Raw genomic sequence first — 72,089 nt, 5'->3', positions numbered from 1 at the left:
GTAAACGTCACATAATAATGTAATATTGTACTTGGAGTATACGTCACATAATAATGTCTTATTGTACTTTGAGTATACATCACATAATAATGTCATATTGTATTTGGAGTATACGTCACATAGTAATGTCATATTGTACTTGGAGTATACATCACATAATAATGTCATATTGTATTTGGAGTATACGTCAAATAGTAATGTCATATTGTACTTGGAGTATACGTCACATAATAATGTCATATTGTACTTGGAGTATACATCACAGAATAATGTCATATTGTATTTGGAGTATACGGCACATAATAATGTCATATTGTACTTGGAGTATACGTCATGTTATAATGTAATATTGTACTTGGAGTATACGTCACGTAATAATGTCATATTGTACTTGGAGTATACATCACACAATAATGTCATATTGTATTTGGAGTATACGTCAATGTATCTTAGAAAGTGAAGTTTTCCTAGTCTACTTGATTTACCTTGATTAGATGCGTTTAGGGAAAGCGGTTAATCGTTAAAATGGTAAAAATGTTACACAATTTACGACAAGAAAAAAATGTTTATAACCATATCGCAAGACAATATCGTTATGAACAGTACTTGTCTTTCTTTTCCCTGACATTCCTTTGATAATATTTTAGTACGATATTTCTTTGAAAGCCTTCATTTCTTGTCTGAGAAATGAATCCGGATGGACAGAAAATGGAATGAAACATTTTTATGTAATATATATATAAAGTATAATGGGTCATAAGTCTCGTTTCCCTCAATCAATCTGTATGAAATTTGATTGGCTGACTTCCCTATAGCACATGTGTTATTGAAATCGGACGGATGTAAAATAGATTATATAATGTGTTATATATATAAGTACAAAGGGCTATCAATCTTGTCTTCCTCGTTCAATCCAACTAAAGCTTGCAGGGCCAATTTTTTTCATAGCAGTTAACATTTCTACCATGTGCTATTGAATCCTACAAACCAGTTCTGAGATTTGACTCCGCACGGACAAACAAAAAAAATCGAATAAAAACACTATATATGTACTTTATATAAAATTGCAAAGGGCAATCAATCTTGCTTTCCTCAATCAATCTAAATAAATCTTGCAGGACCGCTTTGCCCTATAGCAGGTAACATTTTTATCATGTTTTATTGAAACCCTTCCGACCATGAACGAGATATAATTCCGGAAGGACAGAAAAAATAAACTATAAAGGGCCATAAATCTGGTCTTCCTCAACGAATGTCAGCGTAACCGATTTGATACCGGTAACAAATTTACAAAAGTCTAATTGCTATAGTTTTCTTAAGATTTAATACTACAAATAATTCTCTAAAATTTGCAATTTCAGATGGGACGTTGTGTAATTTATCAATACATCAAATGGCTTTTTGTATCTTCTGTGTGAATATTTAATTTCAGATTAATATCGTATTTACTTAACAGAATCTTCATTTTGTTTAGTTAATATCCATTAACCAGCTAGGCTTTCAATTTTTGTTACATAATACTTGGTCATATGTTTTGTGTCTTTCAAATTTGAATTTGAGACACCAGCTGGAAAAAAAACTAACAAAATTTCAAATAAAAAAATGTCCCTTTTAATGACAGTAACCTACAACCATGTGCATTGTAAATCACGAGGACAGAAAGGACAATCATATTTTTGTTTTACAAAAAAAAGCCACCTTAATAAATCAGTAATGTTACGTTTAGCGTTGAGAAAATGTAACTGGACAATGATCGCAAATAAGGACAATTCTTAAGGCAGGTAGGTATTTATATTCTGTCTGTGCAAATGTATTTTTGGTAACAATCCAAGGGAGACCACCATTAAGACAGTAAATGAAAACTGAATTTGGCAATATACCATTTGTAATACATTTAAGATGAATAGGTATCAGTCTTATAATTATGACATTCAGATATTTCTAAGAGCATATTTATCAACAAATAAAACTTCTACAACTCGATAAGAAAGTGACAAGTTACTCGATATTTTATCATACATATAGAAGATTACCAATTTGACCAGAATGTCATATTTTTAAACAAGTGTTAAAGTACATCACAAGAACGATAAATGGGGTAACTATTATGATTTGTAGTAAGATGCTTATATTTCGTCAAATTATTTACGTGTATTCTTTCGCAGGTAATGGAAGAGGAAAACTGCTTGCTGTTTCCTCAAGCTACTAGAAAGGTCGGATTGATAGTGAAGTAACGTTTTCTATTTGATATAGCAGGATAATAGGCTCAGTGTGTCTGACTCTCCCCAACTTGAAAATATCAGACAAACGCCTTAGAGAAGAATCTGAAGACAGAGCCCTTCAAACGTTTCTAATATGTACAGTAAAAATATGGATTCATTAACTAGTTTTCCTCAACTCAACAACGTGAGAACACGCCTTAGGAAAGACTCTGAAAACACGGTCGTTCAAATGGAAGAACTTCAGCTGTTTGAATGTCTCGCAAACAGTATCGAATTCACCTTATCCAGACTACCAGATCGTAACAATGGCACGGACAAAGCTGAAGTATCAAACACTATCAGATATTACAAAACATCAGAAAATATAAAGACAAGAGTGGTAGACCTCCTTAAGAAACACCCGAAACAGTTACAGCCTGTATTTAATATACTTGTAGATAATGTGCATATGCAAGACGAACCGAAAGACCACGGAGAGCGGATGTATGACATGGTCATCAAAGACTGTAGAATGGGGTACAACTATCAGATTTACGTTAAATTATTTCTCTATGCAGCTGCTACTTGCATAAACACCCCGTTTTACATATTAGAAATAAATGAAATCGGAGATTTACAATGGGCATACTATCAACCGTTATTCAGGTATGAAGAACAACCAAGGTGTGTCATAAAGTATTTAACGATGTACATGTCACCAATGAAGACTTTCTTCAGAATTGAGCATCATGATATTTCGGCTCCAGCACCAATAGCAACTGGTCTTCTTGGAATGTACTTGAAGATGTTAAAAGGTATTCTCCATATAGTTTCATTTAGAGTGTGTAGCTTTAATATAGATTAAAATACCTTTAAATGCACACTTTCCCGTAAAATTGGTCCCCTGAGTATGACTGACCATACAATACAACTGTCAAGTGCAACGCAATTTTTGTTTTAATTTTGGGAAGTCCCTACATTATTGTGTTCGTTTAATTCCATTGAAAATGTCATTTTTTATTTTTAGAAAAAGTTTAAACTAAATTAACTTTCATTATTTATCTTCGCGTCAGTTGAAAAACACAAGAACCATGATGGCCATATATTATTGTAATGATTTACCAATTATGTTAGAGGCTCACCAAAGGAAATATTGTGTGGAATTATTCTAAAATCAAACAGTTTCAAACAAGATAATTTTCAAAGTGTCCTTCAAATACATAAAATACATTCTTGGTAGAACTTCACCAAAGGAACATTAAAGTATACTTTATGAAAAAGTTTGACTGCAATTTTGGCATGTTAGCATGCTAACTCTTAAGTTATGTGTCCTGAGAATTCAATTATAAGTCCTATTTTCGGAAAAAAAAACAAAAAAAAAAAAAACATTTCATTTCAAAACTCCCAGTTGACTGCTGCAGTAACTAGAATACATTTACGTGTGTATTACAGTATCAGTCTTGTCATTTTTACTCCACTGTTATTTTTTCCTATGAATAAACATTGATTCTAAAATTATACTTTCTTCTTTTGATAAGTGTGTACAACTCTTCAAATGGTTTCATGACACTGTATATCAATGTGCATTTTCTTCATAACTTATTAACTTTGACCTTATACTCTATAGAAAATTGATTTCTTATCTACATGGATTATTTGCAGCTTCATAACAATTAACATGACTTTGCCTGCACTTTCAATGGTAGTATGAGCAGTTTACGTTATGTCTAAAAGCATTTCATAAAAATGTTTTGTTTTTTTTGTATATTTAAGTTCTAAAAATATCCAAAGTTATAATACCACTCTTCACACAATAGTCTTTTTATTAAGTATCAAAGTGTGTAAAAATCTAATCCACATCTCATATTGCAAAGTTCATTTTTACACTAATGCAAAACTAGAATTGTCACAAGAGTGACGAATAATACCCCACAATACGGCATTGTCACAGAAGTATGGCACCCATAAGAAAGAAATAGCCTCAAACAAGAAATATTTAAATCTGTCAACCCTTTCATGAGTCCGGAAACCATGAGTTTGGCAAATTTTAAGTTGGAAGTGGCCAAAATTACGTCAAAATATTGTGGTTTGTAGGCCTTTCACGAGTCATTGTCTGGAAACCATAAAAACCAACGGACCGACGGACGGACAGACCAACAAGCTCACTCATATATACCCCGACCCCAAATCTTCGTTTGTGGGGGTATAATTATTAATTCACGGTTAATTTCTTGCAAAATAATCTGTTAGCATTACGCTGACCAAATACATGGCTGAATTAAATCACCTAAGGTAATTAGGGGACTATTTCATTTACACTGTTACAGAAAATGGTCATATACCCTTATCATGCTGGATACGATCGGTTCTACCTTTGCGACCAGTGTAGATCATGATCTGCCTGCAGTCTGGTCATGATCTGCACTGACCGCTATTCAGTCAGTATTAGTACACTCCTTTTAACAGTTAATTGTACTGTCCTAATTTGAATGATGGACACGTTCATTATAGAAATGTTGCAGGGTATGGGTTAATCATTGAGCAAATAATCGTATAATACAGAACTTTCACTTTTTACCAGGAAACCTAACGTTACGTGTATTTATCAGTGGAAGTGCATGTCAGATCAAGTTAATTGTTTTATTGCCATCAGCATTGGATTAGACCCTAAATCAGTTTTCATTACAATGCACTATCAAGGTATATTGGCTTAAAGATGGTAGAGTAATACATTTAAACACTACTGCATCTGAAGAAAAAAGCAAGGCATTTGAACGGGGAAAAATGAAAACACGTAAAATTACTAAGTGTCAAGTTTTGGGTTAACTATAATGGTGACAATATCTGAGGTATCTTCCAAGCAGTATACACGATGAAGGTTTCCTAGATATACTTGACTTGCTGTACCCCTAGACTTGCTTCACGTCTTAGACTTGCTTCGCTTCTTAGACGTGCTTCACTTCTTAGACTTGCTCCTCTAATTTAAATTGCTCCTCTCACTGGACTTGCTGCGCAACCTGGACTTGCTGCACTTGGAAGACTTACTCCTCCGAATTGGACTTGCTCCTGTTACTGGACTTGCTGCGCAACCTGGACTTGCTGCACTTGGAAGACTTACTCTTCCAAATTGGACTTGCTCCTTTTACTGGACTTGCTGCGCAACCTGGACTTGCTGCACTTGGAAGACTTACTCTTCCGAATTGGAGTTGCTCCTTTTACTGGACTTGCTGCACAACCTGGACTTGCTGCACTTGGAAGACTTACTCTTCCAAATTGGACTTGCTCCTTTTACTGGACTTGCTGCGCAACCTGGACTTGCTGCACTTGGAAGACTTACTCTTTCCAAATTGGACTTGCTCCTTTTACTGGGCTTGCTGCGCAACCTGGACTTGCTGCACTTGGAAGACTTATTCTTCCGAATTGGACTTGCTCCTCTTACTGGACTTGCTGCGCAACCTGAACTTGCTGCACTTGGAAGACTTACTCTTCCGAATTGGACTTACTCTTCCGAATTGGACTTGCTCCTCTTACTGGACTTGCTGCGCAACCTGGACTTGCTGCACTTGGAAGACTTACTCTTCCGAATTGGACTTACACCTTTTACTGGACTTGCTGCGCAATCTGGACTTGCTGCACTTGGAAGACTTACTCTTCCGAATTGGACTTGCTGCACAACCTGGACTTGCTGCGCTTTGGAGACGTACTCCTCTAACTGAAACTCTTAAGTTTCGTTAGTGACAATACTGGAGGTTTCTTTCTAAACCTTATTTTTTTCTCTCTTTTTTTATTTCTATTCCATTTCAAGTATAAATACAAAACGCGCGAACCGGATAGAGAGACGCCATTGTGACGTCACGCGAACAAAAATAGCATACACAAAATGGCGGCAAATTGTGTTTGTTTTATACAAATAAATTGATATTTTTGACAACAGCCTCCTTCTAAAGAAATATTCCATATTTCAAAATCATGGCAAAAATATCTGATTTATTCTGTCTGCATATCCTCTGTTGATATTGTAATCTGGGGACTGTCTTCATCATCTTCATCTTGTCTGCTCAGGTAATCTGCAAAGATGTTGTCTGATCCCTTTATTGCCTCAATCCGGAATTTATATGACTGCAAAAATAATGCCCATCTCACTAATCTTCCATTATCTGGTGTGGATTTCTGGATATATGCTAAAGAATTGTGGTCTGTTTGTATGACGAATTCCTTCCCATAAAGATACTTCTGGAATTTTTTTATTCCGAATACTATGGCAAGGCACTCTCTTTCTCCAACTGAGTAGTTCTTCTCACGATCGAGCAGCTTCTTGCTGGCAAAGGCAACTGGAAATAAACCCTCTTCATACTGCTGCAGTAACGCCGCTCCGATCCCGGTACTTGAACCATCACACTGTAAAATGAATTGTTTAGAAAAATCTGGTAGTCGAAGAATAGGCGATCTGGTGAGTTGATCCTTCAAGGTATTAAAAGCACTATCTTGACTTGCTTCCCATTTGACATAATTCGGCTGTCCCTTTTTCGTCAAGTCTGTTAGAGGTGCTGCTATTTCGGCAAATGAAGGTATGAATTTTCTGTAATAGCCCGCTAATCCTAAAAATGCCCTAACTTGTCTTTTGGTTTTTGGAACTGCTGCTTGCCTTATGCGATTAAGTTTCTCTTCTTCCATCTGAACTATTCCATTTCCAACCATATGTCCTGTAAATCCAATATTGCCAAACCCAATAAAACATTTTGATGGTTTAACTGTAAGACATGCTTCTTTAAGTCTTTGGAGGAGGTCTCGTAGCATAACAAGATGATCATTCCAAGTTGGAGTATGTCCTATCATATCGTCGATATAATTATCAACGTTGTTACATCCTGCTAGCAGCTTCCTCATCATACGATTGAAGGTCGCCCCAGAGTTGACCATTCCAAATGGCATTTTCTTAAACTGGTAACTCCCTCTGTCTGTAGAAAATGCTGTCATTCTTCGGCAACTTTCAGCAACTGAAATCTGCCAGTAACCTTTACATAAGTCGATCTTTGTAAAAAACTCATCATCTTTCAGTCTTGCCAGAATATCATCCACACTAGCCATAGGTTCGGTATCAAACTTGGTCACAGAATTAAGGCGTCGAAAGTCAATGCAGAATCTATTGCTTCCGTCTTTCTTCTTTACAATTACGATAGGTGCATTGTACTCGGATACAGATTGTTCTATAACATCAGCTTCCAGCATCTTCTTAATTTCATCTTCCACATCTTGACGCTTAGCGTATGGTATTGGGTACTGCTTCACTCGGATAGGTTTCTGGTCAATCAGTTCGACGTGGTGCTGTATGAGAGGAGTTGTTCCTGGTTGTTCGGAGAACACCTCACTAAATTCTTGAAGAAGATCTAAGACTTGCTTTCTCTGTTCCTGAGTAAGTCTTTCACAGATCTTGACATCACAAAATGTTTCACCACTTGTGTATCCTGGAAACTCTAGAAGACTTTCATCATCTACCGCTCCACCTTGAATATGGTTGTCATCTTCTATAATTGCCACACTTGCTGCAATCGTGTCTTTGCGTTCTTCATACTTCTTTAGCAAATTAATGTGATATGTTCTCGTTCTATCACCAACATTTATTCTATAGTCAACTCCGTTGATAGCCTCAACCACTTCATATGGTCCTTTCCATTGTAGCATCATCTTATTCTTATCTGTCGGAAGCAGGAGTAGTACTTTGTCGCCAAGTTTTAATACTCGTTTGCGAGCTTTCTTATCGTAATGATGTTTGTATGTCTTCTGAGCTCTATTTAGACTTTCTCTTGCTATCTTGCACGTTTCTTCCAACCGCTGCTTTAAATCAAATATATATTGATATGTGTTCTGTGTCTCAATATTTTCTTTCGCTGTCCATATTTCTTTCAACACTTGCATTGGTCCCCGCACTGTCCTTCCATATAAAAGTTCGAAGGGTGAGAATCCTGTACTTGATTGTGGTACTTCTCTATAGGCAAATAATACTGCCGAAAGGTATCTATCCCAATCTTTGGGTCTTTCTTGGCACATCTTCTTTAACATGCTCTTCAGGACTCCATTCATACGCTCACAAAATCCATTGCACTTCGGGTTGTATGGTGTGGTGAAGAGTTGCTTCACTGATATAAGACGACTTACTTCTTTCATCAGGCCAGATGTAAATTGGCTGCCTCTGTCACTTAAAACTTCACCTGGAAGACCTACTCTCGAAAAGATGTCAAGAAGTGCTTCTGCTACTCTTTCTGTGTCAATTCGTGGTAATGCTACCGCTTCTGGGTATCGCGTGGCATAATCAACCACTGTTAATATATATCTGTTTCCACTGTCTGACACTGGTGCAATAGGTCCTATTAAATCTATGGCTATTCTGTGGAAGGGTTCTTCAATCACTGGCATGTCTCCTAAAGGAACCTTCTTAACTCGGCCTTTCGGAATGGTCTTTTGGCATTTGTCACAAGATCGGCAAAATCGTCCAACTTCACTTGAAATCCCAGGCCAATAGAAACTTGACTTGATCCTGTCCTCTGTTTTCTTCGCTGAAAGATGTCCTCCAACGATCGATTCGTGAGCAAGTTCCATCACTCTTTTGCGTTTGCTTGCTGGTACGACAATCTGTTTGATCTCGTAGTCATACGCCCCTTTCGTCTGAAGATAAACTCTATACAGCACTCCATTTCTTATTGCAAATTTGTATTTTGCACCACCCTTGGTTTCGAGCATGTCTTCTGTCTTTGCTAAATCCCACAGCTTTTGCAATGCTTTATCTTCCTTCTGTGATGCCTTTAATGTCTCCACATTAACTTCTGTTTCACAGGAGGGTTTCGGCACATTCAGTGCTTTCGTTGGTAGCTCTGCTTTTCTACTCTGTGATCTTGTCATAACCGCAGCTACTGATGTATAAGCAATCTTCTTTTTCCATTCAGGATCAGGTCTATCAAGTACACCAGGAACATTCCCAATGACTAAGTCACAAATCAACGACTTTGGTACCATTGCCTCAATTTCTCCAATGTAATACGGAGTATCAACCCATATCTTCGCCATAGGTACAACTTTGGCGTCCCCATCTATTGTGATCATCACTATTTCTTTGCCTAGAAATTGCTCTTCTTTGACTAAGTCTCTTCTTACAGCAGCGGATTCGCATCCAGTGTCCCTTAACACTTTCACTTCTTCTGTTCCTACGAATCCTCTCTGTACCTCCAAGTTCCTCTCCCCTTTTAAGCTGTCAATGGTACAAACTCCTGCAAGTATTGGGACTGACTCCCCACTTGCCAACTTTAATTTTCCGTCTTCAGTATTGTTTTTCAATGGACTGTTTTCTACTTCCGTTTGAACACACACTGCTGCTAACTTCTGGTCATTCTTTGCTGGAGCTGATCTCATCTGCTTACAATCTCTGGCTAAGTGTCCTGCTTTATTACAGATAAAGCAACTCTTTGGAGTGTTACTCCTGCTGTTTTGTCTACAGTCACGCGCTAAATGACCTGCTTTATTACATATAAAGCAGGTTTTCCGCAACCCATTCTTCTCTTCTGTCTTTCGACTGGACTGCTCATGACTGGTGGAGTTGTGCTTCCTTTGTGGCGCAACACTCTTCGACAATATTGAAGGTGTCCCCTTATGTGCTTCGATGTACTGCTCTGCAAGACGTGTTATCTCGTCCATCGACTTTGGTGTTCTCTCTTTCAGAAACACCGCTAATTCGGCCGAACAACCTTCAATAAACTGCTCTCTTATCATTAAATCACATAAGGATTCATACGTCTTTTCTATTCCAGCCAGTTCAGTCCAACGACTGAAGTATCTCTTTATTCTTGACACAAATTGGAAGACCGACTCTCCTTGGTCTGGTTTACTTTGTCGAAATTTAGATCTGAATCCCTCTTCAGTCAACTGATACCTCCTTAGGATCGCTTTCTTGAGAGAATCGTAATTACAGGCCTCTTCTTGTGGCATGCTTGTGTACACCTCCAGTCCCATTCTTGTTAAAAGTGAGCTAAGACTTATGGCCCAGCTCTCCTCTTCCCACTTTTGACTTTGAGCATATCTCTCAAACCTTTCCAGATATGCGTCAATGTTATCGTGCTCTTCATCAAACTTTGGAATCTTAGGTCTGTACGCCTTACAAGTATCAGTACTGTCTACTCTGTTGACCCTCAAACGCTCAATCTCTAAGTCTCTCTCCTTCATTTGCAGTTCAAAGTTCATCTCCATCTGTCTCCTTTCTTCATCACGTCGTTGAGCTCTCTCTTCCCTTGCTATACATTCCTCTTCCTTATCTTTGATGAAAAGGATCAAGTCTCCACCGGACAATCCAAGTCTCTCGCCAAGTCTCAACCATTCATCGTAATACATCATGCTTGTTATGATAGCTGCAATATTATTATAGTAAATCCCGGACGAGCCCCCAATTTGTCAAGTTTTGGGTTAACTATAATGGTGACAATATCTGAGGTATCTTCCAAGCAGTATACACGATGAAGGTTTCCTAGATATACTTGACTTGCTGTACCCCTAGACTTGCTTCACGTCTTAGACTTGCTTCGCTTCTTAGACTTGCTTCGCTTCTTAGACTTGCTCCTCTAATTTAAATTGCTCCTCTCACTGGACTTGCTGCGCAACCTGGACTTGCTGCACTTGGAAGACTTACTCCTCCGAATTGGACTTGCTCCTGTTACTGGACTTGCTGCGCAACCTGGACTTGCTGCGCTTGGAAGACTTACTCTTCCAAATTGGACTTGCTCCTTTTACTGGACTTGCTGCGCAACCTGGACTTGCTGCACTTGGAAGACTTACTCTTCCGAATTGGAGTTGCTCCTTTTACTGGACTTGCTGCGCAACCTGGACTTGCTGCACTTGGAAGACTTACTCTTCCAAATTGGACTTGCTCCTTTTACTGGACTTGCTGCGCAACCTGGACTTGCTGCACTTGGAAGACTTACTCTTTCCAAATTGGACTTGCTCCTTTTACTGGGCTTGCTGCGCAACCTGGACTTGCTGCACTTGGAAGACTTATTCTTCCGAATTGGACTTGCTCCTCTTACTGGACTTGCTGCGCAACCTGAACTTGCTGCACTTGGAAGACTTACTCTTCCGAATTGGACTTACTCTTCCGAATTGGACTTGCTCCTCTTACTGGACTTGCTGCGCAACCTGGACTTGCTGCACTTGGAAGACTTACTCTTCCGAATTGGACTTACACCTTTTACTGGACTTGCTGCGCAACCTGGACTTGCTGCACTTGGAAGACTTACTCTTCCGAATTGGACTTGCTGCACAACCTGGACTTGCTGCGCTTTGGAGACGTACTCCTCTAACTGAAACTCTTAAGTTTCGTTAGTGACAATACTGGAGGTTTCTTTCTAAACCTTATTTTTTTCTCTCTTTTTTTTATTTCTATTCCATTTCAAGTATAAATACAAAACGCGCGAACCGGATAGAGAGACGCCATTGTGACGTCACGCGAACAAAAATAGCATACACAAAATGGCGGCAAATTGTGTTTGTTTTATACAAATAAATTGATATTTTTGACACTAAGCAAAAGTAAAAGCTATGAAAAACTTATAAATCTATGGAGATCATTTTTATCAGATATAAACTTAAATTTTTTATCAATCAGAAATCAATATATAATAATAATGTTATATATAAAAATTTTCAAATTATGATAAAATTGAGTGGACCTAACTAGGATGCTACAGACCAAGTTTGATGATGATCCTTCAAGTGGTTCAAGAAGAAAAGACGTTTGAAGAGTTTTCTATTTTTACTTCTGGTGGACTCAATATTCGATGTGGTTCATGAGAAGAAGTTGTTTAAATGTTTTTTTTTTTTCTAATTTAAGCTCTGACGGCCCTAAATCAGTCAGGTGAATAAATCTGAGTGAAGGCCTTACAAGAATGCTACAGACCAAGCTTGGTGATGATCTATAAAGCGGTTCATGAGAAGAAATCGTTTAAATGTGTTTTTTTTTCTATTTTAAGCTCTGGCGGCCCCTAAAATCAATCAAACGGAACCATTTGAACTGAGAATTGATCTCACGAAACAGCGCTTTAAGTCCGAAATGGAGCGCGTTACTGCTCGACACCGGTGGGACTACTGTTTGTATTAGACAGTTGTATAGGGACTTAATGTTATGCAACTGCATTTCAAAGCATCTTAATACTGTGTGATAGTTATTCCATACGTAACACTGTATTCGTGTAAGAGCAATATCAATACAATGAGAAATAAGACTAAATTTATATTGCAGGCAGAACAATACGTGCTATAGATGTACCAAATGTTTTACTGGACTTGCCTGCTGAATCAAAATTCCAGCTATGTGGTAGCTGCAATACAGATATTGTTCGGCAATGCTGGTTTGTACATACATTGTTTTTTATATTTGATTTTATCTATTCGTGATAATTTATGTCATGTAATCAATTATATACCAGAACCGCCATCTAAGCCGCTGCAACAAGTAGTATCAGTTACATAACTGTGTGACATGGTGAATTTTGTAACTTGTAATTTGAATACTTGTGTCTCTTTCGCTTGCACATTTCCTTAGTTTTTCTTCGTCAGCATATAAATCATAATAAGTCTGAATAAAATGTTCTACACATTCTAAACACTGTGTGTGGTAAGCGGATATGTTATTAGGAGAGAGTTAAAGAAAAGAATGTAAACTGCAAAAGCAGCACTACCGGCTTTTTCCAAATAAAAAATAAGTATGCAAAACATAAAAACTATTACATGTTTGCATAGTAAATATTCTGTAACGACGGTTGTTCAACTTACTAAGAAGCTTTTCCTCATAAACTATCTTTTACCAGTACATTTTAGAGTATGTTGCCATGTCAGGGATTGAATAAGTGTTGTACTTTACATGTACCGTTGTACCTTCAGTGATAACCCAAACTATGGGCGCAAATTTGAAAAGTTAGGATCATGCTAGCTTCTAACGAATTTATTCTAAATCATAACAATTCTAAATCATAACAATGATGTGACCAAAATATTTTCCAGCAATCTGGTGAGGTACGTTACGTTAAACCGATCTCTATCAAAATTACGTAGTAGCTTTTCTGCCTTAATGACAGTGACGACATACGCTTGTACGACAGAATAGTTCTTTATTTCTTTGTTTTGGGTTTAACGCCGTTTTTCAACAGTTTTTCAGTTATGTAACGCCGGGCTGTTAACATTACCAGTATTTGGATTCTAAATCAGTACAAACCTGCTTCCCGCAAGTAACTTCAACCTTCCCCACATGAATGACTAATGACTTCAGACACAATGTCTTTTATCAAATCGTCACGGAGAACTTGCGTCTCGCCCGATGATCGAATACACGACCCCGCAATCCGTAGATCTGCGCTCTCCCTATTGAGCTAAGCGGGCGGGCTAAAATAGTTCTAAAGTGTATTTAAAATGTATATGTGAAAATCAAAATTTTAATGATTTGCTCTTACCTTAATATTCCGACGATATGAATATGTATATGTTGTGAGGAAATTAAGTATATGTTTCATGGGCTGTACAACAAACACTTATATCAAATAAAATTCTGGACTGTTTTGTAAATGTATATATAATAGAACTTTTATTTCATTACAAATCATATACCTTGATAATATGCTATGTTCCGATTAACTCGAATTTGCCAATTTTCCCACCTACGCACTGTCCTGCGTTTCAAATTGCTTATGGGAACTAACCGTCTTTCGATACTTTGCCGCCCCACAGCAAAAATAGTACAAAAATTCAATGTTTAGCTATAGTTTTATTCCATATTTTTTTTTATTTCACAGCGAATTGTTTAGGGTACTTGGACTAATACAGATGGAAGACTTTCGTAGCATGACTGTACACAGGGCTTCTAAGGACACATTTCAACGTCTTGGTGCGAACTCACCAGATGCATTTCAAATTGTGTGTCAGGTATACACTCAGTAAATGACACGCTGAAAAAAAATCATGTTTCAAAATGACTGTTCCTTCACCACTGACTTCAGCTTTATAAGCTGTTTTCATATGCATATGTTTATAGCGATAAAATAATTCTTTTTCCTTTAATTAAGGGAAAGAGGTCGGAATTTGGCCGGTGCTAGGGGACGTTGCACAATTCATTACATGTCATAAACGGACACGATTATAAAATTTGAAGCGTAGAATGCAATGGTACAAATAATGGCACATTCAGTTTGACTGTTTAGGTTCACAAGAGGTAATGAAAAGTGAAACAACTTCAAGAGCTAGTTTCAGCGGAACTCGACTATAAAGACTGAACGAACTGGACCGGTGGTCTAGTGGTAACACGCTTGAATGTCAATCCAGAGGTCCGGGGTTCGAATCCCGGTCCAGGCACTGGAAATTTCTCAGATGTTCTTGAGTGTGTCCCACCTAATTAAGAGGCCTGTACTGGTTCATCCCAGGAAAGACGGCTTCGCGTGTATACGTGCTATACGGGCACATTAAGAACCAGGCTGCCTATTCGCAAAGAGCTAGGCTAAGTTAGCCGGGCAGGTCTGTATCTAAAATGATTTCTCTCTCTCTGTTCTGGAGGCTTTAACTCACTCAGTCACACTGGTCAAATCGCTCTGTATCTGTATTAGTAGAGGATGAACTTCGCGCTCTGTGTGGCTGCGTTTGCTATATTACAAGCGCCTTTGAACGTGGTATCATGAAAAGGGCGCTATAGAAATCTGGTATAATAATTATAATAATAACTCCATGATCCCAAAGGACAAGAAAAGATATTAACACTAATAAAAGTGAAAGGGAGAACTTTCACTTTTCTACGATCGTCAAATTGCACTCAAGACTGCTGCTGTGATAGCTGAAATAATATATAAGTACATTTCCAGGCTAAAATGCAACCAAGCAAAATAACTGCAGACTCAGTTTGACTGGGTATATTTAGAACAAGTAATGAAAGGTGCTATACCGCCATATCCCACTAGCACCTGCTTCAACGGAACTCTGCTTTATTATAAATAAAGATTTTAATGGACCCATGATCGCAACTGACCGGAAAATACAGCAACAATGAGTCCAAGTACGAGGAGACCTGACTCTTAAAGACTGCAGTATGCCCGACTGACTTTGATCCGTGCCTTTAAAATAATATTATTCTTCACAACAGCCTTATGTGGTGACCAAAATTTAATTCAGTCTTATTTCTGGTCATTTGGGATTATGTACCTTATCCAATGATTACTAAATGAGAGAGTTCTACTTTAGCCCGTGCTCTCGAGTTTCGGGCTGTTCCACATCATATGACTTACATAATCTTTCATGAACAGGTTAAATCAAGCCGAGTTTGCTTTGTGTTCTTTAGTTCTGTTTTTTTTTCTAAACATTTGTACATAGTATCTATATATAGTTTAATTAACTTCAATTACAGACTGAGGTATTACAAATAAAATCTTGAAAGTAGATCCGCATTGTGGATGTAAAAGTCGCCTTTTATTTTGATTTAATGTTGTTATTCTTAATTGCTTTTTGGTATCAAGAATTACATTCAAATTGTCTATTATTTAAGCTGTTCAAGGTTACAGAATGTTAAACATGTCATAACCTCCCGTTAAAAGACTCTATTACATTGCTTTATTTAGTTCTCTGCTTCCAAAGGACCTTTTCAAAGGTTCAATTATCTCAAACTTACAGACTGAGCTTATATACATGATGAATATCAGGTTCAAGGAATATGTGGTTTCGTTTAAAAATAAAACTTTTCACGCTGTTTTAATTCTATTGCATCATGTTAAAACACCTGTTATAATATACTTTTACAGGTTGTGATCAGTCGTCGGGAGAAGACTATTCTTGCACCATTCGTAGGGAGATGGGAATCATTCGGTTAGTACCGCAATTGTTTACTTAATTTTGTTTTCACGGTAATGCCTTAGTGTTTAGAAGTGTTTGCTTCCTTTCCTTATATGATAATAATATAATTATCAATCCAGTCTGCCGTGAAAAAGCTGATGTACAGTTGTAACAAAACATCGACAAGTCATTGACCGTAAGGATTAATTTCCTAACTTTGTGAATAAGTTACTATTTTTTCATCTTGTTATTCAATTTTTTTCACATGCCTCATATCTAGAAACAATATCCAGTATGTGATAACTGCATCAGTCGCACCTTTATATACATTCACACGTTTCTCCATTTCCATGCGGAGTACTGTATGAGTTGCCGAGTTCTTTGAATGTGTTTTTTTTTCACTGTTAGGATTTTCTCCTCTCCTTATTTTTAACGTTTTGTCCACTTGACGAAAATAGTGATTTTTTGTATTTACTGTATGAAATAAAAACTAACGCTAGTTTAACTACGTTTATTACAGTGTCCTCGTGTAATTATTTGAGGCAGTTTCAAGCTCTTGTTGCCCTTGATAGTGCCGTTTATGATAGAAACGTCGCAGTTATAGCTTTTGGAAATTCCTGTCTGATAGGAGGTAGAGAATTCGACGAGAGAAGGAAAAAGGTAACTACTGCAGTGATCTCAAGTTCTTCGTTTGGAATTGTATCGGGTGGACTCATCATTGCTGGGATTGTCCTAGCACCAGTTAGTTTTGGAACTTCGTTAGGTCTTAGTATTGCAGGAGGGGCTATAGGTATTGGTGCAGGTGCTACAGCAGGTACAGCTAGGACAGTTGAAGCTGTCAAACGAAACAAAACAATGAAATTGATAAAGACACAACAAGCCCAGATGCATAAGAAGGAAAAGGATGTGGCAGACTCAATGCGGGACGTAGAAAATCTATTCCAGGTATTTGTTAGAAATGAACAAGATGCAGAAAATGAAGAACTGGAAAGGAGCTGGCGTGGATTTCTTGCTGTTGGTTCAGCACTGAGAGCTACCCACGGAGGATTTGGTATAGGCCTTGCAGCAGCTCAAATGACTGCTTCAGCAGCTACACTTTCTGCCGCTGTTTTAGGACCTTTGTCTCTGGTATTAGATATCGCTTTCCTTACAGAAGCCGCATATAATAAGGCAAAAGGCGATAAAACAAACACAGGAGAAATTTTACAGAGCATAGCAGAAACGATGGGAACCAAATCTAAAATATTCAACAGTATCCTGCGTGGAAACTTTGATGTGGGTAGTAAAATGTTTAAAGATAATTAAGTTATACGTAAGCGCCAATATTCTAAAATTATTGCTTTGTATGGGTTACGATTATAGCACACCTTCTTAGTCTAAATGACTAGGGTCAGCTGTTGGAACAAGTAGTGTCTGTCTGTCTGTCGATAAGTCACTATTTCTAAGAAAGCGACCACATTTAGCTGTAAGCATGTTCTAGTTATTTGGATTGAAATGATAATTCTGACGACTTGAGATTTTGTAGACAGGATCTTCAGGGGTCTACAGGCATTTTGATCAAATATTTCGTTTTTTTAGAACTAAATTAAACCAAATTTGGCAGTAAGCATTGTGTAGTACTAGGAATTCAAAACTGTTGTACAAGTGATGCCACTAGTCCCTTTGGGTCCGAAATGTAAAGTCTCCGCATAAATTTCGTTGCTCTTATGGTCTGAATTGACAATTATACATATGCCATCCCTGGCCCTTCTTGAAGCCAGAAGTCGTAGTCCCTAAGGTGTAATAGGGAAAATTTTCCTCTAAGCCAATTCTTCTCCAACACCTCTTGATAGTATTCAACAAATATTTGGATATATCTCTATAAGATATAAATATTTCATTGTATATATATTTAATGTAAATATCTGTCGTTAAGATGAAAATGGTTAAAAAAAACTTTATACGTTTATTTCTTTCAGTTTTATCCGAATTTCTGTTTCGTACTATAATCTGAGCCAGTAATTCAGCTTTGAAATAGTATATCTCGATGGCGTCGCGAGTTCGCACAAACGAAGTAAATGGGATATTTACAGATTATTTTAATGCTTCACCGGCTTGAAACAGGGCTGATTGTGTTTCCTCTTACTTTACACTCTTAATAAAGGAACTTGCTTGCTGTATAATATGAAAAACATCTGTGTGTAGAACATACAGCTATGCCCATCTTTAGTAACTACTGACTATCATTCTTGCGGATAACTTTGTGCGTCGGATAACAGTGTAGGTTTACATTAAAAAGTTTTGGGTTTGTTAATGGAAATATGTGAGAGCAAATATGGTTACTGGTTTATTACTGGCCACGCATATTTTTGTGGAGGGTTACTAACAAGCCCACTTACTTTAAGCTTAACCCGACCTGAAAATCTACTGACCCTTTACAGAAATAAAGGGGGTCTCCATTTGACCAACTTTTGACCAGAACAAATACTAAAATCGTGCAGGAGGTAAAACAAAGGAAACTTATTATTCTACAGAACTTTTGAGCGAATACATGTCTAAAAGTTAACACAAAAAATACGGCATTTGCAAACGGGATCATAAGCGTTCTCGACAATAGAGGTTGTATTATGACAACAAGGGGCGTACCTGGGCATTCGCCTATACGTTTGTGTGTACATTTCTAATTCGGCACCGTGAAAATGAAGAGGCTTAAAATGCTAGAACGCAACAAAATGTAAAGCCTAAGGTTAAAGTTCTTCATTTAACAATATCATCTTAATGAGATTATCAAATTCGTTTTTGAAATATTAGACTGATTTGTGTGCGTTTCTTTTTAAAAAAATTGTGAATATAGAAATACATAAAAGGTAAGTGTAGATAGAGCACAGCAAACACAGCCACAGAGATACAGGCCGTCAAATAGGCCTGCCACAAATAGAAACACGCACGCACGCACGCATACACAAACGGACAGCGAGGACAAAACGAACGGATAAAGGAACACATTGGGCAATACCCAGGAAGGGCCAGAGGCAACACCTTCAAATGATATATCTATTTATATTTTTCCTCTTCCTTAATCATATACTACTTACAAACAACCAATTTTACAGATGAAAGCTAGTCTTACTGACAGTGTTTTTTCTGTATATCATATCTGCAGTTTGCAGTTTTCATGATCATCAATATTCATTAGTTGAATCAATATTATTGTAACCGATAGCGCAAAAGTGAACAAACATCGAATAGCGAACTGGTGTCAATGATATATTAGTTATTTCAAAGATCGAACTTGTAAAGGTTTTCAGAACCATGTCATATGATCTTGATTACACTTGTGTGTATTGGGCATCCCTTGGTTTGATGGTCAATTAAAGTTAACTTGCTATATTATAGAAATTCGTGTTTGTGTCACAAAAGAACTATCTAGCTTTAAACAGTGTTTAATGTTGGGAGGACGACCCCGGGTGCCTCCTTCGGACATAGCTTTAGCCAGAAACTGGACCATGGATAAAGCCATGAATTGTTCACAAAGCCAACTTGATGGCTTAATCTTATTAAAAATAGACACCTCGTGCGGGGTTTCGAACAGACAAAGATAAGAGCGCATACAAGCTACAGACCATATCTCAAAGGTATACTAGATACGAATTTTACATTCGAAAATATGAACAATTACTGCATATAGTTTATGTAAACATACAATTAACAGGACTATGCAATAGGTTTAAAACGAGACAAAATGCATGTATAACTATACACAGTATAAATATTCATTACTAGTACGAAAAGTCTAGCCAATGGGATGTTTTAGATTTAGAGCACCACTTCAGCGGAATCATTTTGCCACTCCAAGTTGCCGCCCGTGATGAAATAATGCACGGAGGGTCACCTGGGGACTTCCTCCACCATCAAATTAAGAAAGTTCCAATACGACCTAAATTTGTGTCGGCGCGTTGTGCATGCAAGTTTCTACGGCAACGACCGAACGCTCGTTTTCTTTTGTTTGTTTGTTTGTTTTTAGGTTCAACGCCGTTTTTCAACAGTATTTCAGTTATGTAACGGCGGGCAGTTAACCTAACCAGTGTTCCTGGATTCTGTACCATTTATTTGCCAATATTAGATGTTGTTTACGTTAACTAGAAAAATGTTACGTGTCGCGTGAGAAAACTTGAAATATTTGCAATGTGTAGGTAGATACATTTATAAAAATTGTCAAAATGCGGAAGCAGAAGTCATGCGTTTAATTTAATATCTGCGAAGATTTTAAAAACGGTAACAACAAAAAAAAAAACTAGTATGTCCTTAGTATGTAAATATTGCCTATGCAATCTTCACATTATGGAGGATATTAAATAAACAAATTAATATGTATAAATAATGATAATAACAGCTTTGTACTCGGTTCGAATATGCGATTTCTTCACATGTGTAGCAGTTGTGATTAGGTAAGAGTTTAGATGCATATCTGAGATGACATTATTAATGAATACTAGTATCATGCCAGAGCGATCGAGCTACTGAAGCACACACTTTCCAGGGTAATGTTACATAAGACTCTATACGAAAAGTGGTTATATTCCTCAAAACATCCGTGGCTGCTCCAGTTGCAGTTGTAGACACTTTCTCTATCCCTGCCTGTAAGCATGAACGGAGTAATAAACTATGAATTTAAATGATTATCTTTGTAATATGTGAAAAAATATATATTATCAGTGGAATATAGCAAGAAAACGCATCTCTTGCCGAAAATTTTCAACATTTTCAAGGGGAGGCCCAAAAAACCCAGTTCGTCGGGAGATGAAGACCCTCTCCCTAACCTACCCCACAATCGTTGCATCTCTGTTTGGTTCATAGCTATGCTGCTCATATGTGGCCTACAGTTCTAAATCATCCAGGTACGCCCCTGACAACAGAGAAGGCCTTCATAGATGTTGTTGTGACAGGCACATCCCAGCTTTATTTAAATACGCATCACTTGAAATAGTAACAAATGCTAAAAGTGAATGTTCCTTCAATTCGCCATTTTATATATGGTCAGCTACACTGAAATGTGTTTTTCAAACTTTTTTGTATTAAAGCGACTAGCCCACACATTGTGATTTGTGATTCTAATTTTTTTTCAGTGAAAGGCAAAATTCCGCTACTGTTTCATATATTTATATTAGACTTAATGGTTGATCAGTTTCTAGTTTCCAGAATTACGGGAACATTCAAGTTTTCGCAGTTTTTCCCATGCACTTTTATAAACCGCTGCAACATTGTAAACATTGATAAATATAGAGCGAGAAGCGACAATATTTTTACACACTATCATCACGTTGGCAGCTAACTAAAACTGCGCATGCGCATATTATGCTTTCGTCACTAATATTAAGAGCGTATACGTAAATATATGTATACGTGTGTGCTCTATTGATTATCATGTTTGGTGTTATTTTCACTCATTGTCGCGTGATGTTTGCAAGGTGCTCGCTGAACGGAATTCCGTTGATGTTAGAGTTTTAAACAAATCCTTTACTTGGTCAAAACCGGATTAAATATCATCTGAAACGACAAAAAAAAAGTTTAAGCAAGATTTTTTTTTATAAACCGGAACACCCTTATCAGAAATGGTAGACAAATGTTTTTATTTTTTTCATTTATTAGAAAAACAACGATTTTCAACAGAATTCGATGAAAAACACACTATTAGAACATCAAATAGGCGACATAAAAGCGAATATAGGAAACGCCTGACATAGCTGCAGTGCATAGTGAAAAATTTGTTGACAAGCAGTATTTTCCAATATCATAACCATGAAAAAGGTCACACTAATGAAAGTGATCTACCTTTATATTTATATACAGTACTTAAAAATATGGCCAAACCCATTTTATCATATATATGCAATTACTTTTATCGTACTACAAAATTATACCAGATATGTTTTGGGTTTAATAAGACTCACTAACCTGTTGCAAACAAAAATATGTTATTTTAAATGAACTTGTCTATGGATTGAGAAGCCAGTTTATAATACCTTACATGTAATGCGAGTGAGTATCAACGCAACAATTTGTATAAAGATGTTAAATCCATTTAATCAAGAACATTTATATTGTCGTTTTAAACATGCATTAGCCAAGTTTCTTTTATTTTCACTAGCACAGTTTCCTTCTGAACAACTTGCACTAGCACAATTTCCTTCTGAACAACTTGCACTAGCACAATTTCCTCCTGAACAACTTGAAATACATGTAGGACAATTTCTTTCAGAAAAAACATGCGCTAGCACAATTTTCTTCTGAATAACTTGCACTCGCACAATTTCCTCCTGACAACTTGCACTAGAACAATTTTTCTTTTGAACAACTTGCACCAGCACAATTTCTTTCTGAACAACTTGCACTAGCACAAATTCATTCTGAGTAACTTGAACTAGCACAGTTTCATTTAGAATAACTTGGACTAGCCTAATTTCTTTCTGAACAACTTGCACTAGCACAATTTCCCTTCTGAACAACTTACATTGGCACAATTTCCTTCAGAACTACTTGCACTGACCCGATTTCCTTCTGAACAACTTGCACTAGCTCAGTTTCTCTCTGTACAACTTGCACTAGCACAATTTCTCTCTGAACAACTTGCACTAGCACAATTTCTCTCACAATATCTCTCTGAACAACTTGCGCTAGCACTATTGCTCTCTGATCAACTTGCTCGAGCACAATTTTCTTTTGAACCAATTTATTAATCAACTGCTACCACGAGAATGGGTGACCAATTGTAATACACACTTATATTGAAGAAATTTATTAAGTTGTCACAAAAATAGAAATTAAAATGTACACTTGTGTAACAGGCATTGTGCATGTAACAGGAATAAATTTCAATAATTTTGCATATTACTAGTACATGTATAATAGTGTAGAATTTGATTAAAGCTTCAAAATATACTTAGGAAAGTCGTCAAATAAGAAAGATCGGGTTGTATAATATGGTAACATAAAATGTAAAACAATTTCCGATGAATAAAGAGGTCCGCACATTTCAAGCTGATTTGCAAGACATCATTTGGAATTATTTAAACTTTTTGATATCATATTTTATCTTTAGAAAGATAGTAAAGGTGCCATTTTAATAAATTTACTCACAGGCGGCCATTCATTCCTAAAATGATTTTTATTTCCGGATTTATTCCAATTTATCCGGATTAATGACGTTATGCTATTACTTCCGGTTTCTCAAACGTAAAGAAGTACATTGAAAGTACAAAACAATAAAAATCAACGTTAGTTTCATATCGTCCATTACAGTGTCATCTTGTAATTACTTAGCCAGTCGGAGTCTCTTGTTTGCCTCGATTATGCTATTACAATAAACACCGGACTGTTACATCTATTGTTAACCGGAGGGCGAGAGTTTGTCGAGAGAAGGAAAAAGGTCACTTCCACAGCTGTTACAAGTTCTTCACTTAGAACTCATCATTGCAGGAATAGTTTCAGCAACAGTAAGTTTTGGATCTTCATTAGATCTGAGTATCGCTGGAGGGGCTATAAGTATCGGTGAAGGTGTAACGGCTAGTACAGCAAGGCCATTTGAATCTGTCAAACAAAACAATAAAATGGCAAATATTCAGACACAACAAGCCCAAATGAAAGAGAAAGGAAAATGTGTAGCAAACGCACTAGAAGAAACAGCCTTTAAAATACGCAATATGCAGAGAATGGAGAATTGGAAGTAGCTTGCAGTTGGTTCCTCCAAGAAGGCTACGCAATGAGGGTTTAGTATAGCCCTTGCAGATTGACGGCTTCAGCAGCAACTATTTCTGCCGCTGTTTCTGGACCGCTGTCAATGGTGTTAGATATCGAGTTCATTGCAGAGGCTACATACACTGTATAGCTTGGCGATAAAATAAAAGCCGGGGAAGTATTCAGGGCACTGACCTCCAGTATTTCAGGGATTTCATAAAAGAAACATATCCATGCCAACTATAATCTAATCGTAGGTCTGTAGTGACATATTAACACCATTCGAGTTTAGGGTTTGGATATAGTTTAACTGTTACATTTAGACCAAAGAAAATGCATTCTTATATCTATTATTAACTATCACAACAATAACCTTTAAACAGGTTCCGTGTGGCAACCTAAAGAAGTCTCCCCGCACTTGGCCGGCACTATATTGTTCATTACACAATGTACAAATTGATATTCTTTCTAGTATGGTATTGAAAGTTAAGCTCGTTTAATTCAACACTGAATAAAACGTAAAGTTATTGTTTGCAATGCTAACATAAGTGAACATTTAGGGATTTCGTAAAAAAGATATATCCATGCCAACTTTATTTTAATCGCAGGTGTCTTTTTTCAAAACTGGAGTGACATATTTACACCATTCCCTTGTTTTTCCATTTTCATATGTAATAAAATCTGTAAATACTGTTTTTGAAACAAAGAATGCAACCATGATTGAGTCTGAGAGGTACTGGAAAATGCAACACATCCAGCAAATCCTACTTGCTCTAAAGTGTGTTAAAATAGTTTGTTCTTCGTCTGTTTGTGTCAAAGCTTTTATTTTGCTTTTTAAAATGTGTTTAGGCTAGACAAAATGCGAAAAGGCTTAAAAAATTGTAATATTTATATAGGTTCAAAATTATTGTAGGGCACATGTATGTATACAGATAGTAATCTTCAGTCGGGGTTTGGGATCAATTTAACTGTTACATTTAGACCAAAGTAAATGCATTTACACATAACGTAAGATTTAGTTTACATGTATCCATTTGTATACATATTTTTTTTTTATTTTGTCACGATAATCTTTAGTTTTAAACTTTTATTTTAAATCAATCGTGCAATGGGTAATATCGAAAATATCAAATAACAAACAACGATAAGTGTCACTCTTTCATCCAGGCGTACGTTGTTGTTTTTGCAGGTGTTAACATTTATATTTCGTTGAAGATCAAGTACAGTTTACTTCCTCGTGACGAAAGGACAAATTTTTGGCTTTGCTGGCTAACCTTGTATACTAAAAATGGTAAGTTTGTATTTACAAATCATTTTACTACAATTGCTGAGAGAGATATTGTTTTGTTTCCTGTCATTTTTAATTGTTCATATTATAAGGCGTAATAAATACGAAAGTGGAGTCATTATAGTGTACGTTTACCAAAAGGGTGTAAGACTTCGAGTAAATTGTTTTTCTTCCGACTGACTAAATTTGGTAAATATACATGTCTATTTGAATCTTTACTTTTGAAGAGCATTTTCTGTACTTTTGCTTATAAACCAAATCATAATTTTCAGAACATTTACGTAAATTCTTTTCTAACAGTAGTTACCACTCATTCTGTTGACGGGTTTGCAATTGTAACTAATTCATTGCCTAGGTCAAAAATATTCTGGGATAACCTGATATCGAACAAGAATGGCCGAAACAACTGTTGATTACAATATAATCTATCAAAGGCAATAGGTTTTAAACGTTTCGGATTTTTCTTGTAAAATGTCAAGTAATATAAATTGATGTTAATTGTACGGAAGCTCCGAGGTGAGAAGTAGGCGTGTTTTATCTCGCGGCTCGCGGTTACTTGTGGGAACGGGGTAGTAATCTCTTGACCACGATATGTTTATATTACAAATCACTACTTAATTAATTATCAACTACAAAGACTTCTACGGATAACAGTGAACTCGAAAGACACTGAGAAGTGTTAAATATCCGCATTTTCCTTAAATATTTTCAAGGTCAGGTACTTCAAACATGGACAGAAATTGTACCTGAAGGGAAAGAGATATTGTAGCAACTGAAACATTAAACTACACGAAATACGATAAATTGCAACGGTTCAACTAATCTGAATTTACCCTGGTAACAAGGTATACTACCTCTTTAATATAGCAAACAAAATTTGCAAGTGTCTCATATCTAGATCAGATATTGCAAATAAATCTCACCTGCATACAATTTTAGGGGGGAAGTTATGATAGTTTATAAATAAACCAGACATATTTTTGTACATTTTGTCTAGTCTAGAATTATTTTTTCTATCACGTTATCAGTAAATATCCATTACAAAAGCCCAGATAGGGTTTCCTTTTTCATAATACAATACCTGTTTTGTGGCCTTAACGCCGAACTACATTGAGACATCAGCTGAATAAACAACCATAATTAACCCGTCTCAGTTGACAGTAGCCGGTGTAATGAAGTATTTCGACCCCCATAGAATAATGACCCCCCGGTCATTATTCTATAGAAAAAGTGACCCCCGGTCATAGTATTATGACCTCCAGATCATAGTAATATGACTCCCCCAAGTGAAGTAAACTGAACCTCACGAAGAATATTGACTCCCATAAAAAAACGACCCCCGGTCATTTGGTCAAATTTAGTGATAACTCATGTATCTAAGGCCTAATTGCTGCATTTTATGCCCCCACTCGGGGGAGGGGGCATAAAGATTTGCCCTTGTCCGTCCGTCCTTCCGTTTGACTATTAGCCCCAGATACCATCACTTGACACAGAAATCAGAGCATTCCGCAACGGGAAAAGGAATTCTATTTCTAGACGCTGTATCTTGGTGTATACATTTTTTTTTCAGGAAAATAACAATTCACAATACGTTCACAAAACACACCAGTGTCAATAATCCCTGCAAACTTCGGTATGAAGTAATTCTTCAGAAGAAAACTGCACAAGAAACTGCTAGCATAGAACTTAGTATTAATAGAAGTTGCAATACTTAGCAGTGGCGGTAAAGTACGGTAGCGGCAACAATAGAGTAGTAGTAGTAGTAGTAGTAGTAGTAGTAGTAGTGGCAGTGGCAGTGGCAGTTGCAGTAGCAGCAGCAGCAGCAGCAGCAGCAGAGGAATAAGTGACAGCAACAACAGCAGCAGGAGAAGAAGAAGTAGATGTACAAGACGTATTAGTGGAAGCAGGTGTAGTAGTATCAGTTGTAGTAGTAGTAGTAGAAGTAGTAGTAGTAGTAGTAGAAGAAGAAGAAGTACATGTAGTAATAGCAATAGAAGTAGCGGCACCAGTAGTAGTAGTAGTACAATCAAAATGTTAACTATTGGCAATGGAGGGTATTAGAGTTGTAGATCTAGTAAAATTGTCCGTTAGGTTTGGTGGGGATCACTTTTTAATAGATATTATCGTCGAAAGTTTTTTTAGGAGCCGGTGTTTTACACGGAAAGAGTAACTTTTTTAAATAGAATAATGTCCGGGAATCGATTTTGTATGAGAGTTCAAATGAAGTAATTTCGGCAGTGAGTATTTTACATGGAAGGAGTCACTTTTTCTATAGAATAATAACCGGGGTCGTTATTCTATGAGATTCGAAGGGAGTCATCTTTAGGGAGTCAGTATTTTACTTGGAGGGGTCAGTTTTTCTATAGAATAATGACCGGGGGGTCGTTATTCTATAGAGTTTTTAAAGGGAGTCAGTTTTTTATAAGGGGAGTCAATATTTTACAGGAAAGGAGTCACATTTTCTATAGAATAATGACCGGGGGGTCGTTATTCTATGGGGGTCGAAATACTTCATTACACCGGCCAGCATTTGCAGTGTAAATTATGGGGACAGAAAGTACATTAAAACTTTTAATTTTACAAAAACAACATGATACCCATAAGAAATCAATAGTTTAAAGTGTTTCCCAGGCCGACACTTTGAAAATATTGCACTCAACAAAATTCCTAATCGGTTAGTTTTTATTGTATTACTATTTTGTTAATAATGCATGTATTTACACGAAATTTCACATACCGACATTTAAATAGATACTGTAGCTAATTATTGATTTAGTTTTGTTCGACTCACCGCCAAAGTAACTGCATTAGGCGTTTTGACCAATTTAACATATTTTGCACGTGCAGGGCATGTGCACCAATATGCACGTGTTAATGAACACTTTTGACATTACTGACGAAAGTCCTACTAGAAAAACACATAGCATCGTGAAACTGACACAAGAACAATGCGCCCGGGCTGTCGGAATTATACATCAAAATTCAATATCGGTCACTTCAATGAAATGTACTTTGGTTGAATTTCGCCAAAAGAGCGCAAATGGTAGATAACCAACGGTTGAAGGTTCTTGTAAACGGAAATAAGGTTACAAATGGAAATAACCATCAAAGTAACAGCTACAAACGAATTGCATCAAATTTGTTTTGAAAATGCAAAAATAATTACACACGTGTCGTAAATGTGTCCCAGCTAGCAACATTCCGACAGCTCGATCGTGTTGCTAATATGTCAATTTCACCATGATATGTGTTTTTCTAGTTGGACTTTCGTCAGAAATAACAAAAGTGTAAACAAACACATGCATGTTGGTGCATATGCCCTGCACGTGCAAAATATCCAGTATTAGGCAAAACGCCTAATGCGGTTACTTTGTCGGTGAGTCGATCAAAAATAAATTAATAATAAGCTGTAGTACCTATTCAAATGTCGGCATGTGAAATTTCGTATAAATACAAGCATTATTAACAAAACAGTAATACAATTATAAACTGACCGATTAGGAATTTTGTTGAGTGTAGTCACAGAACAATTTTTTTCATGATCAAACAGCATGCTGTTAAACATAATGAAAGGCGTTTAATAACCGTTTACGTTAGCTGAAGTCAGATGGATGAATGATCAGCCCCGCCCTGACTGACTGTATTTACACTGTCCCGTGTCTTTGGAACATGGTGGAGGGTGGGGGAGGGTAAGAGTGAGGTTGGGTGCGCACAATAAACTGGTTTAAGCTCCCCAGTGGTGTTTTTGCCACTGACCGTTCCAAGGCGGTGCCCCACTGTCTTCCTTTGTTTGTTCTGTTCTCGTGTGCGAGTGTGTGTGGTGTGCTCGTCTGCATGCTGCGGGTTTCATTTTGGGGAGGCTGCGTTTTTGGTACGTGGCATTCCCTGTTTGATGTTTGTCTTTGTTTTTTTTTAGGTTAGTATTTTAGTCTCGTCTGTCTCTAAGTAGCTATTTTCTCAGTTATTCAATAATTTTATTCCGCTAATAAAAATCTTGCAATTAATTTACATGTTATGGGGACTAACATTCCCCGTTAATGGAAAGTTTGTCAGAATTTAGACAGTACTTTTAATTGCTGGTGATTGCAGATAACTATTAGGTGTTTCATTTAAAGGTTGATTATATACTTATTTAAGCTCCCCGGTAGTTATTTTGTCAGTGACCGTTCCCAAATGTGTGTATTTTTATTGCTTGTTTCGTATTTTTGCCTGTTTACTTTGCCTTTGTGTGTGTATGAGTGCGTGCGTGCGTGCGTGTCTGTGTGTGTACAAGCGATGAACAAGGAGCATGTGATGCTGCAGCTCGTTTATCATTCAAAATGGTAAGCGATAGTTTCTTGGACGAGCTATTGTTTTTCTTTGTGAAATGCTAATGAGTAGTAACATACGATTTTAAAATGATAATATTGCAAAACAAACGACAATGATACAAACCAATGCATTTGCGTTACTTTGCAAATAAAAGGAAATAAAAATAACATAGTGTGCAATGTAGCTTGAGTGTTTTGTTCTTGTCAGTAATTTCAAAGAAGTAGCATAGGAGTCTGAAATTCGGGAAAACTTCTTGAACAATAATTAAACATTACCATGCTGCACACAATAATATTCTGCCTTTGCAACCAGTGTAGAACATGATCAGCCTGCACATCCATACAGTCTGATCAAGATCCTCACTTTTACCCATTCAGTCAGTATCGGTTTGGTTAAGCACCCCTTTTAACAGTTAATGGTACTATTCATTATATAAATTTAGCAGGGTATGATAACAATAACAATTTTACAGTATTCAGCTTTTATAGATCATGTCTATGGTTTTATTCAAACTTTAATAAGGTTCTGAGAGGATTGTAAAAACATGTTTTTGTTTTAAAATCAGAAGACATAACTAGTACATACATAATGTTCAGTTCTCTGATGGGGCTTTTGGCAAGCAAATATTAATACATTAATATTTTGTCTCTCTTTTCTCTCGCAACAATCAATATTACTATGTCAGTTTATTTTATCCTACATCACTTTTGCTATTACATAAGTTAATATATCAATGCATTCTTGAATTTGTTGAAATAAGATTTACTCTCCCACTTTGGAAAGAAGCCATAAATGATTACTAAATCTAAACGTAGAGTTTACACAAAAATATATATTTTACACGAGTCACAAAAGCTCTGTCTATTTTATTGACGGATTCTCAAAGGTCAAAGTTAAAGAAGGTAGGGTAATCGTTTTCATTATATATCCTTAGGACGACGGGCACATTTTTATACAATCTCGCCAGGCATATCTGTTTTTGACAACAAAGAAAGTAGCGTCAGACGACCTTCAGCTTTTTTCTGGAAGTAAAGAAAATGAAATTAAACAGGGTAAACTTGAAAACGAAAGTCGAATTTGCACTGGTCGATAGTCAAGGGTCACGCGCAGGGATTACCCCGTTTGACAGCTGCAGATCCAGAAATAGTTTCAAAATGAATTTTATGTAATAAATGTTGATTCTACGGAAGCGTGAAGGGCCATCATACGCTAATACGTTTTATTACGTTACAGGCGCGGAAAGGATATAATATTCCACAGAGTACATATTGTATTCTAAGTGACGCATGATAATATTAGAAGCGCAGAACTTTTCAGCTAATGTTAATGGAATAAATGTACGGAATCATGTCCAAGTAATTACGACAAAATCGGTACTTGCCTCGTTAGTTTTGCTTAACGTTAATGCATTGTTACCAACATTTAAATACATTTAGCTTATGAGTTGTTGAAACAATATTGAAACTTTAATATAAGGGAATTGCTTTCCTAAATTTGTACAAAATTTCATTGGCGGTATTCCAGCTCTGTAACCATGCAATATATTATATCGTTACAATTGTATAATACAATTAAGCACAATCATGGAGCTACATACCAGTAAACTTAATTTATTTATTTATTTTATTTTATTTAACGTCGCACCGACACAATTATAGCTCATATAGCGGCTTTTCAGCTTTGATAGTTGAGGAAGGCACAGGTGTCCCTCCGTTCATAATTTCATCACGAGCGGTTACCTGGGAAAAACACTGGCTTTCCGTAAGAAAGCTGGATGGCTTCCTCACATGAAGAATTCAACGCCCCGAGTGAGGCTCGAACCTACAATAGGTATTTATATTCTGTCACTTAGGTATCAATAATGCAAAAATATTTCTAGTAATGATAGAAGGTAGGCCACCATTAAGAAAGTAAATGTAAACTAGTATTTTGACAATATACTATTTTAATACATTTAAAAAAAATAGGTTACATTCTTATGAGTTTGACTGTCAGATGGTAAAAGACAAATAAAAACTTCTAAACCTTCGATAATAAAGTGACATATTACTCAATACTTTAACAGGTAGATAGTGATTACTGGTCTGATCAAAATATCAAACATTATTTATAAACAAGTGTTTAAGTACATCACAAGAGCGATAAAGTGGGGGTAACTTTTTATGATTTGTAGTACGATCCCTACATTTCGTCAAATTATTTACGTGACTGTTATCTTTCGCAGGTATTAGATGGGCAAAATTGCTTGCTTTTTCCTCAAGCTACTAGAAAGATCGAATCGATAGTGAAATAACGTCTTCTATTTTATATGTAACAATAGGTTCAGTGTTTCTGACATTCCCCAACTTGAGAACATCAGACAACGCCTTAGAGAAGAATCTGAAGACAGAGCCATTCAAACGATGTCTATTATATACAGTAGAACAATGGATTCATTAACTATTGATGTTTTTCCCCACCTCAACAACGTGAGAACACGCCTTAGGGAAGAATCTGAAAACATGGTCGTTCAAATGGAAGAACTTCAACTGTTTGAATGTCTCGCAAACAGTGTCGAATTCACCTTATCCAGACTGCAAGATCATAACAGTGGCAACGGCAAGGTTAAATCATCAAGCACTATCAGATATTACAAAACATCAGAAAATATAGAGACAAGCGTGGTAGACCTTCTAAAGAAACACCCCAAACAGTTACAGCCTGTATTAAATATCCTTGTAGATAATGTGCATATGCAAGAAGAGCCTAAAGACCATGAACAGCGTTTGTATGAAATGGTCATCAGAGATTGCAGAATGGGGTATAACTACCAGATTTACGTTAAATTATTTCTCTATGCAGCTGCTACTTGCATAAATACCCCAATTTACATATTAGAAGTAAATGAAATCGGAGATTTACAATGGACATACTATCAACCGTTATTCGGGTTTGAAGAACAACCAAGGTGTGTCATTAAGTATTTGACGATGTACATGACACAAACGAAGACTTTCTACAGAATTGAGCAGCATGATTTGTCGGCTCCAGCACCAATTGCAACTGGTATTCTTGGAATGTACTTAAAGATGTTAAAAGGTATTCTCCATATAGTTTCATTTAGAGTGTGTAGCTTTAATATAGATTAAAAGACCTTTAAATGCACACTTTCCCGTAAAACTAGTCTTTTCAGCGTGACTGACCATGCAATACAACTGTCAGGTGTAACGTAATTTTGTTTTAATTTTGGGAAGTCCCTTTCTCTGTTAAATTTTTGGCCAAGTTACTGTAAAATCGTCTCGTTTAGGTGCGTTTATTTTTATCTCAGATTATTTCGTCTGAAGCAACCAAATAACCTTAACACAAATGAAATACAAGTACGTACCGCAAAGTATTATAGTATTTAAAGCAAACAATCAGTAGATATACAAAGTTAATATAATAGCTGCATCTTTCCGTAGGGGACGAATGGAGGAAAATCTTGTCATTTTATAGTAAATCTTGTGAGGATCAGGTCTTGCATCTGTCGAAAAAGTTTTTATATCTTAAAGGTATACGCTAGTCTCTGTGTCTATGAGATGGGCGAATTTTTTTTCCAATAACAGAATTTCTTCAAAGTTTGGGTTTTGAAGAACAAGCATCTAGGAAACTCATCTAGGAAAATTCATAGGTCACAAGTATTTAAAACGGGCTATCTGTCCTTGAAAACGGCATTTGACCCAATATGCCATTTTCAAGTACATTTCTGGTGAACTCTAAAGTCGAGTGGAACCATTCAAACAAATCTGAGAGATGACTTTACATGTATGCTACAAACCAAGTCTGGTGATGTCCCACCAAGTAGTTCATTAGAAGAAGTAATTCAAAGGTTTTTTTTCTACTTTTAGCTCTGGCAGCCCCTAAAATCACAAATGGGGAAACATTTCAACAATTTTTAGCTCGACTATACGAAGTATAAGTAGAGCTATCCTATTCGACCTTGCGTCGGCGTCGGCGTCTTTCTGCGTCCCCACCTTGGTTAAAGTTTTTTTACACTTTCACTTTTTTCTACTTATCTCTGTAATTACTGGATGGATTTGATTCAGACTTAAAATAGTTATTCCTCATCTGACCTAAGGGCCATAAGGTACCAATATTTAATGATTTATCCCCCCTTTTCACTTAAATTTTCAGGTAAAAGTTTCGATGCACTTTCACTCTATCTATAATATTACTGAATGGATTTGGTTCAATCTTAAAATAGTTGTTCAACATCATCACCCTCATCATATGAAGCAAGGTGCATAACAATCTTAGTTACCGCTATCAGACAGTGTGCGATGATGTTGAGTTGTCGACGCCTACGTTGATGAAATGAGTGTCCCAGGGATCAGTACTTGGTCCAAAGAACTATATCATGTACACTAAACCCGTGGGTGCCATATGCAGACGTCATGGACTTCTTTATCATATCTACGCCGGTGACTCTCAATAATACCTGTCCTTTAAGTCAATAGAGGATGTGGCTAGAAGTGAGGCCTTGCGCAACAATGAGAGCTGGCTGACTGAAATTGTCTCGTGGATGCATTGCAACATGCTGAAGCTCAATGCTGATAAAACGGAGGTAATGTTATTCACATCAAGGCATAACTTATAGTACACTGATGACGTTTCGGGGAAGATCGGTGACTCTGTGATAGAATCCACATAATATGTTAAGAATCTTGGTGTAGTATTTGACAACATTATGGATATGAAACAACATGTCAACTCTGTGTGCCGGGCAGGATATGCACAACTACGCAGAATAGGTCTCATCAGACGGCATCTTACCAGTGATGCCACAAAGACCCTTGTCAACACCCTGGTTACTTCACGGTTACACTACTGTAATGCCTTGTTTAGTGCTATTACAAATAGCACACTTAACAAGTTGCAACAGGTCCAGAACACGGTAGCTGGCGTAATATTTAAGACACCCCGTTGTAATTATATAACACCGATTCTGAAGGAGCTCCATTGGTTGCCACTAAAATACAGGGTGCTGTACAAGGTTCTGACCCACACTTTTAAGGCTTTACACAATCAGTCCCCTGCCGATATAATGGATATTGTAGAAATGTATAAACCGGTCAAAAACCTAAGATTACAAGACACGCTGTCACTTTCACTGGCTATGTCACTGGTTATGCGAAAAAACTAAAGCCATGAAGTACGACAATCGCAGCTTTTCGTTCACTGCTCCAAAGCTTTGGAACTCCGTCATTATCAGGGAAGGTCAAACGCTGACTGCTTTCAAGTCTGCTAAAACCTACCTCTGTGTACAACGTTTCGTTAACTGACCTATACAATTTTTTCTGTTTATAAAACAGCGTAGATCAGCATTTTATCCTAAGGTCATTTAAATACTTTTAAATATGTGTGTATGTTTGTCTTAGTTTATCGTTATGTTTTACATTAATGATTTTTGCGGGATGCATTTTTTGTTTGTGTTGAATAGGTATTTGTTTGTATTGTTTGCGAACTATTCTGTTAAGCACTTTTGAACTTGTACATGTGCATGAAAAGTGTATTTTATAAATATATATGTTATAATAATAAACTGCAAAAGCAGTACTGCCGCCTTTTTCCAGATAATACATGTGTAAAAACTATTAAATGTTTGCGATATTTTCCAACACATATGTATTCTGCAACGGTGGTCTCGTTTAACTAACTGGGAAGATTTTCCTCATGAACTTTCTTTTATCAGAACATTTTAGAGAATATGCCATGCCCAGAATCGGATAAGTGTTGTGCTTTATATGTTTTACATTCAGAGCTAACCAAAACTACGGACGCAAATTTGAATACGTTAGGACCATGCTTGCTTTTAATGTTTTTATTATAAAGCATAACAATTCTAAATCATAACAATTATGTGATCAAAGTATTATTTCAGCAATCTGGTGAGGCACATTAAACCGTTCTCTATCAATATTACGTAGTACATATTTTCCCTAAACACACACGATAAAGTAGTTCTAAAGTGTATCTGTGAAAATTGTTTTTAAATGATTTGCTCTAACTTTGCCGTTCCCGATGATACAAATGTAACTGTGAGAAAATAAAGTATATGTTTACACGGCCGGCTGCACAACAAACATTTAAATTAAATAAAATCCTGGACCATTTTGTATGTTTTGTGTATGCTTCGGTTTGGGACACAGACTAAAGCGTACTTGAATAGTTTTGTTAATTTGTTTTACCAATTACTTAATTAGTATTGTGTAAATGTACATAGTTTTCTCCGGATAGCAAAATATAAGACAATATTATTTTCATTACAAATCAAATATCTTGATTATGTCCTATGTTCAGATTAACTCGAATATGCCAGTCTTTTCTACCTACACAAATAATGTCCTGCTTTACAAATTGCTTATGAGAACTAAACATCTTTCGATACCTTTTGGTGCTTCACCGCAAAAATAGTACCAAAACTCAATGTATAGTTTTCTTCCTTTTTTCATTTCACAGCGAATTGTTTAGGGTACTTGGACTAATACAGGTGGAAGACTTTCGTAGCATGGCTGCACACAGAGCTTCTATGGACACATTTCTACGTCTTAGTGCGAACTCATCAGATGCATTTCAAGTTGTGTGTCAGGTATACACTCCATAAATGACACGCTGAAGTAAAATCATGTTCCAAAATAACTGTTCCTTCATCACTTACTTCAACTTTATAAGCTGTTTTCATATGCAAATGCTTATAGCAATAAACGAGGATTGCGTTAGAACTCAAATCAATCACGCAATCGTACGATTAGGAATATTCATTTTGAAAATAAATCTAACTCCTTTAATTAAGGGAAAGCAGTCGGAGTTCGGCTAGGGGACGTTGTATATTTCATTACTTGTTATGAACAGACACTGTTATAAAATTTAGAAGGTCCTTTGAAGCGTAGAATGCAATAAACAAACTAATGGCACATTCGGTTTGACTAATTAGGTTCACATAAAATGAAACACTCACGACTTCTAGAACTAGTTTAAGCGGAACTCGACTATATATAACAAAATAAATTAAAACTGATAAAAATGAAAGGAATAACTCTCATGTTTCTAAGACCACCAAATTGCACTCAAGACTACTGCTATGATAATTAACTAAATCCATAAGTACATTTTACATTTTTCTAAAATTCAACCAAGCAAAATAATGGCAGACTCACTTTGGCTGCGTCTGTTTAGAACAAATAGTGAAAGGTCTTAATCCCGATGTCCCGCTAGCAACTGCTTCTACGGGACTCTACTGTATTATAAATTTAGATTTTAATGGATCGCAACTGACCAGACAATGTAGCAACAATGAGACCAAGTACTGGGAGACCTGACACTTAAAGGCTGCACAGTATGCCCGACTAACTTTGACCCGTGGCTGCAAAAGATGTCCTTAAGATATTATTATCCATAACAACAGCCTTAAGTGATGCTCGATATCTAATTCATTCTTATTGCTGGTCATTTGGAATTATGTACTTTATTCAATGATTACTAAATGAGAGACTTCTGCTTTAGCCCGTGCTTTTGAGTTTCAGGTTGTTCCATATTATGACTTACATATTTTTTCATGAACAGGTTAAATCAAACCAACATTGCTAGTAATTTGCTTGGTTGTATTTTGTGGTTCTGTGTTTTCTTAACATTTTTTATAGTTAGTATCTATATAAAGTTTAATTTAGTTCTATAACAGAGGTACTACGAGCCGTATGGTGGATGTAAAAGTCGCTTTGTACTTGTTTCTTTTTTTGTATCAAGTAGTATATTCAATTGTCTATTACTTAAGTCGGTTCAAGGTTACAGAAAGTTAAACCTCCCATTAAAAGACTTTATCAAACTAACTGTTTTATATTGCTTTGTTTAGTTCTCTGCTTCCAAAGGATCTTCTCATATGTTCAAATACCTCAAAATGGCAGCCTGAGCTTATATACATGATGAATATATCAGGTTCGTGAAACATTTTTTTCATTTATAAATAAAACCTTTCATGCCATTTTACTTCTATTGCGTTATAGCGTAAGATCTATTTCTAATAAACTTAAAAAAATTACAGGTTTTGATAAGCCGACGGGAGAAGACTATTCTTGCACCGTACGTAGGCAGATGGGAATCTTTCGGTTAGTACAGCATTGATTTATTTATTTTTGTTTTCATAGTAATGCGTAAGTTTTCAGAAGTGTTTGCTTCCTTTCCTACTTATATAATGAAATAATTATACAGTCTGTCGTGTAAAACCAGTTGTAACAAAGCATGGACAAATCATGGACCGAAAGGATGCCTTTCCTTACTTTGAATCAGTTTCCATGGATTCTTCTTGTTATTCGATTTGTCTTACATGCCTCATATCTAGAAACAATATCCAGTATATGATAACTGCAACAGTCTCATCTCTATATACATTTACACGTTTCCCCATTTCCATGTGGAGTACTGTATGAGTTGCTGAGTTCTTTGAAAGTGGTGTTTTTCTGTTGACTTTTCTCATTATTTTTAACATTTTGTCCATTTGATGAAAATATTTTATAACCCAGTGATTTTTCATTGCATGAATCAAAGTTAACGCTGTTTTCAATACTTCTCTTACAGTGTCATCTTGCGATTATTTGAGGCAGTTTCAAGCTCTTGTTGCCCTTGATAATGCTATTTATAGTAGAAACGTGGCAGTTATAGCTTTTGGAAATTCCTGTCTTAGCGGAGGTAGAGAACTCGACGAGAGAAGGAAAAAGGTAACTACTGCAGTGATCTCAAGTTCTTCGCTTGGAATTGTATCTGGCGGACTCATCATTGCTGGGATTGTCCTAGCACCAGTTAGTTTTGGATCTTCGTTAGGTCTTAGTATTGCTGGAGGGACTATAGGTATTGGTGCAGGTGTAGCAGCGGGTACAGCTAGGACAGTGGAAGCTGTTAAACAAAACGAAACAATGACAATTATAAGGACACAACAGGCAAAGATACAAGAGAAGGAAAATGATGTAGCAGATTCAATTCGGGACGTAGAAAATGTCTTCCAGATATTTATTAGAAATGATCAAGATGCAGAAAATGAGGAATTAGGAAGAAGTCGGCGAGGATTTCTTGCTGTTGGTTCAGCACTGAGAGCTACACATGGAGGATTTGGAATAGCCCTTGCAGCAACACGATTGGCAGCTTCCGCAGCTACAGTTTCTGCCGCTGTTTTAGGACCTTTGTCACTTGTATTAGATATCGCTTTCCTTACAGAAGCCGCATATAATAAGGCAAAGGGCGATAAAACAAACGCAGGAGAAAAGTTACAGAGCATAGGAGAAACGATGGGAACCAAATCTAAAATATTCAACAGTATCCTGCGTGGAAACTTTGATGTGGAGAGTAGAATGTTTCAAGACAATTAGGCGGATGTACGCACTGTCAGTTTTCTAAACATGCTACTTTGTTTGTTTGTAGCACACCTATTGACTTATAACCTGCTAAATTTCTAAATTCATTAGAGATGTGTTCACTGAACATTTACTGACTGAAAAGCGAATAGTGCTTACTAAGATCAGCCTACATTGGTCGAAAAGGTGGAATCAATTGCCACCAGCAGGCTAAATGTTAGATCTTAAATGATTTGCATCAGCTGTTAGTACAAGAAACGTCTGTCCAAAAGTCACCATTTCCAAGAATGCGATCACATTTGACTGTAAGCATGTTCTAAAGAGATTGTAATGATAATTTTGACGACCATTTGTGACCTTGAATAGAGGATCCTCAGGGGTCTATATTTCTTTTTCCAGAACTAAATTCAACCAAATTTGGCAGTAAATATTGTGTAGTACTTGGAATTCAAAACTGTACAAGTGAAAAAATACGGCTGTACCTATCTTTAGTAAGTACTGACTCTCATACTTGCGGATGACATTGTGGGTCGGATAACAGTATATCATACATTAAAACATTTGAGGTTAGTTAGTGAACCTCCCTGGAAATAAGTGGAGACAAATATTGTAAATGGTGGAAGTGTGGGGTAGCCGAGTGCCCATATTTGTCATTGCTGACCAGATAGGTCACTGAAAACCCACTTACTGTAAGCCTAACCCGACATGAAAATCTACTGAACCTCAACAGAAATAAGTTTAGGTGGTCTCCATGTAACCACCTTTTGACCAGTGAAAATACTAAAATCGTGCAGGAGGTAAAACAAAGACAACTTAATATTCAAACGGACTTTTGAGCGACTGTATGTCTGAAAGTGAACACAAAGCAGCAAATATTACTGTTATCAAAACGGGATCATCAACGTCCTCGTCAAGTTTTATGACAACAGAGGTCTTGAGATTATGTATCTTTCATAGATGTTTTTGTGACAGGCACTTCCCGGCTCTATTTACTTATTTAGATGCGACTGGACCTGAAATGGCAAAAAAGGCTAAAAGTGTATTAATTCGCCATTTTACAGATATAGTCAGCCACACTGTAATGTATTTTTCAAACTTTTTTATATTAGCACTTATCATGCTGGACACGATTGATTCTACCTTTGCAAAAAGTGCAGATCATGACCAGACTGAACGTATGTCCAACGCTGTAAGAACACATCTGCGGATTTTTGGTATTTGTAAAATGTACTAATGCCAAGTCCTGTTTAACCCGGGTTTAACCCTTGTCATGCTGGACACGATTAATTCTGCCTTTGCGACCAATGTAGATCATAATCAGACTGCAGTCTGATCATAACCTTCACTGTTCGCCATTCAGCTAGTATCTTTTTGGTATGCACCCATTTTACTAGTTAATGGTACTGTCATAATCAAAAGGTGGTAAAGTTCATAATAGAAATAGAATCATAGCAGCTCTAGGTGACTGGACGGTTGGCAGTGCATGGTGAAAATCCTGGTGCTAAGAAAAAAATGTTAGCTCAAATAAACTTTTCTATGGATTGAGAAGCCAGTCTATAACACCTAACATGTCATGTGAGTACCAAAGCAACAGTTTCTGTTATGATATTAAATCCATTTAATCATGAGCATTATATTGTCGTTTAAAACATGCATTAGCCCAGTTTCGCTTTTTTCACTAGCACTATTTCCTTCTGAACAACTTGCACTAGCATATCCTTCTGAACAACTTTCACCAGCACTATTTCCTTCTGAACAACTTGCACTAGCACAATTAGCACAATATCCTCCTGAAAAAAAAATTCACTAGCACTATTTCCTTCTGAACAACTTGCACTAGCAGAATTTCCCCTGAAAATCTCAGCCAGAACAATTGCTTTAAGAACAACTCGGACTAGCCCAATTTTCTTCAGAACAACATGCACTTGCACAATTTTCTTCAGAACAACTCGGGCTAGCCCAGTTTCCTTCAGAACAACTCGCACTAGCACAGTGTCCTTCAGAACAACTCGCACCAGCCCAATTTCCTTCAGAACAACTCGGGATTAGTCAAATTTCCTTCGGAAGACTCGCACTAGCACGATTTCCGTTAGAACAACTCGTACTAGCACAATTTCTTTCTGAACAACTAAACTAACTCAATTTCCTTCTGAACAACTTTCACTAGCACAATTATTCTTCTGAACAACTTCCACTTGCACAATTTCCTTCCGAACAACTCGGACTAACACAATTTCGTACTTAACAACTTGCACTAGAACAATTTCCTTCTGAACAACTTGCACTAGCACGATATCCTTCTGAACAACTCGGACTAGCAAAATGTCGTACCTAACAACTTGCACCCGAGATTGAATATGGTATATGTAGACTTAAGCACTTAGAAGAGAGTAGAGAATGAGCTCCATTGTCTTTTAAATTGCTAGTTTTCTCTAACTTTAGGTATACTTCTTTTCTAACTATTCAATTTTACATTAACTAAACTATTATTAGCGGGTACTTTTGACAAAAAATAAACATTCGTGTTTTGTATAATATGCTTTTCAATTATGTAATCATCTGGTACCACGACAATAGGTGACCAGTTGTATTACATATTATAGTATTTAGGAATTTATTAAGTAGTCACAAAAATAGAAATCAAAGTGTACACGTGTGTAACAGTTATTGTGTATGTAACAGGAATAAATTTTAATAACTTTGTATATCACTAGTACATGTATGATAAGTACATGTACTTGATTATTAAATATTATGTACTTGACTATTAAAAAGTCCTGGTTCTGGAAAAAAAAGTATAGGAACCACTGCCTTAACCTTGATTGACCGTAAGAGGCGACTAACAGGGTCTAACACTTTATTTTGCTGTATTTCTGTGATTCCAGCAGGTATAAAAGTTTTCATTCCATACCTTATATTTTTAATTCGATGTAAATGAAACGACGTGCGGAACCCGGGTTCAGAGGCCATGTACGGTAGCATGTATTGCCACTACCGTCCGCGATCACTTGTGTGAAGTTTCATTAAATTGTGTGCAAGGGTTTGGTAGATTAGGCACGCACAAGATTGCATATGCAGACTGTATGTACATAGTATGTTAACAAGAAACAAAGTCCCATAACTCTGCAATTTTTGTCGCTAAAAGAACCTAACATGCCCCATGCACAACTACTGTTGTTACTGATCACTTGTGTGAAGTTTCATTAAATTGTGTCAAGAGGATGAGGAGAGATGGTGCGCACAAGATTGTGTCTATGTATATAGTATAGTAAGAAAAAAACAAAGTCCCATAACTCTGCAAATTTTTTTTTCTGAAAGAACCTAACATGCCCCATGCACAACCACTGTTGTTACTGATCACTTGTGTGAAGTTTCATTGAATTGTGTCAAGGGGATGAGGAGAGATGGTGCGCACAAGATTGTGTCTATGTATATAGTATAGTAACAAAAAAACAAAGTCCCATAACTCTGCAATTTTTTTTTCTAAAAGAACCTAACATACCCCATGCACAACTACTGTTGGTACTGATCACTTGTGTGAAGTTTCATTAAACTGTGTCAAGGGGATGAGGAGAGATGGTGCGCACAAGATTGTGTCTATGTATATAGTATAGTAACAAAAAAACAAAGTCCCATAACTCTGCAATTTTTTTTTTCTAAAAGAACCTAACATGCCCCATGCACAACTACTGTTGGTACTGATCACTTGTGTGAAGTTTCATTAAATTGTGTCAAGGGGATGAGGAGAAATGGTGCGCACAAGATTGTGTCTATGTATATAGTATAGTAACAAAAAAACAAAGTCGCATAAATCTGCAATTTTTTTTTCTAAAAGAACCTAACATGCCCCATGCATAACTGCTGTTGGTACTGATCACTTGTGTGAAGTTTCATTAAATTCTGTCAAGGGGATGAGGAGAGATGGTGCGCACAAGATTGCGTCTACGGACAGACGGACAGACGGCCAGACGGACAGACAGACAGACAACCTGAAACCAGTATACCCCCCCTTACAACTTTGTTGTCGGGGGGTACAATAATACATTCAAAACTACAACGAAAACAATTCTATCAGCACTCTGAATATTGTAGATTGTGGTATACATGTATCATAAAGAAGCTGACAAAAACTGTTACAGTGTAACATGAACCAGTCAGTAATCTGAAGCAGATGGAAACAATTCTACCAAAACAAATCTTAAATAAATGAACTTGAATATGTATCATAAACAAACCATTTCAAGACAGTGCAAAATAACCCAGCTTGTTTTGATAGCATACTCTTCAAAGAAACTTCAAAAACTCTAAATACTAAAGAATGTCAACAGAATAACTTCAAATGCATTTTCTTCTATTATAGTTTTATTTATCTGCTAACTAAATTTGTACTATAAAGTGAAAGTTGCGGCATACAAAATCAATTTTCAATACCATCACAGACTTCCAAAAATTTTAATAAAAATGTTAAGAGAAAGGTCATTGTGACAGTGAATCATTGTCCTTCTTCTGACCCAAATATTCCAGCTGCAATATCTTGTAAAAAAACAACAGAGGTGCTATTTTTGGTCATAACCTGCAACCCTGAATTTGATCATAGAAAAGCACTGAGCATACTGGTCAGCACTGCAGCTGTACCATCAGATTTGTAACCTTGATACAAACCTGCAATCTCCAGAAACCTTTGATATGAACATTTTTGCAAATTAAAATTACTATCAATGACTTTCAATATTATAATTTATGTATTACATGCTCTAAGCACATTAACTCGAGGTTATTAGATGGTCTGCTTTTAACTGGTGACTTTCATAATATCACACATGATAGCAGAAGTTTGTGTGTTCTTTAATTCCCATCTTCTATACCCAAAACTATCGTATAATCCCATTATGTACAACTTTTTATCACAACATGGCCCCAGAGTTACAAACACAGAGTAAAAGTCGAGCATTGATCCTGTGTCATGTGATGTCTTTTTGTGCCGGAGGTCGCACTAAACTGTTCCTCTTTATACAATCAACCATCCATTCTATACCTTCATTTATACCATCCCTGAAAATTTAAAATAAAAAACAACTACTCAAAATAAAGCATTAAATATTATAAACAACTCTTTGCCTTCCATGGCCTCTCCAAAAACATTTCCAAATCAATGTAAATTTCAAAGGAGTGGCTTTCGCCCAATGAAGAAACAAACATAAGAAGTTAAGCTACATTTAGTAAGAGTTAATATTCCAAAAGCTAATGTGAGGAGGGGTGGTTCAGTGGTTTAGGTCCCGAGTTTTAGCCTCACTGGAGTCACAACCATTCAGTATTCCCAGACAGCCCAAAATGGGGGTTGTCACCCCCAGAATGGTACTTTGCACCCCCAGTTTTGGAGACAGCTGTTAAATATCTCCTAGTAAGGGGGTGCAAAAGTACAAGAAAAACTCAGTTTTCACTCCCAACTTTAAATGCCAGTGGGAACACTGCCATGCCTTTTCAAAACAGCAGTACTGGTTTATTCCAGGAAACAGACTCAAGAGTGATTAAAAAAGTTCAAGCTTTTATCACAATCAAGTTTAAACAAATAACTGGAGTCATTTATAAAGGGTCACAATGCATCTGATTAAAATGTGGCTGTCACATTTTTTTAAGAACATGTAATACTTAGTACTAGTAGTAGGATTTATTATTTTCTTGTTAAAGGGCAAGGAATGTTAATTTTATATGAAAGCCATCCTCAAGCCTTTCATCACGCTGGAAGCATTTTTAAAATCAGACCCCTATTGAAAAAGATATAGAAGTTTGAAATTTAACAAAATGGCTGGTCTTGGAGGCAGCAACTTCAGTGTGTTTATGTCTTCATTTACACACTGCAGAATTCTTTATTTAGCAAATAACCTTTTAAATAGATTAATATCATATGTTTCTTGAAAGTGCATCAAACTTTTACCGAAGTATAAAAGGGTCATAATTCATGAACTATTAGTGCAAAAGTTAATGCTACTGATGCTGCTGCAAAGACAGAATCCCATGATGACATGGGCGAGTGGGATAGCTCTCCATATACTTTGTATAGTCAAGCTAAAATTGTCCTCATAACTGCTTATTTATGAGATACAATTAAATATCAACAATTTTTGTTATACTATAACCTTTTGAAACATTTGCTTGTTACTACATGTATACACTTACATACAATACTTGCATATCCTTAGAACAAAATAAACATTACCCTTTTAAAGCTGACACGCCATTTACTCTACAATCTCTGTGTCCTATCAGCTCTCTACTACTGTTGAATACTGACTTTATATCTCCAACTGTAACCACATCCTACAGAGAGAAAAGAAAGCTAGAATTTCACTCTCACTCCTTACTTTGTAAATGTTTCAAATGCCTGAATTAACAGCAAAATATGACAAACATATTATTCAACTCCATATCGCCCCCTCAGTTTAAAGGAGTTCATCACAATATTTTGTGCGCAGCTCAATCGCGCAGCAAGCGATAACCACTGTAAAGTTCAGGATTCGCCGCCGAAAGGGCATAATTGTCGGATATGCAGCGCACCGCGCAAAAAATATCGTATGTACTGACAATATAGGTCGTGCATCCATATTTTACCTTTAAAAGTGATGGTGTTTTATTGGAGGAGTAGTCGTAGGAAGTGCTCGAATCAAATACATTGTGGACAGCCAATTTGAAAGTAAACTATTTCGTCCAGTAATGATTCAGCCGACTCCAAGTCAAATAAAATTCCAGAAAATCTTAACGTAGATCTATCTCCTTCAAGTTCAAATGTGACTTCCTAAAAATGTTGTTATACTTTTTGTGCCCCATCCCGCATTTCACGTAGTAAGACCAGAGTTATGGCCCTTGTCAGTCAAATTGTACATAAAGGGTCTAAACATTTGTGTTGCATGTACCTCAAACGTATATGCGCCAAGTCATGAAACCACACAAGAATTAAATTCAGCATGCGAAGTTGTGCACCAGTGCTTTTATTTGAGGTTTCATTCAGTAAAAACAGATTTATGTCCCTTGACATGGTCAAATATATACGTAAATGGCATGTGAAAGCTTGTGTAGCACGTATCTCAAAAAGTATTTGACCTAGAGGCATGCAACCTTAAAGGAGCATTATTCCGCAAGTGAGTAAGAAAACTGGTTAAGAAACTGATAATAACATTGTGCAATTTGTTTTGTAAGAAAAAAAATGTTCATAATTTTTAGGTGGGTGGGGTAATGAAAAAATACTTTTGTGGGTGGAGAGAATATCATTTGATTTTTCTTGAAAACAAGCACGGGTTGATATTATTTTTTTGGTTTAGATTTTTTTGTCTTAGTTCTAGCTTACATAATATAAAATTTGGTAAAATTCTGTCTGCTAGATTTTTCATATCATTAAGAAATACTTCGTGTTTTTCTCAGTTTCAGATACTTTCGACATCTGTCAAGAGTAATTTTTCTGAGTTAATATATCTATATGTTGACATTTTATGCATAGTTATAGTGGTTTCATTAATTGTGATGCATAAACAGTAACATCAGAGTGAAACTTTGAATAAATAGTTGTTTGCAGTAGTTTTATTATGACATGTATGTATTGTTTCTTCAGACAAAAATACCATTTTGGTGTTCTTAATAAACTTTGAATATTGAAAAAAGAAGCATGGGTACCTATCATTTTTATTTTTTATTTTAACTTGTCATACATCAATCTATAAATATGCAAAGTTACAAAAAATTCTGTCCACTAGAAATAATTGTGAAAAACATCTTTAAGCAGTCAAAATGCTTGATTCCTGTACTGGCCTTGTTTTCTTGTCCGTTTTTTTTATATTGGCCTTCATTTTTAGCTCACCTGTCACAAAGTGACAAGGTGAGCTTTTGTGATCGCACGGTGTCCGTCGTCCGTCCGTCCGTGCGTGCGTGCGTCAGTCCGTAAACTTTTGCTTGTGACCACTCTAGAGGTCACATTTTTCATGGGATCTTTATGAATGTTGGTCAGAATGTTCACCTTGATGATATCTAGGTCAAGTTCGAAACTGGGTCATGTGCCGATAAAAACTAGGTCAGTAGGTCTAAAAATAGAAAAACCTTGTGACCTCTCTAGAGGCCATATATTTCAAAAGATCTTCATGAAAATTGGTCAGAATGTTCACCTTGATGATATCTAGGTCAAGTTTGAAACTGGGTCACGTGCCATCAAAAACTAGGTTAGTAGGTCTAAAAATAGAAAAACCTTGTGACCTCTCTAGAGGCCATATATTTCAAAAGATCTTCATGAAAATTGGTCAGAACGTTCACCTTGATGATATCTAGGTCAAGTTCGAAACTGGGTCACGTGCCTTCAAAAACTAGGTCAGTAGGTCAAATAATAGAAAAACCTTGTGACCTCTCTAGAGGCCATATTTTTCATGGGATCTGTATGAAAGTTGGTCTGAATGTTCATCTTGATGATATCTAGGTCAAGTTCGAAACTGGGTCATGTGCGGTCAAAAACTAGGTCAGTAGGTCTAAAAATAGAAAAACCTTGTGACCTCGCTGGAGGCCATATATTTCATGAGATCTTCATGAAAATTGGTCAGAATGTTCACCTTGATGATATCTAGGTCAGTTTCGAAAGTGGGTCACGTGCCATCAAAAACTAGGTCAGTAGGTCAAATAATAGAAAAACCTTGTGACCTCTCTAAAGGCCATATTTTTCATGGGATCTGTATGAAAGTTGGTCTGAATGTTCATCTTGATGATATCTAGGTCAAGTTCGAAAGTGGGTCACGTGCCATCAAAAAGTAGGTCATAGGTCAAATAATGAAAAACGTTGTGACCTCTCTAGAGGCCATATTTTTCATGGGATCTGTATGAAAGTTGGTCTGAATGTTTATCTTGACGATATATAGGTCAAGTTTGAAACTGGGTCAACTGCGATCAAAAACTAGGTCAGTAGGTCTTGAAATAGAAAAACCTTGTGACCTCTCTAGAGGCCATACCCTTGAATGGATCTTCATGAAAATTGGTCAGCATGTTCACCTTGATGATATCTAGGTCAAGTTTGAAACTGGGTCACGTGCCTTAAAAAACTAGGTCAGTAGGTCAAATAATAAAAAAACCTTGTGACCTCTCTAGAGGCCATACTTTTCATGGTATCTGTATGAAAGTTGGTCAGAATGTTCATCTTGATGATATCTAGGTCAAGTTTGAAACTGGGTCAACTGCGGTCAAAAACTAGGTCAGTAGGTCTAAAATTAGAAAAATCTTTTGACCTCTCTAGAGGCCATATTTTTCAAAGGATCTTCATGAAAATTGATCTGAATGTTCATCTTGATGATATCTAGGTTAGTTTCGAAACTGGGTCACGTGCGGTCAAAAACTAGGCCAGTAGGTATAAAAATAGAAAAACCTTGTGAACTCTCTAGAGGCCATATTTTTCATGAGATCTTCATGAAAATTAGTGAGAATGTTCACCTTGATGATATCTAGGTAAAGTTCAAAACAGGGTCACGTATTTTTGAAAACTAGGTCAATAGGTCAAATAATAGAAAAACCTTGTGACCTCTCTAGAGACCATATTTTTCAATGGATCTTCATGAAAATTGGTCAGAATTTTTATCTTGATAATATCTAGGTCAAGTTCAAAACTGGGTCATATGAGCTCAAAAACTAGGTCACTATGTCAAATAATAGAAAAAACGACGTCATACTCAAAACTGGATCATGTGGGAAAAGGTGAGCGATTCAGGACCATCATGGTCCTCTTGTTTTCTCATACTGACTTAGCTGAGTTTTCAATCTGCTCAATCTGTTTCATATGATATGCATAATTTATCTTATATTTGGGTAATAAATTTTAGTTTTGCGTGCTTTGTTGGCATGAGATCAAATTTGAGTTCAGATGCGTAGTAATCTAATCACGAAGGCCGAAGACCCGAGTGAATAATTTTGATGCATCTGAAGGAAAACACGTGTTTTATTTGCCAACAAAGCATGCAAAATACATGCATACATCTATCTTTACAGTTATATAATAGCTCAAATTGCAGACTATTTAAGCAAAAACATGATCATTACTATGTAAATGTAAAGAGCCTTAAAAAGAGATGATGTATCATAAGATATATTTACCTGTAAATCTTGCTTGTTTGCCAAAAGGAGTAGAGGAACATCTTTCAAAGTTTCGTTCACTATCATCTTGTCTAAAAAAAACAATATGTTATAAAACACTATGAACTAGAGCTATCACTAAAGGTGATGAATGTAGCCCCCGCATGCACTGACACAGTACATTGCAATTTGACGCACACAAGATTGCATAATTATGTGGACTGTATGTATATAGACTGTATGTATACAGTATAGTAACAAAAAACAAAGTCCCATAACTATGCAGAATATTTATCTAAAAGAATGTAACATGCACCATGCACAACTAGGGTTGGTACTGATCACTTGTGTGAAGTTTCATTAAATTGTGTGCAAGGGTTTAGTAGATTAGGCACGCACAAGATTGCATATGCAGACTGCATGTACATAGTATGTTAACAAGAAACAAAGTCCCATAACTGTGCAATTTTTGTCGCTGAAAGAACCTAACATGCCCCATGCACAACTACTGTTGTTACTGATCACTTGGGTGAAGTTTCATTAAATTGTGTGAAGGGGATGAGGAGAGATGGTGCGCACAAGATTGTGTCTATGTATATAGTATAGTAACAAAAAAACAAAGTCCCATAACTCTGCAATTTTTTTTTCTAAAAGAACCTAACATGCCCCATGAACAACTACTGTTGGTACTGATCACTTGTGTGAAGTTTCAGTAAATTGTGTCAAGGGGATGAGGAGAGACGGTGCGCACAAGATTGTGTCTATGTATATAGTATAGTAACAAAAAAACAAAGTCCCATAACTCTGCAATTTTTTTTTCTAAAAGAACCTAACATGCCCCATGCACAACTACTGTTGGTACTGATCACTTGTGTGAAGTTTCATTAAATTCTGTCAAGGGGATAAGGAGAGATGGTGCGCACAAGATTGCATCTACGGACAGACAGACAGACAGACAGACAACCTGAAACCAGTATACACCCCCTTACAACTTTGTTGTCGGGGGATACAATAAAAGCATGAAATCTCCTAATCTAATATCATTTAAAGTATATTTATACATTCAGTTTTCAATTTTTTCAAATCTTACAAGATGCTTCTGGGTATATTCTCTTGTTTCTCTTGAGAGTCCTCACTGCCCGAAATTGCTCATCAAAGTTTCAGAGGTGGCATGATTCACTGTGACAGAAGGTCTTGCAAGAAAAATATCTATGCAATTATTTTGAAACTGGGACAGCAGTTTCTGGCAATCATCCTGAGAAATTTGAACCAAGCAGACCAAGAGTTCTTCAGTCATTGATTGGGAACTGTTTTTCGTCTCAAGATCATTGTGATTTTGATCTACTGATCCCCTTAAAAAATGTCATCTACTGACAAGCAATTATCCTATGAAGTTTGACCACTGTAGGCCCATGCATCTCTAGCTATTGATTAGAAACCAAATGGTCTATCAACTGACTGTCAAAGAGCTCTCTTGAGGGACATAATGAAAAAGTGAAAATGTGCCCTTACCAAAGGCTTCTTTAGATTCATCAATTCTTTCCTTGTCTGACGAGTCAACAATATAGATAACAGCATGTGATTCTGCATAATACTGAAAATATCATTATCTTCTTTAGCACTTTTCTATAATTATCTATGATACAACTTTTAACTTTAATACACCTACAACTTATTTTACAATAACATATGAAGCAAATAAATCTGACCAATATGACTTTTAACAGTGAGGTCCTTGTAAGGCCACTGTGGAGTAAGTTAGGTAAACATCAGTCTGACATGGTTTAGTTTAAACATATTTATTTCGAAAATAACATCAAATCAAACTTTTACAGGTATACATATATAACACAAATACGAAAGGGATTAGGACGAAAGAAAACTTATATAGTTCCTCTCTCTATGAAAAGGCTTGCAAAAGAAATCAATTACAATGAGCACTTAAGTCCTTTTCTATACTACTGACTAAGCCTTTATCTAAGGTGAGTAAAAAATCTAAATACTCTTCATCTATGAAAAGTAATAAAATGACAAACCTTGTCCCAAAGTGACTGTAGTTCCTCCTGCCCTCCAAGATCCCAAAACTTCAACTTGACACCTCCTACAACTATGGTACCAACTGAAATATGTAAATAATACAAGTCTTTGTTTGTCAGTTTGATACAGACGTCACACTGTTCTTCAAGAGTCATTCAGTACAGAAGCAGCAGATGTAAATTAACCAAACCTGGTTTCCAGAAATTCTATGTTAAAAAGAGGCATAACCTGAATTATGTCACTTGTCTACTGAAGTAACTTCATGTTACCAAAGACGTGTGAAATTTAAAAAGCATTTGGTGTAGTAGTTTTTGAGAAACCTATCAATTAAATCAAATTTTCTTTAATGATGCCATTTTGTTAATGTTTTTTGTGAACGAGCCAAGTGCAATGTCACAGAAAGGACTGTCCTTGATATTATTAATGTTCTTTACACTAAAATAAATGCTTATTCCTTTCCATTCAAAATTTATAGTGAATGTAAAAATCCCTTTATTTATTACCTAAAACATTGGACTTTTCTATTATAACAGTCAGATTAATGCTTTTACTAAGGAATTTGTTTTGTTTTTACTGATTTTAGACATACACAAAAAATGTTTGTTATATGGCATTTCTTTTCAGCTTTTCATGATGGAGAAAGACCCCAGGTCCAATCCAAGCATTATTTCAAGCATGAGTGGGACCCTAAAAAGAATAATAAGCCTAACATAAGCTAGCTGGATAACTTCCTAACATGAACAATTTTACACCCTTGCCAAGTTTTCAAATCAACATTTGTAAGGGGCAAGTGATTTCAAGCCAGTGACCAGAATCATTTGGCCACGGAAAGTAACATCCATTATAAATGACTCACCCATGATTTTATACTGAATCAGATGATGATACTTGATGTAATTCATCGGTCCACATTGCTACAAATCCTAAATGATTCTAGTGCCTTGTTATAACACTGCCTCACTATACTTACTATTAAGGCCAACAGTAGTTGTAATTTTATTCAAATTCATCCCCTGATACTTTTTGGTGAAGTTCATTTTCGTATGCTCCAAGTAGGTCTGGAAAAAAGCAAAAAAGATTCTTGTTTTAGTGACAAGCAGAAGTGGAATGCATCTTGCCTTATAAAACTATCTGGATCAACAGTAGTCAAATAAGATAAGTCCAGTAAATTAAAGTACTTCTGCATCTCCAGATCAACTTTTTTTCTACAATGTAGAATTTGATTAAGCCCCGATTTTTTTATTTTTAAACTTCAGAATATCCTAAGAACACTTGGCAAAAAAGATAGGATCATGTGCATGATTTTTGCTAGACTAATTTGATCAGATTGGACCGTACCTAAGTTTTTATAATGGGAGTCTATCATAACATTACAATTTTGAAGACATTTTTGCCATTTTTTTTTATTGTATATTTTAATGAAATGAGCCATGCCATGAGAAAACCAACATAGTGGGTTTGCGACCAGGTTGGATAAAGACCAGCCTGCGCATCCGCGCAGTCTGGTCAGGATCCATGCTGTTCGCTTTTAAAGCTTACTGCAATTAGAGAAACCGTTAGCGAACAGCATGGATCCTGACCAGACTGCGTGGATGCGCAGGCTGGTCTGGATCCATGCTGGTCGCAAACCCACTATGTTGGTTTTCTCATGGCGCGACTCAAATACCCTTGCATATGATCAAATAAAATGTACATGTCCATCTTATTACTTTTTGAGATATTTGTCAATGATTTAAGATATCTGCAAATTTCAAAAGGACTTGAAGGCATTATTAAGAATTTTTTCAATACTTTTTAATCATTGTTGCCCTGTAGAAAGAAGGTATTGTTGCCCTGTACAAATGTTATAAGCAGGAAGACTTTATGCCATGTCAAGGCTTTATTCTATGTTATCCGAGACTTTATGCCATGTCAAGGCTTTATTCTATGTTATCCGAGACTTTATGCCATGTCAAGGCTTTAATCTATGTTATCAGTGACTTTATGCCATGTCAAGGCTTTATTCTATGTTATCTGGATAACGGGATAAGTGATGTTACACCATGACTTGCAGTTTATAAAATGTGCAAAACTACCTTAAGTAAGACAAGGACTTGAGAGTATCACTGGATATAAAAATAAGACTAAGATACTGAATAGATCTATACAAGATGTAAGAACATTATCTGAAAAGAAAGACAAGTTTCTGTTACATATAGAGGATCAAATGAAGGGAAAATGGGTATGAATGTTATTTCACAAAAGATAACTTTGCTCCAAATCTTTTTTTCTATTCAAAAGTGAATTTCATATTAAAATCTATACGAAGATCCATTGGAAGCACAGAATGCCACCAAGCAAAGTACTAGCAGACTCAATTTGATCGAGTCTAATTAAGAGAGGTAATGAAAGTACAACAACCCTCACACCCCCAGCATCGGCTTAAGCAGAATACTGTTAGTACTTACATAAATATTGAATGATTGAATGAACTCTATGATCCAAAGGCCCAGAAAATATAACAACACTAAATCAAAGTATGGCAAGACTTTTTATGGCTGCCATACAGCACTTAAAATTGGCTGTTGCGATAGTTCATTAAACCCAAAAAATCATAAATATTTATGAGCAGATTTCTTTGTCTGCTTGTTTAACAACGTTTTTCATCAATGTTCAGTTCTGTTGGCAGTCAGTTTACCTGACCAAAATTCCAAAAACCAGACCCAGAATGAGGACGACAAAAGACTTACAGTTTTTCCAGCATTATCCAGACTCAGTACAAGGACTTCGAAAGACTTACAGTCCAGTCCCAGTGTCAGGATAACAAAAAACATATCGTTTTTCCAACGCATAAAGACAACAAAAAACTTACAGTTTTTCCAGCATTATCCAGTCCCAGTATAAGGACACTGTACTCCTCCTTCTGAAACATGTACTTCCACAATCCAGACAACAATGTGTACATCTGCAACACAATATCGTAACAGTTGAAATAGCATTGTATGTACTCAGTCAGAAACTACCTTTGACCAACAGCTATTTTCAGTCTATATTAAACAACTTATCATCAAATATAGATATCATATACATGTGAACACTGCTTTCAAAGATAAGTGAGAAAAGTTACAAACAAAAATAAACTGGACAACCATTAGGAACTTAAACATCATTTGCTGGACCAATCACTGTGTGACAACAAGGCAAACCTTAATGTTTCTCAACAAAGATTGAAAGTACAGTTCTTGTAATATTTAAACAAATGTTGAACCCAATCTGTAGAGATGGTACCTAAAAATTCAAATTCATCTTTATAGGTTTTTTTCAGAGTGAAATGATAGCTAAGTGCACCAATTTTCTAAATATATTTATGGTTTTCCTCTTCTCCATGTCAAAAATAGAAATACTTGATATCTAAAAAATGACTTTCTCAAAATATCTGAAGCAAAATGGACAACTCTTGTATTGACCGTTTTTCAAAGGTTTTAGGACTTCCCCAATTATAGTCTATATCAAAAGCTCCCACAGCTAAATAAATTCAATAGAGTATAAGGTAAGTTTACTCTACTTTCAACCTTTTGAAAGAGCCTATACTGAACTTCCTTTTGTCTTTTAATAAAGTCAAATTCCAAGACTAGCCAAGAGTCAAAAACGCTTGAAAAAATTCTGAGTGAAAGAGAATGACATGCTCTTTATTATAAGCTTACCAAAACCATACCAAAAATGTACCTTAAAGAAGTTATTAAAGATTTTATATTGTAAACAAACCCCTACACCATTTTACTATCAATATTTTCCACTCATGAATGCACTCAATTCAGGTGATAATTGTTGATATATTTCTAAATGAGAGGCCCCAGCAAAAACCTTTTTTCAAGTTGTGTAAACAGTATAAGTTTTAAATTAATGTTGATATCTGAAATTATCCGATTACTTTGTTTTCAACAATAAATAAAACACCTTTTAGTTTGTTTAGGGTAGTTGACCTGTAACGAAAATCATCAAATAGAGTAATCTCCATATGCTTTTTCAGCATTTATTCGTTTTTCAAGGAAAGCAAATGATCGTGCTAGTTCCCTCCAGAGAATGTTTCAATTGAGAATTGCTTAAAATACATTACATAGAGTCATTACCTGTCAGCTACCTTAACATGTAGTAATTACAACCACTACCTTAAAACATTGTAATTATATTTGACGACATTGAATTTTTGTGTTACCAATTTAACCTTTTTTTGTTATTTCTCATTGTTGGATATATATACATTTTACATTTTGATATAAAAATGTTGTGTAAACCAATGTATCACCATTGAGAACAGTCAATAAACTACTTTGGCTAAAAGATCAAAACTTAATAACGTTTCTTAATGTCGTTAATTTTCTTCAAAGGAATGTATGCATTATTTTATATAATCTTCGTGCATTACTAAACTTTCTATCAGGGCCTCACTACAACTTACAAAATAACTGTCAGTGTAAGTCATGAGAAAAGCGTGCATATTGTATATTGAATACAAAGGGATTTAAACAAATGTAGGTCATATTTTGTCTGCCTGATAAATTGTTTGAAAAAGGACCTATCTGATTTTTCTTTCACTTTTGATCAATGTTTAATGTTGGCTTCAGTTTATTGATCAATTCAGAGTTGTCCCCCTTTGATTTATTTGGGTAGGTACCATCTCTACAATCTGAACAGGTATTTAAAGAACTTAGCACTGAAGACATAATTATCATTTTACTGTATTTATCATGTTTCTTTCAGGATGGCAAGACCAGTCAAAATAGTCATGCCATTTGACCATCAATGCAGCATTAAATATAGCACAGTTCTTTTGATAGAATATTTCATAGTCTTAAGAATTTGGTAAATTACACCTATATTATTTAAACTTAGCAGTATTTTCTTCTATTGTGCTTTCAGTAATTAAAAAAGTGCTCACAATTTATCACTGATGATTATGTTAATTCAAAAATGAAGTCTGAAAAATATACTAAATGTATGAAATTTCTGGCATTCTGTTCACAAGATGAAATTATAGTGATGTCTTTTATCTATATGATATAACAATAAAAATTCTATTCACTGATTAAAAACTGGGACTGTTGCATACACAAACAATATTGGTAAGAAAAGAGTTAGGGATAAAATGGCATTAAGAGAATTCAGTAATTTAAAAATACTACATAATTTACAATCTAAGTAAGGTGTAAGCGAGCCTTTAAGGTAAGGCAGAGGCTAGGGGTCCAGTAAGCAATATGAATACTGAATATTTACAAAGAGCAGACTAGATCTCTACCAGTATATTTTATTTTATTATTAAATCTATATTTATAGTCCTTTCCATTGGCCTAGATGTAGTCACATGTTCAATGATAAAAAGCCGTACTGACTCGAAGGCGGAGCCAAATACACATACAGACCTACAGCTGTGACATCATCATGGTTTGACGTCAAAACAATGTGATGTCGTACACAATTTACTGCGAAAAATGACCAAAGGCTGCACATATTTGTATTCAATTTTTATACTTATAAGTAAGCTGGATTTAATAATAAAACAATTTTTGCCTTTTAGGTTCGGTCGATATGTGGATTTATCAACCCAATAAATCATAAAAGTGATATCAACCTTGGGCTGCACCCTCAGTCAATATCGCTTTTATCAGGTCGATAAATCCACATATTGACCTCACCAAAAGGCAATAATCGTATATCATCTTTAACAATAGGAAATGATTTCAGTTTGTTCTCGTATTTTTCTTGTAGTTTTAAATACATGGTAAGTCACACAGTGTCACAGGAAATAGAAGTATTTATAATTCTTTAATCCTGGGAAAAATACGACCGCAAATTCGACATATAATTAATAGCAATATGCAAGCCGAAATCGGAAGCTTTTATTGTTGTTCTTGTTTTTCTTGGGACTGATGAATGAAAATACTTAATGCTTTCTTCAGTATAATGGACATAGGTTTTGCTCATGAATTGTTGAATTCATTTTACTATTCGAGTCAGTAAATAAATAACGGTGACTACCAGAAATCGCTGTTAAATCTTCTTATTCAGTATGTATCGAACCCAAATGAGAGTTAATTATACATACAATATTTACAAAAATAAACGTAAACAAGAGTGCCAGAATGTCACAATATACGCCCGTCACAGCAAATTTCTTTACTCTAGCACCTGTATTTGCAAATGGAATTTTAATTTTGTGGTTGTTTAGGAATTATTGTAATTCTTTTGTTTTTCTAAATCCACATAAAAACTCATTACCAGGTAGAGATACCTTAAAATACACCTAAAATTTGAAAGTAACATCTATGTTGTACCACAGAAAAGTGGTCTTGGTTTTTCCCTACAGTCAATTATAAAAAAAGTTACAATATAAGTTATTTATAGTAACAACTAAGGGAAGTTTAAAAAAAAAAAAAAAAAAAAAAAAATCAAAAAAAAATTCCAAAAAAAAAAAAATTGTAAGTCCACACAAAAATCCTTACCAGGTAGAGACTGGTCAAAATACACCTCAAAATTGGATGTAACATGCATGTTATACTACCAAAAAGTGGTCTCGATTTTTCCCTACGACTAGTAATGAAAAAAGTTACAATATAAGTTATTTATAGTAACAACAAAGGGAAGTAATCTAAAGAAGGGACCAGCGCATGACACTTCTTCTCATGATGGTGTACAATTGAAAAAAAATTACATCAAAATCCTGCCATGCATGAAGAAGAAATGCTTCGGATAAAGTCATTCTTGTATCTGACCTTTGGCCTCTAAGTGTGACCTTGACCTTAGACCTAGGGACCTGGTTCTTGCGCAGGACACTCTGTCTCGTGGTGGTGAACATTTGTGCCAAGTTATATCAAAATCCCTCCATGCATGAAGAAGAAATGCTCCGGACAAAGTTTTCATTCTTGTATCCTTTGACCTCTAGGTGTGACCTTGACCTTAGACCTAGGGACCTGGTTCTTGCGCATGACACTCCGTCTCATGATGGTGAATAATTGTGCCAAGTTTCATCAAAATCCCTCTATGCATGAAGAAGAAATGCTCCAGACAAAGTCGTTCTTGAATTTGACCTTTGACCTCTAAGTGTGACCTTGACCTTAGACCTAGGGATCTGGTTCTTGCGCATGACACTCCTTCTCATAATGGTGAACAACTGTGCCAAGTTTCAGCAAAATCCCTCCATGCATGAAGAAGATATGCAGTCTGTGGATGCCGCCCGCCCGCCCGCTAGGGGCGTTCCCATAATACGTCCCGTTTTTCAAACAGGCGTATAAAAAGGCAACTTTATGACAACTAATCATAACTTTTACCAGCAATTACCTTATACACAGGTATATTACAGTACATAATTATATAGCTAAGAAGTATAAATACACAGAATGGCAACTAGAGATAATCTCACGTAAGCTTGTGTCACCGCATAATGTTAATGCAGCGTTTGCTGACTTGACTGATTATTAATACTAATAAAAAATAATACTTATTAAAGTATTAGTAAACTATTACACTGGCGATACGGCTGGCATGTTATAAACCGAATCAGGTCCAGTTTTCAAATGGCAACTTTTGATTTTTCAGACTTTCAATCATAAACTCATTCCTTCCCCATGTAGAAAATACTAATAACATTAAAGAAACACCATTACCATTATAAACAAACTATCTGATAGAAAGTTTTTCACAACACAAATTTTTATTCTTCTGCTATCTGTTTCATACACTTGTAAAACGAGATCCCATTCAGTTGCAATGTGATGCCGGCGAGATTTGCTCTATATGCCTTTAAAGTTGCCGCTCTATTCATTTTTATAGCTCTTTGATAATAGTTTATGTATATATTTAGCACTGGACCTCTAGACTCCAGGTCCAGATGTCCAGTTACCATTATTTATTTACTCCAGCAGTAAAATGAATTTAACAATTCATGAGCACAATCCATGTCCATAATACTAAAGAAAAAATTATGTTTATTATTATAATTCATCAGTCCCGTTGGCGAGAAAGACAAGAATTTGATAAAAGCTTCCAATTATGGGGTACAAATTGCTATTAATCGATAAAAGAATTTTAAATACTTCTATTTCCTGTGACTAAAGATTACATTGTATTAAAACGAGAAAAATATGAGAACAACTTTTTTGAAATCATCTCCTGCTTTTAAAGATAAAATGGGCATAAAATAAATAACCTCCTAGCTCTTTGTCAGTATTCATACCGATTACCGCAAAACTGGACCTCTATAATCCTGGTCTAAAGGTCTGGTTACCGGACCCCTAGCCACTGCCTTCAGGTAAATTCTATAAATTTACCTTTCATGATTAGGATTGTAGAGATAGTAGGTTTACAGGCCACTTCCAACAGCCTTGCTGTTGGGTTAACCCTTAAGCGACGTGGCTGAGTGTCCGCCTTTGGATCACAAGGTCCGGGGTTCGAGCCCCAGTAGGGACCTTGGTATTTTCTCTCCCAGGGTTTACTTTAGAATTATGTCACAAGGCTCTCTAAGAAAAACGTCAGCAAGGATGAAATAAAAATCACTGAAACAGGGCAGTCACCAAAATAGTCCAAATAATTTGACGTCAAAAGTGATTCTGAGATATTTTCGTGATAGGTCATAATCCCTCTCTTTACGTCAAAACCGATAACGACCTTTTCTGTGGTGAAATTAGATTAAGGTAAAAACACAATCAGGCAATATATTTACTAGATGAAATCGTAAAACAAAATAAAACTGAATCATTTTATGGTTTAAACGTAACAGGAAAACACGTTAATAAAGCATAAACACTGTGTATGTTTCAGTTTGGCTACCTCGCTGTATTTACACATCCGCCATTTCACTCAGTACACGCTGACAGTGCGGTTGGTCGTTATCGATCACGTGACATGAAATGGAGCCATGTAAAATTTGTGTAAACTTTAGGGTGTCTTGTTTAAAACAGTGACAAACTCGTGTTTTGCCGTTTATTCACATAAACATCAATTGAATGGAAAGAAAAAATGGATACTCTTTCCAGGTATCTTAAAATTTCACTAATATTTTTGTTTTTTAATAATTAAAATGCGATTTAAAAATCGCCTACTCTCTGCCCAGAAATCAATGCGGGAGGCTCAACACTGAAAAGGTACTTTCTATGTTGTACGTGGAGGAAAGATATTGACGTACGCAAAAATTATCACAATATCGTGGCTCACGTACAATTAGTTGGACTATCACCAAAACAGTTCTACTGACGGTAAAAAAAATCTTTCCCATTTTTTTCATTTTATCTCGGGTTTCAGCCACCTTCTTAAACACGGCAAGATCAGTCTCCATAATTTAGCGAAGCAAAATCGAATAATGAATACAAACCTCGTTTTTCTCTGCTTTTTTTTATCAAAAATGTACTTCGAATTCAAACAATATATTTTTTCTTTTTGTTGTTGTTTTTCAGTACGTGGGCGCAGACATCTTGATTTTGGATTGTCTCCCTTCTACCGGTTCGTACTCGAGTAGTTTCGTTCACAAGTGAAAGTACCGGAAATTTTATGTACTTCCTTTCCAAGCGTCGAAAACCAGTCGGTGTAATGAAGTATTTCGAACCCCATAGAATAACGACCCCCCGGTCATTATTCTATAGAAAATGTGACTTCTTTCCTGTAAAATATTGACTCCCCTTATAAAAAACTGACTCCCTTTGAAAACTCTATAGAATAACGACCCCCCGGTCATTATTCTATAGAAAAACTGACCCCTCCAAGTAAAATACTGACTCCCTAAAGATGACTCCCTTCGAATCTCATAGAATAACGACCCCGGTTATTATTCTATAGAAAAAATGACTCCTTCTATGTAAAATACTTACTGCCGAAATTACTACATTCGAACTCTCATACAATATCGATTCCCGGACATTGTTCTATTTAAAAAAGTTATTCTTTCCGTGTAAAACACCGGCTCCTAAAAAGACTTTCGACGATAATATCTATTAAAAAGTGATCCCCACCAAACCTAACGGACAATTTTACTAGATACCCTACTCAATTTTACTCTAATACCCTCCATTGCCAATAGTTAATATTTTAATTGTACTACTACTACTGGTGCCGCTACTTCTATTGCTATTACTTCATGTTCTTCTTCTTCTTCTACTACTACTTCTACTACTACTACTACTACTTCTACTACTACTACTACAACTGCTACTACTGATACTACTATACCTGCTTCCATTAATACGTCTTGTACATCTACCTCTTCTTCTCCTGCTGCTGTTGTTGCTGTCACTTATTCCTCTGCAGCTTCTACTGCAACTGCTACTACCACTGCCACTAGCATGACGTGAATTCCCAGTCAAAATTACCACTTTAGATTTTCGCAGTAGAGAACTGTGGCAAGTCTATATCTGCATGTAGTTTTCGTGTGGCTATCGGTGTGTAACATTAACGTATTCGCATTGACCGTTAATCATAGGCTATAGCATTTTTTTTATTCATCGGTATTTAACAAGTTAGAAGAGTTAAAGACCCACCAATACCTAGTGGTCTACTTTTTCCTCCCACATGAACTTTGTGCAAATAATTCTGGTAATACTGGTATCATACAACTATTCTACAAGATGACAGGTGGACAAGCTCATTCCGGTTTTCATAACTTCATCTGCAAACTTACTCAGTCATTCTCTTCTCCGTATAGTTTTATAAAAAAAAATAGAATAATAACTATCTTACACTGTATATAGAAACAAAGTCTGATCTAAACTCACCTTAATACATGAAGTGCCGTGCATACTACTACATTAATTGAATAATATATTTAGTAATACATTGTCTTAGCCTTATATCTGTCAAACTGTAATTATACACTTGTTATTTCTCATTTCTCCATACAAAAATGTATAATTACAAATATGAAACAATCTGACTGAAGTACTTGATCTTATAAACGAAGATCCGAGAAGGACCCATTCTTAATCATCTTCTCTATATTTTTGATTTCCAGAATTGCTTTTTTTATTTTCGCATCAATTTTTTTTTATTTTAACCAATCAGACGACTTGTTCGAAAGTCAAAGATTAAGAAAAATGTGCAGGCTGTCAGGGACTCGAATCCGGGACCAGTCGCTTACAGATTTTTTATTCTTACAAAATGTTGTAAGTATACGCCTTCTGCCTGGCTAACGGAATGGTCGTCAGAACGAGGCTATCAATAGCACGTCTTCAGATCTTAAGTATAGCGTAATAGGAGATGTACTTTAGTCAGACAGCATTATGGAAATACAAAAGGTTACAGTTAGTTAGTGGTGTGCCTTTAAGGTAACTTGACAATAGCCACCACTGACCTTGACATTTTAAAGGGATAAGTAGAAATATGTATAACTCTCAAAGTTAGAATTGAAGCTCAAACAAGAGATGGCACTATCAGTGACAAACGCCCCCGAGGTTTGTCCAAGAATGCTACAGTTCGATGCGCAAAATATGCCAGAATAGTTAAGGTATGACTAATTTTTCGACAAGAGAAAAAATTTCTCCGAAGGTAACCTTGACCCTAGAGCTAGGGTCTGGGTCTTGAACATGACACACTAACTCATCATAGGGAAAATTGTGACAAATAATGTTTGATGATGGCAGAGTTAATGACTGGACAAGAAACATTAATTTTAGCTTTTTAATCTAAGTTTGACTTTGACTTTGAAACTAGAGATTTTGGACTTGCGTCTGACACGTCATTTTAATATAGGGAACGTTTATGCCATGTAATTTTAAAATGTCTTCATCGACGGAATAGGTATGGACAAACAAGAAACACACCATGCAAACCGTTAACCTCTAAATGTGACATCGATCGTGGAGCTAGTGGTCTGGTTGTTATGCACGACACGTTTTCTCGTTATCGGGGAATATTTCTGCTAATTAATTTCGAAATTTCTTGATTAATGACAGAGTTACAAACCGGATTTGAAACAGACCCTTTTAACCTTTCACTTGACTTCTAAGTGTAAACTTGATCTTGGAGCTAGGGGTCTGGGTCTTGCGCGTAATCATTTTGTGGGGTCGAATCTACGTGAGTTTTTTTTTCATGTTTTGTCTTTGTGTGTGTGTGTGTTTCTTTTCGTTTTCATTTTCATTCCCATATTTTTGTTTCTTTCTTTGATGGTTTGTATTTATATAAAACAACAGTATGTTTATTATTTGCATGGCTTAAATGCATGCATTTAGTCAATATCATTTTTGATAAAATGGTAAACTTGTCTGATCTGCCGTATCGGCTTATGATACTTCTCTGTTGTGTTGCCGTATAGTTCATGAAGGAATCTAAATGTTTACGAGAAAAAAAATAATGTCGATGGTGAGTTTCGAACCCACACGGTAAAAGATCTGTTTAACATGGACTGTATGCTTTACCACTGCAAAATCTTAAAATATTAAGATTGTAACATGATTAATGGCAGAGTTACGAATCGGATATGAAACAGACCCTTTTAACCTTTCACTTGACTTCTAAGTGTAAACTTTATCTTGGAGCTAGGGGTCTGAGTCTTGCGCGTAACACATTGCCTCCTTATGGTAAACATTTATGCCAAGTTGTTTCAAAAACCCCTCGTGGATAACAGAGTTATATATCGGACACGTAAAGATCTATTATGATATGACTTCTAAATATGACACTGACCTTGGAGCAAGGGATCTGGGTCTTGCGCGTTACACATTGTCTAATTATATAGTTACCATTTTTGCCAAGATATTTCAAAATCCCTCCATGGATAGCAGAAATATGGATCGGACACAAACATAACCCTGTTAACACATTGACTTTGGAGCTAGGGTTCTCATTTTGATAAACATTTATGCTAAATACTTTTAAAACCTCTTGATGAATGGCAAAGTTACGATCCGGACACAAAACAGACTGTTTGACTTCTAAGTATGACCTTGACCTTGTAGAAAGGGGTCTGAGTGTTACTCATGAAACATCGTCTCATTAAGGTTAATATATTTATGCCAAACTATTTCAAAATTCATGGATGACAGGATTACAACCCGGACAAGAATTTACAAAGTTACGGTCGGCATTAAAATAAAAGAACATACTGTAGTGTAAATAAAAAGTTATTTGCTGAAACATATTTAAATGGTGTAAGGATGATATCATTAAATAAAATCCTAAAATATCTATTTTTTTTTTTCTTTTCTTGAAATAGATATTGATATATACTTAATCACTTAACAACAACATAATATATTAGGCCCTAACAAAATCTGAAAAATAGATCTCTCAGAAGCAACGAGGACAAAACAAATAGTAAATATTGCAGACTCGATTTGACTGATAATTGGTTTAATTTGTACGTTAGTCAGCAATGTACATGTATTTAGATAGTTTACAACCATGCTTTGCACGGAATGAATTTGCAACCATGCTTTGCACGGAATGTCATGGATCAGCGGGATAGACTGGCTATATTCATCACTAAAACCCGACAAACTGTATGAAATCTAAAGTGGTAGGATATTCATGGCATGTACTACTACTACTACTACTACTACTACTATTTCTACTACTACTACTTTCTATTGTTGCCGCTACCGTACTTTACTGCCACTGCTAAGTATTGCGACTTCTATTAATACTAAGTTCTATGCCAGCAGTTTCTTGTGCAGTTTTCTTCTGAAGAATTAGTTCATACCGAAGTTTGCAGGGATTATTGACACTGGTGTGTTTTGTGAACGTATTGTGAATTGTTAGTTTCCTGAAAAAACTGTATACACCAAGATACAGCGTCTAGAAATAGAATCCCTTTTCCCGTTGTGGAATGCTCTGATTTCTGTGTCAAGTGATGGTATCTGGGGCTAATGGTCAAACGGAAGGACGGACAGACGGACGGACAAGGGCAAATCTATATGCCCCCCTCCCCCAAGTGGGGGCATAAAATGCAGCAATTAGGCCTTAGATACATGAGTTATCACTAAATTTGACCAAATGACCGGGGGTCGTTTTTTTATGGGAGTCGATATTCTTCGTGAGGTTCAGTTTACTTCACGTGGGGGAGTCATAGTACTATGATCTGGAGGTCATAATACTATGGCCGGGGGGTCACTTTTTCTATAGAATAATGACCGGGGGGTCATTATTCTATGGGGGTCGAAATACTTCATTACACCGGCCATCCTCAACAACCGTGTAGACATCCCCGCAGACAGCTGTCTAAGACGTGACGGAAAAGTTATCACGCTGTCCCGAAACGTCTGGACTATTCCATTGGTCTAGTGTAAACATTTTTTTTCAAAACCCATTTTTTTCCTTTTTTAAACAAAAGTATTGATTTTACACAAGTTAAAGCATAGCAAAAGTTCCGTTCTAGGGCACATCTATATAAATATATAATGATCATCTTGTAAAATTTTGGTTGCAATGTCTGTTTTATACTGCCAAAAAATGTCAAGTAGGTATTTACGCTAGTTATTATTTAACATAAATTGTTAAATCCAACAACAAATTAAATCTGTTACCACTTTCAGTTGAGTAAATACGGCAATAAGACATTGACCCGGTCAATCCATTACGATTCGATGCGTGAATTTGTTGCGCATAATTAGAGGGTCGCAATGGGGTTTGTTTTCACATATTAACCATGCATTTGAAGGTAACGATAATATTTAGTTATTTACATGTAAATTTGCTGATATATGTAGAGCTATATTTGTTTGTACATATGTTATGTTCTTCAAGAATGGAGGAAATAAAAGAATCAATCAACCATCCTCGGGTTTAGCAATATGTAATACACAGACGCGTTCAGTCAGAGAGTCGCCTCAATTAGGAAAGAATAGTTTTAACGTCAGAGGTTATTTCTAAGGTCACGGAGTTTGACTGGCCAGCTTGAAATGACAACAGATTTCGATATTTACATCAGTTTTTTTAAGTCAGCTGCTCAGTCAAGTGTAACTTACCAAATTAGAATTAAGTCAATAAGTCAAATGCAAAAAAAAATTGATGACCAGAAATCCGGTCATAGTATCAAATCAAAGAGCTATAAATATAAATTTATGCATTTTTTACTTCTCTGTGACCGAATTTTTTGTCAATAGTAAGCTACTTTTGTATGGAAAAATGGATTCTTGAAAAAAAGAAAGAAATACACTTCTGTAGACCAGTGCCTGTGGGTTATTCTATAATAGACATCCTTCTTCCTACAGACAGTACTAGGATGGAATCTTCTTCCTGTGACAGCACAATATCTGCGCCCTAGATAACACGGTGGTTAACCTACTCGGATTTTTTTTTTATCAAATCAGCGTTCACCGACTATTTACGATGAAGCGACGGACTCTTTTTGTTTTTTATCATGCTGAACAACTGACAAGGTGTCGAAAAAACGAAAAATATCAACCTAAACATGTGTATGTTTGTCAAATTTGTAAATCCAAGGAATAATGAAACATATCATTGCAACAATACTAGGAAGATTTCCAGGGATTTAGCTCATCTTGTGCTGTAAGAGATGTATGTACCGATGCTTCATGGTTTTGCCACAGTAACCGTGTCTGAAATAATTGTTTTTCGCCGTCGCGAAGAGGACTATATGAATGTAGATTTTAGCTGATTTTTCGGAAACAGGACTAATCAGTTTGATCAAATATTTCCGGACTCTGTATGATTTTATTTAATTTTCTTAAAAATAAAAAGAAACCCACCTCGAATTCATTGTGGCACAGACCGAAAAAAAGAACTATCGGAGCTCCAGGATTTACAGTCATAAACGCCTTCTTTATTCTGTAAAACTGCCGAATTTTAACTGCCATTGGCTACAGGACCCTTTTAGATATCAGATTCTGTAAATTGTATTTTATTAACAACATTGTAAATTTCGAATAAAAAATATAAGAAGTATGGGAGCCTTGTGTGATGCTAGAAGAATATTTTCAGTCAAACACCCCGTAAAATCTGCTAAAAGTGAAACACCGAAATTGTTGTGGCGGTATATGACGTAAGTTTTCCATAACAAAGTTTATAAGGCAATTATTTCAATAATGCAACTATTTCATGATTAAAATACTGTCATATTTTCAAGTATAGACATGCCTTGTGATTACAGTAAAACAAACGAAAATGCAGCGAATGAAATCTATAAGAACACAACCAGTCAAACATAATAACAGACTCGGTTTGACTGAGTATGTTAATGAGAGGTCATGAAAATGTGCAACACCTCTCACGCCCTTTAAATTAGCACCGGCTTAGGCGGAACTCTATTATACATAAACATTGAATGAACTCCTTGATCCCAAAGAACCAGTTAATATAACAACATTGAGTACAAGTACGGGGAGAACTTTTACAGCCACGATACAGCACTCGCTCGAGACTGATCATGCGGTTAAAATATCGGAGACATTTAAAAAGGTAGGGGTAAATGTCTTGGAACAGAACACCCCAAACAGATAGATAAACAAATAGAACGCAACTAATCAAAAACATAATAGCAGACTAGGTTTTATTAAGTCTGGTCATGAGAGGTAATGAAATGTGCAACACCCTCTCACGCCCCACTAGCACCTGCTTAAGCGGAACTCTTTTGTCCGTAATAGTCAAGGAAACAAAATCTGAAAACTGTTTGGTCTACTCTATTCTAGGTATGTCATTGCTTTTGCTCGACAGTAACACTCTGAAACATTTGGAGAAATACTGTCAGCCCCGGGGCCGTTGACAATATCACAAAAAAGCTCTAATATGGCAAAAGAAGACTATTTTGTCATATATATAACACTCAAATAAAACATCACTATAGAGATTCAGCAGTAACTACAGTAGTATTTAAAGGGTCAATTAATGACTGAGTAATGTATAAATGGCAAGCTTAAAAAATCGTTTGTAGCCAAAATATTGATCTCAATCCCTTTAAAGCATGCATGGTGATATTCTTGTGGCCCATTTGATTCCCTATTCATAACCTCTGCTATACTGGTGAACACTGACAGACTCAGTATTAACCATTTAAGAATCAAAGCTTTCAGAAACCTGATGGGGCGGAACAATTGTTTTGATATAGTTACAGGTAAGACAAAGTACGTCAATGGGTCCATTCGAAATCCTCTTTTTCTCTTTCTTTGCCCCCTTTACTGTGGTTTACCTCAACAGAGTTAGAGTCAGAGATAAAAGACACTGCAAAACTTTCAGAAAGTGCTATAAAAAAGGAATTGTTTAAGGTCAAGTGATTTACATCTACGGACTCTTACGACTGATACCAGTCTAACTATACTGAGAAATTTGTAAAGACGTTTTTCCCGTAATAGTTTAAAATTTAATTTCGTCGTAGTCTTTGAATTGTTTAGCCCGTACTGATCTATCCGCCGACTACCTTATAACATGTGCATGAATTAGATCACACGTTTAAAGAGTAAGAAACACACAAATCGGCTTTCCAAGAAATGCAGCCACGGGAGACCAGTCACTTCTTGTATTTGGGCAGATTTTAGCTGTATGTGTTTTATTACTTTGAGATGAGATAAAGATTTGATCATGTTTTGTAAAAGTAAAGAATCGTATTGATACTGTTAAAAAGCCACTGTGTTGATCTGGGCATTATTTAACGCAGGTTGTATTTTTAAGAAATGAATTTGTATCAATGGATTTGAAATATACTCAAGGTAATAATCAGTTATCAAGTACTGGCGATGTTTAAACACCGTCATTTTGTTTTATTCGCAGAATGTAAGACACATTTAGTCATGCCATAGTCCTTACTGTTAACATGGATGTTTGTAGATGACAGACTAAGTACGGTATGAATCTAATTGAGGTTAAAGGTTGGTCTGCACTTTGCAGTTCGCAACTTGCATACAAGAGCTACTGCGGACGACGAAAGTTAACATCTGTGGAACAACTCTTAAGGCAATTTGCTTACATTTTTCTGAGTTAGCCTCCCTTTAAACGTCAATGAACAAGGGCGGTTTAATATGTTAACTTACATGGCTTGAAAAGATTCACTAGTTTTATTTCTTTGGACATAAATAAGTGAATACATATTTTAAATATTTTTGAATCATGTAATAGTAATATTTATCACAGAAAAAGAAAGGAAAATTTACTAAAAGGACAATCATAGGTTTGTATAATCAAGCATTAGGTCGACGTTTTAATATGATACAACCGAACTAACACGTATTGCATAAAATATCTCAAAAGAGAACAATTAATGTTTCAAAACTTGCAAATTACTTTTTAAAATTCAACCAGATGACCTTTTCAACGGAGCATTTAGCTTATTTTAATACATATACCTAAATCAGCCTGCACAGAAAAAAAGTAACAGCATGGAACTTTCTATCTTTACTTTTAATAAATGTGAAATAGTCCAGAATTATCCAACAAGCAGTCACTAAAAAGTTTCGATAGAGAAACAACAGTGTAGTTTTCTTCAACATTAGCATTTTAAAACAGTGAACTAGCTCGTAGCGTCACCGGACCCACCTCTGTTCTAAATAGGGAAAGAGCTTTGAACGAACAACCCCTGGCATAAATCATCCTCTGCAATCCGCAAAATTGTTCCATATAATTTCGGCAGGCTACCGACTGGATAATCTTGTTTTTCTCTCTCATTTCTCTTATATATTCTTACCAGTCTCATGTTAAATGTAGGATAACCCCCGGGACAAAATCCTGCTGCTCATTCTGGTCATGGTACACAAAATTCCTCCGCCCTTTTATTTTGATGAATAAGATTTCTAAAATTTAAATTGTGGCGATAATTTTTCATTTATAAACGAAATTAATTGAACAGTAGTATATCTTTTTTTTAAAAAATCAAAGGGTGAGTCCGTCTTTAGGCCAACTGAGCAAGGACTGTATGTTTCTTCTGTTGTTTTTAAAAAGTCACAGACCCTTGTACCTTTATCATTACACACAAGAGGTCATACCCGTGTTACCCACAGACATATTCCGTAATCAAGCGAAATCTTTTGAATACGCCAGTTTTTTAATATAAATTACATATATAAAGAAAATAAACATTTCAGAGCTTGGTATAAGGTTTTAAGCGAGCAGACACAATTATAGTTTCAAAGCAAAGGACCGAGTTTTACTTCACTTCACGAATGTAAAACGGGAGACCGGCATAATTTCCACCCCACTGTTTAACAGCATCCAAATGTTCATAAAATAGCCCATGGTAGCGGCGCACCTGGGTTACTGGTGTCGCGAACATACAGGTGACATATACACTAATCAGTGTCAAACCGCCACGTAAGACCACAGGTGTGTACATAGTCAGAACTAATCATCAATGTAATGATCAACTTACCCATCTATATAGTCATGTTTTTACTTAATCAAAATACCACTTTGTAATAGGTAATTGAAATTAATGAGAAACCCTTTTCCCTTGTACACCTGCATACTCAAGTCTAATCAATGAACCATTATTAATATTTTCATGTCTCCTTTCATTGTGGACAAAAGTATTTTTTCATAAACTTCTTTATTTATAATGATAATAAGATTTATGAATGAAAAAGAAAAATTATGTCTAGACTTCATGTTGAATAATTTGATTGTGTAACCTTCAACTGTAAAACAAAATGTCGTGGAACTACGCAAATATATAACTATACGTTTATCTCTTTAAAATATCTATTTTTATTCTAGCCCATTCCTTCGCAGACTTCTATGATTTTAATTAGAAAAAAATATTTGCCAATATCGATGGACAAAAAAGAAAAGCGTTAAATTATTATCGCCATATGAACAATCGGTACCCAAATTTGTAATGATTATCTTTAAAGGACTCTTCAAAAAAGAAATAATTACTTTTTTTTTATTCTTTTGCCAGAAAATGAAACAATTTATCTAAGTCCAGTCGCAGGTGAAATACAGATGGTCAGGATTAAATTTTTCATCAGAAGAGTCAAAGAATATTTTCACAAACTTTTCATCATTTTACCAATTCTGATATATACACAGGTGGTCCTCGTACAATCATACGACAATAGCTGCCAGTATTACCGGGCTTTATTTGCCCACCTGCAATACCGATATATCCAAACTACCCAGACTATACGGCGCCTCCATACTTATATACCATGTTGAATAAACACTATTTATTCATAAAATGTACAAATATTGTTAACCGCAATAATCAGCTGTAGATATTGTACCGGTTCATGTCAATCGTCACCCGCATATTAACACTAATCTAAGCAAATCTACCGTAAACCACAACATAGACTCGCTCAGTCACATAGTAAACAGTCGTAAAGAATGTAGGAAAGACGAAGTGGCTGTAAATGAGCAGGTATTCCTTTACTGTGCCTTTCCTTGGCATATGGTACTATTTCAGTCTATTTGCATTCCGATGAAAGTTGAAAATACTGAAATGTCTCCGGCTCTGGTTATTCTTTTCGAAACAGTTACTACCGAAAAAGATACATGTTGATGATGATTGCTTGACCGGTTATTGGATTATAAAGGGATGGGGGTGAACTCACTGAAAACAGTCCGTATTCGAACGTCCTGATAATCACAAGACACGTTGATGTTGTCTTCGAAGTGGAAGAAGTTCATATCAAATCGTATTGCTATCGCAGCCAAGCAACTTTTAATTTTCACAGCAAAATGGTATATATACGAAGGAAATAAGAAACCAAAATGGTCATAATGGCTGTTTTGTCAAACTATTAAGCATCAGTCAGTAAATCATTTAACCATTTCAAGTTTACGAACTATTATGAACGTCCAGATACCATTACTACATTCACAAACCAGATATAGAATGATCAGATGATCATGTAATCAAACCCGCAAAACAAATTGAAAACTTAGGCGCCACTGTCCATTCAGCAAATCATATTGAATGCATATGTACCATCCTAAAACCAAGTTGAATACTTGCATGTTTTTAATATCCACAAATGGAACAGAACGCTCCTGAAGACGTCCATGTCCCATCTACATCCATAAACCAAACTGATAGTGCCATTTTCTCAACAGCAAACTAAACTAAATACTCAAATGCCCTTGACATATCTACAAACTAGACTGCACACCAAGATGGCACCAACCCATGCAAAACCCATAGCCAAAACATCCTAGGCCAAAAGATCCTAGGCCAAAACGTCCAGGCCAAAATGTCCGCTGGCCAAAACGTCCTACATTCCCACACACCAAGGCAGCTTCCTCTAATCAACCGTACCATGTGCGTTCTTTAGCTCTCACAGGGACAAGTGAAAACCAGTGCTGATAGCATTAAAGTTATTAGATTTAATTTTCCCCAAAATTTTAACTGCT

The 72,089-nt window shown here is 36.0% G+C and overlaps 3 protein-coding genes across 6 annotated transcripts; 2 read left to right on the top strand and 1 right to left on the bottom strand.

Moving 5' to 3' along the window:
- Positions 1-2,235: 2,235 nt before the first annotated feature.
- Positions 2,236-17,955, top strand: LOC123523763 (uncharacterized). Its single transcript, XM_045301409.2, has 5 exons — positions 2,236-3,016; positions 12,478-12,586; positions 14,024-14,153; positions 16,010-16,073; positions 16,561-17,955. Exons 1-5 carry the CDS (start codon positions 2,356-2,358, stop codon positions 17,343-17,345), a joined length of 1,749 nt encoding a protein of 582 aa, XP_045157344.2. The 5' UTR covers positions 2,236-2,355; the 3' UTR covers positions 17,346-17,955.
- A 6,977-nt stretch (positions 17,956-24,932) lies between these two features.
- On the top strand, positions 24,933-41,627 carry LOC123523964 (uncharacterized). Of its 3 annotated transcripts, none has more exons than XM_053539356.1 (5): positions 24,933-25,044; positions 31,673-32,430; positions 35,830-35,959; positions 37,409-37,472; positions 37,942-41,627. In XM_053539356.1, the coding sequence occupies exons 3-5, from the start codon at positions 35,879-35,881 to the stop codon at positions 38,724-38,726; spliced, it is 930 nt and encodes a 309-aa protein (XP_053395331.1). In that variant the 5' UTR covers positions 24,933-25,044; positions 31,673-32,430; positions 35,830-35,878; the 3' UTR covers positions 38,727-41,627. The 3 variants fall into 3 exon arrangements, with proteins under 3 accessions (XP_053395331.1, XP_053395332.1, XP_053395330.1); XM_053539355.1 differs by lacking the exon at positions 24,933-25,044 and adding an exon at positions 31,021-31,182; XM_053539357.1 differs by lacking the exon at positions 31,673-32,430.
- A 92-nt stretch (positions 41,628-41,719) lies between these two features.
- On the bottom strand, positions 41,720-60,655 carry LOC128555788 (ADP-ribosylation factor-related protein 1-like). Of its 2 annotated transcripts, XM_053539353.1 has the most exons (8): positions 60,181-60,655; positions 53,689-53,781; positions 51,808-51,895; positions 50,837-50,919; positions 50,313-50,394; positions 48,822-48,892; positions 44,929-45,029; positions 41,720-43,763 (listed from the first exon to the last, which is right to left on the bottom strand). In XM_053539353.1, exons 2-8 carry the CDS (start codon positions 53,779-53,781, stop codon positions 43,673-43,675), a joined length of 609 nt encoding a protein of 202 aa, XP_053395328.1. In that variant the 5' UTR covers positions 60,181-60,655; the 3' UTR covers positions 41,720-43,672. The 2 variants fall into 2 exon arrangements, with proteins under 2 accessions (XP_053395328.1, XP_053395329.1); XM_053539354.1 differs by lacking the exons at positions 53,689-53,781; positions 60,181-60,655 and adding an exon at positions 53,567-53,581.
- Between the last annotated feature and the right edge of the window lie 11,434 nt (positions 60,656-72,089).

This window comes from Mercenaria mercenaria, chromosome 3 (assembly GCF_021730395.1).
Source record: "Mercenaria mercenaria strain notata chromosome 3, MADL_Memer_1, whole genome shotgun sequence".
In the NCBI taxonomy this organism is placed as follows: Eukaryota; Metazoa; Mollusca; class Bivalvia; order Venerida; family Veneridae; genus Mercenaria; species Mercenaria mercenaria.
The sequence above is the reverse complement of the archived record's forward strand: the minus strand, read 5'-3'. Positions and strand labels throughout refer to the sequence as shown.

What these genes read in the sequence shown, in the direction of transcription:
- LOC123523763 (XM_045301409.2), top strand. Translation starts at nt 2,356, where the DNA reads ATGTACAGTAAAAATATGGATTCATTAACTAGTTTTCCTCAACTCAAC. An exon ending in CATTTCAAATTGTGTGTCAG is followed by an intron (nt 14,154 to 16,009) that starts GTATACACTCAG and finishes ATACTTTTACAG; the next exon opens with GTTGTGATCAGTCGTCGGGA. An exon ending in AGGGAGATGGGAATCATTCG is followed by an intron (nt 16,074 to 16,560) that starts GTTAGTACCGCA and finishes CGTTTATTACAG; the next exon opens with TGTCCTCGTGTAATTATTTG.
- LOC123523964 (XM_053539357.1), top strand. Translation starts at nt 35,879, where the DNA reads ATGGCTGCACACAGAGCTTCTATGGACACATTTCTACGTCTTAGTGCG. An exon ending in CATTTCAAGTTGTGTGTCAG is followed by an intron (nt 35,960 to 37,408) that starts GTATACACTCCA and finishes AAAAAATTACAG; the next exon opens with GTTTTGATAAGCCGACGGGA. An exon ending in AGGCAGATGGGAATCTTTCG is followed by an intron (nt 37,473 to 37,941) that starts GTTAGTACAGCA and finishes CTTCTCTTACAG; the next exon opens with TGTCATCTTGCGATTATTTG.
- LOC128555788 (XM_053539353.1), bottom strand. Translation starts at nt 53,781, where the DNA reads ATGTACACATTGTTGTCTGGATTGTGGAAGTACATGTTTCAGAAGGAG. An exon ending in AACTACTGTTGGCCTTAATA is followed by an intron (nt 50,920 to 51,807) that starts GTAAGTATAGTG and finishes TACATATTTCAG; the next exon opens with TTGGTACCATAGTTGTAGGA. An exon ending in TGAATCTAAAGAAGCCTTTG is followed by an intron (nt 48,893 to 50,312) that starts GTAAGGGCACAT and finishes TGTTTTTTTTAG; the next exon opens with ACAAGATGATAGTGAACGAA.